Consider the following 72,089-nt stretch of genomic DNA (forward strand, 5'->3'; position numbering starts at 1 on the left):
AGTGAATGGAAGGATGAGCATCCTTCTCAGGTTTGCTCATCCGGTAGAGTTGATCTAGGTACAGAGCTTCACGGCGGGGATTTGGAATGATTTTTCCTGAGACTCACCTCTCGGCCTTGCCTTTTTTCTTCCCGGATCTTCTCCGATCAGCCTCTCTCTCAATATACAAATATCAAAATAGCCTCGTATCAAGTATATCTCTCAGTGAATTCTCTTAAGGTATTTATAGATGAATGCTCTGACTCTCTGTCGTGTGGTCCCCACTTTATTGTTATGGAAATTCTGGAAATGGTGGAATAAATATTCCTTCTGTTATGCAATCAATTTGTCAAAAATGCACAACGGTTAATTGTACACGTGTCAAAATCCTCTGCGATTGCGTTGCTCATTTGCATATTTCGATCGTGTGCCCGCATGCGGTATTGTTTTTTATTACCGTATGCAGTTGAAGTTGCGTTGATCGCAAAGCTCTTGATCGATTGTCGCATGCGCCGTCATTGCATTGATCGTCTATTCATTCCTGAATGATTGGCGCAATGTAATGTAGATGCGTTATTCTTTTTCTCTTGAGCCATGAACGCATACGGTGACTTGATTTCCTACAAAACAGACTTGAAATATTCTTTTCTACCATCTCAATGGTGTCAGTGGGTGTATTGACGACAATTTATAATTCTTGTATTTCTTAGCCAATTTCCATATAATTGACGCAACTTTCCTTTCTTTTGGCCACAATATCTAAATAAAGCAGTACAAATAACTTGTATTTCTACAAGTTATCAGAAGCTGAAACCTAGGGTTGTAAAGTGCATGTTCTTAGGCTTTACACCGGGAGTAAAGGGCTTTAGGTTGTGGCATCCAGTTGAAAAGAGGTGTGTGAATAGTAGATATGTGGTTTTTAGAGACTGAGATGTTCATGATGTCAAAACAACCATCTTCTACAGTGACAAAGACAAGTAGTACAAGATTTGAGGTGGAGCCTCAAAATGATCATGGAGCTTCTACTTCCTCTCAAAATCTAGAGTTGGAAGGTGATGAGGCTGCTAAAACCAGTGAGTATGTGTCAAGTGAACAAGTTGAGATACATGGAGACTTACACAACTATTCATTGGCAAGAGACAGACCTAGAAGAACTAATGTACCACCAGCTAAATACTAAGAGTCTGATTTTGCTAGTGTAGTATTGAGTACTGCCATTTCTTTGAGTAATAATGAACCTACCAACTTTGAAGAAGCAACAAACAACCCAAATGCTAGGTAATGGATTGAGGCAATGAATGATGAAATGAAGTACCTCAACCAAAATGACACTTAGAGACTAGTACCTTTGCCTAAAGGATACAAACCTATCTCATGCAAATGGATTTACAAATTTAAAGAAGAGATTCCAGGTGTGCAAAAGTCTAGGTTCAAGGCTAGGCTTGTTGCTAAGAGGTTCACTCAACAAGAAGGTATTGACTACAATGAGGTATTCTCTCTAATAGTGAAGCATACTTCCATAAGGCTGCTCCTTTCCTTAGTTATGCAAAAGGATTTGGAGCTATACCAGTTGGATGTAAAGACAGCCTTTCTACATGGGCTGTTGAATGAGACAATTTACATGGGGTAATCTTAAGGCTATGTGAAAAATGGAGAAGAAAACCTAGTGTGCTTGTTGAATAAATCCATATATAGCCTCAAACAGTCACAGAGATGTTAGTATGAGAGGTTTGATAAGTGATCTCTAAGATGGGGCTCAAAAGAAGCTCATATGATTGGTGTATCTACATAAACTCTAGTAGCTTTAAGAAACCGGTCTATCTACTTCTTTATGTAGATGACATGCTGCTGGCCGGGAGATCCGAGAAGAATTGAGGCAAGTGAAAATGCTTCTTAGGAGAGAATTTGATATGAAAGATCTAAGGGAGCCAAGGAGGATCCTAGGCATTGAGATTGAAAGAGATAGAAAACAGAGCAGATTGCTAGTTAGTCAATCTGAATATTGTTCAAAGATATTGCAGAGGTTCAAGATGGAGAGTGTTAAGCCAATAGGCACTCCTCTTGTACCTCACTTCAAGCTTTCAGCTGCCAATAATCCAAAGAGTACAGATGAAGAGCATTTGAACCATATGAAGGTTGTTCCTTATTCTCAAGCAGTGGGATCACTGATTTACCTCATGACTTCTACAAGACCAGACCTATCCTATGCAACAAGTATGATCAATAGGGACATGGAACGGTAGAAGACATTAGGAGGTAGTCAAGTAGATACTAAGGTATCTATATTCATCTAAGGATGCAAGAGTCTTATATAGATAGAATAATCCATCCAATGATGAAGTTTATGGTTATGTAGATACAGATTATGTAGGAGAGTTAGATATAAGACGTTCCCCATCAGGTTATGTTTTCCTATGGGGAACAATTTGATCAGTTGGAAAACTACTTTGCAACCTGTTGTGGCCCTTTCCATAATATAGGTTGATTTCATCGCATTGTTTGAAGTTGTGAAGGAAGGTTTGTGGCTGAAAGATTTACTAAACGATTTCAGCATAACAAAAATAAAAGTTAGAATCTATTGTGATAACCAAAGCACAATATACCTATCTAAGAATTAGCAGTTTCACAGCAGAACCAAGCACATTGATATTAAATATCATTTCATCAGATAAGAGATTGAGAAAGGGGAAGTCGAGGTAGTAGTGAAGATTTATACCTCTGATAATGCAGCTAATATGCTAACCAAAATTGTTCCATTAAACAAGCTTCGCAGATGCTTGGACCTTCTCGGGTTCGAGTTACCTGAAAAAGGTTAGCTCAAGTCAGCTCAGTGAAGCAAAGAGGGAAGTTACTCTAGATGCTTACAAAGGTGGAGATTGTTACAAAAGGGCTCGAAATCAAGAAGAACGTCACTTCAGGCAGTTGAACCATTGTCGACCTCTTTCTATTATGTATTGTAACCACTAGAGCTTCTTCGTTGACTATATCACTTGCATATATAAAGGAAAACAAATGTGAGATTAAAGTAAGAGTGAATAAGTAAATGAGAGAGCAAGCATTCGATCGTTCTGTAATACTTTGAAGAGTAATAAAAGAAAACCTTTTGATTTGCACAGTGGACGTAAGCCTTTGGCCGAACCACTTAAACTCATGTGTCATTTCTTCTTATCTCTACAATCGTTTAGAATTTACTAAAGTATCGTTTACACGATCTTGTAGTTCCAATGCTTCGTGTACTCGATCATTTAGCTCCGCGTCTAATCGTTTAGCTCCTTAGCTGTCGCCTACATGAGCATCTAGCTCCAGTCAATTTTCATCTACACGATCGTCTATCGCTTCATCCAATCGTTTACATAATTGAACTATCGTTTAGTTCATGGAGCATCATCTATATGATAGTGTTGCCATTTAGTAAACGACAAAAGGATTTTCAAACCTGCACATACTACCTCCCCTGACTCTTGAATTGTTATTGACCGTTATATCTAAGTATTTTGTGATTGTTAACGTGAAGATCTTATCATTTGGGACAACAATGTCTTTATCCAAATAGAATTGACCCTTCAAAAGACTGCATGAACAAATTCACGAGCAGGATACCACCAAAAGAAACTTCTCTGCTATTCTCTTGGACAAGGAAGTGTTTGTGGGAACTCTTGAAAGAACAGGAAATGGAAGAGAGATTTTTCTTTTTCTTTTAGAGGTTGAGAGAATTTTTAAAGAATTTAATGTGAGTCTTTTTTCTGTAATGAACAAACCCTCTCATTGAGATCTCATCTTAATTTAACGTGAAGGGAGTTGGTAACTCCCCACCCACTCATCCCTCCCGTATTACATGGGGGTTATTTTTAATAAGAATAAATAATAAATATATAAGATATTTATAATTAAATATTAATTAAAAATAACATATTTAATTAATTTAATTAATTAAATCCAATTTAATCAATTTATTAAATATAACATATTTAATTTAATGTGTATATATGAGTCATATTCTAATATACATATTCTCTCTCAACCTATAGTTTTAATATAAATCTAATTTATATTAATTTAATATTCGAATCTTATTCAAATATTAATACTGCTATATAGTTTAATTCTAAATCTAATTCAAATTTAACTTTATATTATAATATATATTAATTGTATCATATACCATTAACATCATCTTATTTTGTATCATATACAATTAATTCTCTTTAAAATAATTTGAACATTTCAATTTTCTTCCAATTTCAAATCCTTGTTGAATCCATTTATGAGCTAGCAGAGGGACTCAATGGACTTACAGTTATAAGCTTTAATGATTCATGATTAATTAGTTAAACTCTTTAATTAAGTTAATCACCATTCATTAACTATGGAGCACTCCATTAAAGACCCATAGCTGCATTCCTATGAACTGCAGTATATTTATGTCTCCAATAAATTAACTATATTTTGTAAATCAACCTTTCACAAATTGTTCGTAATTACAGCTGGGTCAAGTTAGTATTTTATCCATATAGTTATCTTTTGTACCTTAAGTACCATTGATCCTCGAATGAAAAATTTTGTTTATGGTCCAAACATACACAAAGTCCCTCTCGAGACAGTGAGAGGGTGAAGCCTCATTGTTCAAGTCCCAGAGTCAACACTTAAGGGAACAATCTGTCTACTTTTCCTAATGTCGGGAATGAGTGAATGTCATCTTGTGAAACTATATTCCCATCTCCTCACATAGTATCGTCCCCAAAATGGTAGGCATATTGAGTTGGCAGCTAAGGCCACTCTCACCCATACAAATCAAAGAACGACTCCTATGAACAGGAGTTCATAACTCATTCAGGATTAATTTCGAGTTATATGGTTATCGTTTGAAATATAAAACTCTTCAATTAATGGTGTTATAAAGAAAGATTATATTTCATGTTCCAGTCTTATACAGCTGATTGTATAGGATACCTCCACTTGCATGTCGTCACATGAACAATTTAGATTAAATCATTTGTAACACTTACAACTGTTGTAATATTTACAAAGTGGATCATATGTATAGCTTTATCAAGATGAGGTATCCAACTTTATCCATATACTACAGATCTTTCATGTTATTCCTTTGAACGCAATCTAGTCGTATGTCAACTACATATGGTTCAAGTTACACTAAATAACCTCGGATCTTAGTTTATTAGATTTTTTAATTAGGAAAATAATATAGAATACTTTATTCATTAAATAAATATTTTATTTATTAATTAATAATTTGTTTGCAAAATACACAGACTACAAGATTTAGTACATAAATCCTAACAAATAGATATAGGCAAACTCTTGATTTCCTCAACCAGGGACCAAACCTCCCATAAAGGATCAGTCAAACAGTTGAGGATAACTAATGTTACTAATGTTTCAAAATATTTAATAGATCGTTAAAATTTTGTATCTAATAGGTTTCAAATTTTCTTTATTTTTGTATCTAGTATATTTTTTTTTTGAAGATTTTCAAAAATAGAAAAATAAGAGAAACTATTTACACAAAATAGAAAAATTTTATTTTTCTTTAATAGATGTTGATAGAGGCTGATAGAAGTTTATCAGTATTTTTTTTTTTAATTTCTATAAATAGTTTGACATTTTTCTATCTGTGAAAAGTTCTCTATATTTTTTAAATATTCAATTTTCTTAAAAAAAAAGTTATTAATTGATAAGTGATCTATCAGATAATAAATTAAATTTTAGGTCTAATGAAACCTAAAATTTCAATTTTATATTATTAGATGCATGAATTTTAAAAAATATGTCTAATATGTCAAAGGATTTATTAGATATAAAACTTTAAAATGTAAGAATTTATTAGTGACAATTGAAAGTTTAGTTATCTATTAAACATTTTTTTTTTTAGTTCAAGAGGTTAATGGATATAAAGTTGAAAGCTTAAGAATATTGAAAACTTTTTTTAAACAATATGTAGGGTTGAGGGAATCAGATCTCTGACAACAAGGTTAACAATACAAACATGTCAAACTATGCTCATTTTGATAACTAAACTTGTAATCGAACATTTTGTTATATTCACCTATTTCAACTTGCCTAAATGTCATTTAAATGTTAGATTAAATTAGAAGTTTAATCTTTAAGCTTTAAAATTTGTCTATTTCGTCAATAAATTTTTTAAAATGTCTAATTTGTCATTAAACTTTCAACTTTGTGTTTAATAAGCTCCTAACAAACTTGAAATTTTTAAATTTTAATTAATCTATTACATATAAATTTTAATATTATATTTAAGAAACCCTAAACTTTTAATTTGTATCTAATAGATCTATGAATTTTAAAAATGTCAAACTGCAAATGACTAAATTTATAATTTTGAAAATTAAGAAGTTAAATAGACACAAACTTCAAAGTCTAAGGACTGAATTCATAATTTAATCTAAGGGTCTGTTTGTATCATAAATATTGTTTTATAGGTATTGATATTAAATACTTCGGATTTAAATGTCTAAATTTTAAGTGTCTGAGTTAATTATTAATGTCTGAAATATAAAATACTTTGGATTGAAATATATATTAAATACTTCGGATTGAAGATAAGTAAGATAATTAATGTCTGAAAGTTAAATATCTTTGGTTTATCAATTTTGTAAAAAGAAATCAAAAATAAATAATTACATAACTAAATGTAGGAGAAAAAGTAATGTTGTCATAAACTAAATTTAGCATTATTTAACATAGTATTATATTAATCAATTATTTAACCACTTAAAATATATATAAAAGAATGTTTTTATGTTAAACATTATTTTAATTATTTAATTTAATTACTAAAAATATAAATTAATTAGAATATTAATAATTAATAAAATAATTATTTTAAATGAAAAAACTATTGAAATTTTTAATATTTTGTTATATTTATAAATAAGATGGGTCATTTTGCTATATTTAGAAACAAACCTAATTAATAATAAAAATTTATATTAAATGTTGTAAATATATTGGTTGAAATTTATTGTCTTAATAATATATTTATTTAATAATTAACATAAATTAATAGTATGATTAATTAGTTTTAATTTATTAATTAATCAGACTATATTTTTACTTTTCATCTTCCAAATATAAAAGTCTCCCCGTATGAAGGGTATTAAAAAACTAATGTCAGATTGATTTTAAAAATCTTTGAACTATAATATTCTTAATTTTAAAGAACGAAATCGAATAAACAAATATTGTAAGGAGCCTTTGTTTTTTGGGAATGTAGATAATTAGAATTTTAGATACCCGAAATTATAGATATTAGGAATTATAGATGTCTGACATCTTTAGATTACCATGTTTGTTTTGTATGAATATTTTTGCAGATACCTGGAAATATTTCGATAATCGTGTTTGTTTTGTAGAATTTCAACTCAGGAATGTCTTAAATTTACATAATTTTCCAAGAATGCCCATAAGATTATTTATTGATTTATAATTAATTTGATCTAATTTGAACTTATACAACATATTTGTTTTTATCAATTTGAAATTCTTTTAAAGTTGATACAATTTATATTATTTTTATATGTTATTTTTTTCAACAAAATAATATATCATAATTTAAGATTTTTTTTTTTATAAAATAATTATTCATTTAAATTTAAATTTAAATATATTGCTAAAAAATAATAACAATTTCAATATAACTAAAAATATATGATAAATGTTGACAACATTTATTTTAATTATATAATGAAAATGGAGATATATATATATAATAAAATTTAAAAAAAAAAAAAAAAAAAAAAAAAAAAGGACAATAATAGAAAACGAGGATACCTTCAATTCGAGAATCTGTAAAACTCATCTTTCATAAAGGCATCCAAAACTGTCAAGATTTCTTCCATCCAGACATTCTAGGATATCCGATGTCAGGACATCTATCCACTTCTTAGAAATCTAGGATACCATGAAACAAACCATCTTACATGTCTATTTAAAAACCCGTTGCAAAATCTATGAAACGAATGGATCCCGGAGGTTATTTAGCATATAAAGAGCAACTCCCTTATCTTCAATCTTTTCAACTCACTTATCTTCCACCATTAATCATTATAATCATTTTTTTTCAAACATGTCCAAGTGGTATGTCCATCTATAAAATAGGATAATTAAACAATAGTTGAATGAGACATGAGTTTGATGTTGACAAATTTTAACAATTTTTTTAAATAATCTATATCAAATTGAAATGTTTTAACATAATAAAAGGTAAAGGTAAGAATTCGAGAGATCAAAAATTGGATAGATAATAATAATTTAAGGGGGTGTTTAGGCCCCCAACTTTAAATGGGCATATCTGGGAGCTCCAGTTACACCAACTACTATGCCTACAATACTGTTTAAAATTCATCTTTGATATAATGTATACTATTTTCTACTCATCATCTCTTTTCCTATTTGTCACAATGTTTATTATTCTCTAATCAAATTAAAACAGTCTGTACCTAAACACAAACTATAAATTATTTGGCTTATTAGCCTTTGGCTTTTCCTTTTTCTTCTCTAACATGCACGTGACTCAACCTCAATTTGTTGGTTTAGATGAATTGGTGATTTGCAAAACAAAGAAAAAGGCATACTAGTATGGTGCTTGTCATACCTTCTCCATGCTTAAGGAATTTAGTTGCTTCGAATGAGTATTGTAGGAGAGAAATTTGGTCAATCAAATTTTGCCATATCATCACAAACAAAGTCAATGTTATTAAACTTAAAAGGTCAATTAAGAATTATTGTGTCTCTAAATTAAAATTTGAGACAGATAAATTGCAAGCTATAGGATGTCATGTGTCTTCTTTTTAGCCATATAATTACAACAGTAAATTTGATCAAATTTGATGACGATTAAGCCTAAACATGGTAGAAAATTGGACCAAACCCAGACTTGGCCCAAGCCCAAGGCAATTGTTGGGCCCAAAAGACAATCAAGCTCAAGCCTACCTAAAGCCTATGAAAACTCTATAAATAAATGTTTTATCTTCTTCTTCTTCTTCTTTTTTTTTTTTTTTTTGTGATATTAAAAGAACTAACGATCAACTCTAAAGTCCTGAGGCTGAAAAACCTAAAAGATAAACTTCACTTAAGCTCTTAAATTCTTAAAGATTTTGAAGTTGAAGCTTAAAGAATACTTGGAAAAAAAACTTCCATCAACATTCGAGAGAAAGCATCAAATGATCATTTGCACTCATTATACTGAAATCAAAACAAATTTAATATTTATACTATGAATTAAATTTCTTCAAAGATCTCATCAAACAAGTATAATAATGTGTTTATATGAGAATTGGCCTAGAGTTTTCACTAATCTATCAGCTCAGCTCTTGGGCCCAATGGCCCACAACTAGTCAACCGATAGAGCTTGTTGGTCCATTGATTAGTCTGCCTCATAGAGCACATATTCTCTTGGGACGATTAGACAAATGTCTAAATTAAAAGTAGGTTTTTGAATGATGTCTAATCCTATTTTTCATTTAAAAAATCTAAATGTTTAACTTCTTTAATTTATTTAATTTTGGAATGGACAAATGTACCCTTCCTAAAAATCAATATCTGAAAACAAAATCTAATCCTAAAAAATCAAATCAAATAAAACATAAATCAAACCCAGAATTCTAAACTAACTAAATCACTAAAAATCATTTTAAAACAAAATAAATATCTCACAAAATAACATTAAATATTTAAAAAAAAAACCTAAATCAGTAAAATTCATTTTAAAACAAAATAAATATCTCATAAAATAATATTAAAAATAAAAAATGAATAACAAATTATGCATTAAGCATGAGTCACCACTATAGAAATTTATTATATACCTAATTTGTTGTATATACCTTGTACTGAGGCATGCAGCCTGAAAATTTTGCATTATACACCAAATGTTATTACTCCAATTAGATCATCAAACTTATTTGCAATGTCCTCCAATTAGTTATACACCAAAACTAGAATTCCTCCTCCATGGGCATACAGCGATGATCCCAACTTCACCATCCCATCATCGATCTACAATCAATATCATGCTTAATCATAATCGACCAAATTTGATACTCTTGCGAAAATTGACAACCCAAAATTGGAGTTCTTCCATATCTGCTATGAGGATTAGTGGATGGATGTTAGTCCGATTGAAACTCTGCCACCCCTTAATCTCATACCGCACATCGCCAATGAATCCTTGAGAGTCCAATTCGTTGAGATTCTGCGGCGCATTAAATCGAATAGGTAAAGTGCAACCATTGTGTTCTTGGGGAAGTCGAAGTCGTCGATTGTACAATCCTCATAGCAGGCTTGAATGGCGGGGACGACAAGTATAGTCGGACAGCATGTAAGGGGGATTTGGGAGGTCATCTTTAATCTAGTAGTTCTGATTATGGAGTTTATTTTGTTTATGGGTTACAAAAATATACACATAATATCTATGATTCAAAGAGATAGATATATATAAGAAAAAATAAATATAATATTTGTATTTTAAATATATTAAAAAAGATAAAATTATTGTGAACTTAAGAAGCACCACAAGAACATGGCTACCAATAAAATATAATATAAAAATAAATATAATATGATATTATAATAAAATAAATAAATATTAAAAATAATATGTAAATTAATTAATTAATTAAATTAACAAAATATGAAATAACAAATTTTTCTAAAATCTCTGCTTTCTCCAATTTTGATGGATTTTACTCAATATGTGTCTTCTAAAACCCACCAAATGCCACTATTTATGGGCAATTTGGTAAGTAGGAGGTGGATATGTTGAGACGGACAACACCTTGGCAAATAGGCATGACATATGGTCAATGGACACTAAACATGAGCATCTAATGGGTATTTATTATCATAATATTTATAATACTCTCCCTTAGATGTCTATTATATATATATATATGAAATATGTCTCGTTAAAATCTTACTAAGAAAACCCCAATGGGAAAAAAATGAGTACACATTTCATATCATTTATACCCTAAAAAGTATATTTACTTCCCTTCATAAAAACATCATTTGAAATCTTTGAATTGCTGCATTCCAATGTTGTGCACCAGTTTTTCAAAGATTGCAGTAGGTAATGCCTTTGTAAATAAGTCTGCCCAATTATCTTTCAAACAAATTTGTTGTATAGTGATGCCGCCATTTTCTTCAAGATCATGAGTGTAGAAAAGCTTCGGTGAAATATGTTTTGTTCTATCTCTTTTAATATATCCTCTTTTGATTTGGAATATGCATGTTGTGTTGTCTTCGTATAATATCGTTGAAAGATTTTTACTAGAAGACAAACCACATGTTCCACGAATGCATTGATCTTAGTCATATATATTCTCGACTAACCTCATAAATTGTAAGAATTTTAGCATTATTTGAGGAAGTGACTGTTATGGTTTATTTCACCGATCGTCATGATATAGTAGTTCCTCCACATGTGAATAGATAATTCATATCAATCGTTCCTTGGAGATAACGGAGTATATGCTTAACTCAATTCCAATGTCTTTTTATTGGAAAAGAACTATATCTAGCTAATAAATTTATTGAAAATGTAATGTCTAGTCTTGTATTATTAGCAAGATACATAAATGCAGCAATTGTACTAAGATATAGTAATTCAGGACCAAGTAGTTCTTCATTATCATCTTGAGATCAAAATATATCTTTCCTCACATCTAATGAACGAACTTCCATTGGAGTGTTCAATGGATGTATTTTGTCCATATAAAATCTTTTCAAAACTTTTTCTATATAAGTTGATTGATGAACAAATATCCCATTTGCTAAATGCTCAATTTGCAAATCAAGGTAAAATTTTTGTTTTTTCAAGATCTTTCATCTCAAAATCTTTCTTAAAATATTCTATTGCCTTTGAGAGCTCCTCAAGGGTCCCAATTATATTTAAGCCATAACACATACCGTTATAATAGCAAATCTTGATTGTGATTTCTTTATAAAAACACATAGACATATTGGATTATTTTGATATCCTTCTTTCAACAAATATCCTCAGGCGATTGTACCACATTCGTCTTTATTGTTTCAATCTATATAACGATTTCTGTAACTTTATTGAATACAATTGCCGAGAATTTGATTTATATGTTTTAGGTACCTTAAATCTTTCTGGGATTCTCATATAAATATAGATCCATATAAATATGCTGTGACTACATCCATAAGATGCATGTCCAGATTTTCATACACAGTCAGACCAATTAAATATCTTAATGTAATTATATCCACCACCGGAGAATACGTCTCCTCATAATCAATACCAAGTCATTCTGAGAAACCTTATGCACTTCGTCTTGATTTATATCTTGTGACCACATTATTTTTATTTCTTTTTCTCACAAATACCCATTTGCATCCCACGGGTTTGACACTTTTTAGTGTTCGAACTATTGGTCAAAAAATCGGACGTCTTGAAAGTGAGTTTATTTCTACCTCGATTGCTTATTTCCATTGAAGTCAATTTTTTTTATGTTGACATTCTTCAACATATTTTGGTTCAAAATCCTTACTTTTAGGTATAATATCAAGAGTAATATTATACACAAAAAATAACTACATTAGTTTGATTCAATCTGTTTTCTATCATGACATAGTTTATTGAAATCTTATTTCATCTTCATGTCAAGGATTTTTTTCATGGGTATTTATATCCTCAATCAAATCTTCTTGACTATTTATTATTTTTATTTTTCAAGGATTTTTATCTTTGGAACTAACTGGTCTACCACGTTTCTAGCATGTTCCAAACTCATTAGTGACAACTTGCTTTGTTGGGATATCAATTTTCAATAGAACATTTGCAACGGGTATATGTGACTTAGTTACTTTCTTTTGCATCTATAAATGCATATGATAACTAATTTGCTATATTTTGCAAATGAATTATCTTATTAACTTTAAATTCACATTGATATGTACTGGAATCTAAATGAGACAATAATGATGCATTCAATGTAATTTCTTTTTTCAACTTTTTAATTTCTCCCCTTAATGTTGGAAAATTCGTCTCATTAAAATGACAATCAGCAAATCATACAGTGAATACATCATCCAAGAGGGGTTCAAGATATTTAATAATTGATGAGAAATCATATCCAATATATATCCCTAACCTCATTTGAGGATCCATCTTAGTACATTGTGATAGAGCAATTGAAACATATACTGCACATCAAAAAATTCTCAAATAGGAAATATTTGGCTCATCGCTATAAGCTAATTGGAATGGCGAATACTTATGATAAACTACTGACCTAATACGTATAAGTGACGCTGCATGCAAAATCGCATGTCCACATATAGATGTAGGAAGCTTAGTTCTCATAAGTAATGATCAGCAATTAACTGCAAACATTTTATAAATGATTCTGCTAAACCATTTTGTGTATGAACATGAGCTATAGGATGTTCAACACTTATCCCAATTGACATACAATAATTATCAAAAGCTTAGGATGCAAATTCAACAATATTATCAAGACGAATGGTCTTAATTATATTATTAGGAAATTGTGCTCTTAACTTAATTATTTTAGCAAGTAATCTTGTAGATGTAAGATTTCAACTTGATAATAAGCACACGTGTGACCATCTGCTAAATGCGTTTATTAATATCATAAAATATCTAAATAGTCCACTGGTGGATTAATAAGTCCACATATATCACTATGCAAGTGATTCAATCCCCACACTTAGCATGTGATAGTCTAATTATCAATTTTCCTTTAGGGCAAGCATCACATGATAATTCATTAGATTGAAGAATCTTCTAGCTCTTCAATGGATATCCATTTGAATTCTCAATAATTCTTCTTATCATTATAGACCCTGGATAACCTAATCTATCATGCCAAATTGTAAATATATTTAGATTCATAAACTTTAGGTTCATTGTTGAATATGTTTCAATTATTTGTATATGAGTATAATATAATCCAGAAGATAAAACAGGCAACTCTTCCATATGAGACAATAGATATGATATAAAGATACTCCATATTATTTTTTCTATCAGTCTCAATATGATAGCCATTGTAACGTATATTTTTAAAACTAAGTAGATTTCACTTTGATTGACTAGAGAACAAATATTGTCAATTGTAAATTTTGTTCTTCTAGGAAAATAATATTTACTTTTCCAAATCCCTCAATTAGGTTTGCAGAACCTGATATTGTATTGACTTTTGTTTCCAGCATTGTCAGTTTGGAAAAATATTTTCTACTTATAAGTATTATATGTATAGTTGCACTGTCTACCAGACATAGATCTTTTTTACTCATTTTTTAGTCATCCAACATATGAAAATAATTCAAGTTTCTTCATTAAATGAAAATAATTACAATAATTAAAATAACATTTGGAATATATAAAGGTTAACAGCTACTAAGAGAAGAAAAAAAACATGGAGATGAGTAAGAAAAACAATATTGAATCTAGATATTTTCAAAGTCAAAGGAAACATTTGATGTTCCATCAATCCTATGGATTTTCTCTTCAGGAGCTTAAAAAAGTTTGTCACATCCAAATTTATCATATAGGATGGGTCAAATATATCATTATTCTGGTATGCAAAATTTGCTTCCACATTTTTTTTCCTTCAAGGAGGCTTGATAGAGATCAACTAAGTGTTTTGACGTACGATAGATACGTGACCAATGCCCAGTCATTCCACATCGGAAGCATTTATTTTCAACATTTTTTAAACTCTTATCTTGTGGAACTTTTCCTTTGTGATCATTATTTTGTGTGGTTCTTTTGAAATTTAAATGATTAGAACGATCATCACAAAGATAATAATTATCTCTTCCTCTGCCATGGTCACAACCTCGACCATGATCACGATTTCGACAACAATTATTAAAATTCATAGTGTTCACTTCAGGGAATGTTGTTGTTGTAGTTGGCTGAAATTCATATTTTTTAATCAATAACTCGTTATTTCATTCAGCCACGAGAAGACATCAGATGAGTGCATAATACTTTTAAAATATTTCTCTCGATATTACTACTGTAGGAGCATATCCAGAATGTAGAAAAATGTCTTATCTTACATATTGATTTAAAATTTTGGAGCTTCAAGTGCATCTATTTACAACGAGCTTTAGGAAGAAAAATTATTTACTAATGATCATATTTTTATGGCATCCAGGTGTACTTTGGCATCAAGCACTAATGACAAATAATTATTACCATTAATATCAAATGCTACAAATTCTAATTTTAAAATATTTTTCATAGTAGCACTATTACAGAGTATTATATTTATATTATAATTTTAATATATTCAAATATGTAGAACAACATTTAATTTATTAATTATAACAAAGAGAGAAAAACCGACATACCTTTAGGACCTACTTTTAGCGAAGAAAATGAAAGAAACTCATGCTGATAACGTGTTGTGAACTTGAGGAGCACAACAGGAATACGGATACCAATATGATATAATATAATATAATAGTAAAATAAATTAAGCATAATATATAAATAAATAAATGAAATAACATAACAGAATATGAAATAAGAAATTTCTCTAAAATCTCCATTTTCTCCTATTTTTATGAATTTTACCCAATATATGTCTTCTAAAACCCACAACATGCCACTATTTATAGGCAGTTTGACAAGTAGAAGGTAGATTACATAGACACTAATAATGCGTAACGTTGAGACACATTGACAACACTTTGGAAAATGAGGTCATCTATTGCAATTTCTCTATCCTCTTCTAGCTTGGACCTCTTTTTACTCATTTTTGGCCTATTTCGTTGAGTACTATTTTATCCATAAGACCATCCATTTCTAGACAATATAATGTATTTGTGATTCTTTACAATACAAGTTTATATGCATATGAAATTCAATTTTAATAGTGTTTGTATATTTTAATATACGTTAACATAGAAAAAGAAAAAAAGAAGCTTAGTTATTGAATTTCACTCTGTATTTATTAGGTTCCAAAACATTAAAAAAATATCTAATAGGGTGCCGATTAGACAATTTAATTTTATATCTAATATATCAAATAATTTTATTTTTTTTAATAAGAGCCTATTAGATATAAAATCGAAAGTTCATGACCTATTGAATTAAACATTTTTAAAATTTATAAACCAGTTAGACATGTCGACATTTTAATAGACATGTCAACATTTTAAAGTTCAAACAGTATAATTTTAACCTTAAAAAACTAGTAACTGACTATTATGATTAAGATGAAACAGCAAAGCCATGGAACTCCTTTGTCTCATATACTTTTGCCTTTTGCAAAAAGGGCTACAGCAAAATCCCTTGGGACCTGAATTTAAGTGCAAAAATTAGATACACCTGGGAGAAATATATGGGATTTGCTCCCACAAAAGGGATATTCACCATTTTCAAAGTACCTTTTCTTTTTAACAGTAATCCTTACAAATGGGTTAATTATCATTAAAAAAAAAAAATACTAGAAAAGCTGAGCAAGTCAATGAGTTTTGCCAAGTAAAAAGCAGCAAAAAGGGCTCACCCAAAAGACAACTTTTCATCTTCAAACCCATCCCTTAAAAGAAGTTAGATTTTTCTTTTGGCAGAAAATAAAAATAAGAATGGTACATTTCAATAATAACCCATTAAAGTGCCCAAAGTTCAAACCATGTATGATGTGATATAAAAAGCAAAAGGGGTGGGTGACATATACTTATTGCAAATGATGAAATAGCTTGGCTTCCATTTGAGGTAGAAAGTGTTGGGATTTCTCAATTTCATTGGATTACTGTCATCCTCCAATGAAACATGAAAGATTCTCATCAAGTCGCTGGTCATCTCATCTAAAAACTTTATTTTATTTATTTTTTCTGATAAACGTAGTTTTGCGTGCAAACCCCCCTACCAACAACTCTGAATTCGAGGGCAATCACACCAACCTAGAGAATAAATCTTGTTCTTCCTGAGAAAAACTAAAAAATGGAGGAAAAACAAACATTTCCATCACGCTACCGTGTTGTGCTAAGAAAACACGACAACCAAGTTTAATGGATAAAATAAAAATTAAAAAGGTATTTGAGCCCAAAAAAAAAAAAATAAAAAATTGCAAAGTCTTTGAGACCCGCAATGTAAAAGGTTAATTACACATAAAATTAATATTTTTTAGTCGTGAACCTCACGAATTCCTTTGACCAAACAAGGAGTGGAATCAACTCCAATTCCTTGGCCAAACACCCCAAAAGTATTTACGGTACAACGTAAATAAGCTAACAAAAATTTATGAATTAGTCAAAAAGGCATCGTTCATCACCAGAAGTTTACTGCAAAGAATTCTAAATCACCAGAGAGGTTTTTGTTTATATGATCGAATTGGAAATTGCAAACTGTAACAACTACAGCAAACTGGTCCATCTAAGGGGAAAATATGAGAATTAGAATTAGACAGAGACTTAACATGCAAACACCATGAAAGGTGGATGGATGGGTAAAAACTTAGGGAAGGGGGGAAAATAAAAATGCAAGAAGGGCATAAAAACTTCTAAAGAGTTTGTTATCACCTTTACAGTATGGTGCATACTACAACCAGAATTAGCTAACGAGTGAAGGGAAGATTACTGGCATTGCAACTGTTGATATTGTACATTTATCTACGACAAACTTTGCAGTCCCGTTCCGTCTTGAATGTTAGCTCTCAATCGGGAATCTGATCGTAATCTCCATTTTCGGGAGAATGATGGCCTGTTCTTCCTACCAAAAAAACAAAAAAGTTCCCAATCTCATAATATCACAAGTTCAGAAAAGTAAAAGATGAAAGGAGAGTTGTGTGCCTTTTTTACAGTAAAATCATACCTGTCAAATCATAAGCAGTGTTTGTGGCATCCAGACCCGTCCTCCAATCCGTTGATCGCGGTGATGTCAGATTCACTCCCCGAGGCTGAAGTAAAAAATGACTCTCCCCAAGACCTTGGTGTTCATCATTTCCCCTGATTTGATTACCTCCCGAGTCAATGTTGGAGCCATAACGTAGATTTGACATCGATGTCCCACCAATAGGTGAGGGCAACTTGCCAGCAGATGCATCGCCTTTACCACCACCAACTTCCTTCTTCGGGTCGATTACAAAGGTTCCAACAATAACCTGATGTGGACCAATTGGTACGAGAATAAACTAAGCAAAAGAATAATATATCTTAAGAAAAAACTCTTTAAGCCTACTAACTTAACAAAGCTACATTCTTAAAAAAAAACTTAATAAAGTTATATGAATGCAATAAAACGTTCAGGCATTGAACAATGCACAACTGGATTTATTCAGGAAAAGACAGAGATCCAATCTGTCCGTTAACATACCTGCACAGGTCCAGCAGCCTTCAACGGCCCACCAACTCCCCCTCCTATGATATGGCCTTCAGCACTTGATAGACATACACTAAGACCACCGGTCTTTCCTCCGAGGTCAGTCCGTACATAAGAACCGCATAATGAAACAATCTCAAAACGACCCTAATTATCATTACCTTGCAAATAGTTATTATAATGCATAATTCATGAGAAGCAAATTTGTGGAGGAAAAAAGAAACAGACATGAACATCAAAATGAGTAGCCAGTTATCCCTTGTCCATTTTCTCCAACGGCCCACAAAATATATCAAGATTTCAACAAATTTATCCAGGATTGCTACAAAGCATCATTCTCATTTTCTTTTCTTCCGCATACTGAGGAGAAGAGATGGAATATCAGATGGGGAAAACGAAAATACCTCATATGCAATATTGCCTCCGGATGCCGCTGGCTGACGGAGAGATGCATTGGAGATCGAACCAGATGCAGAAAGGATACAAATTTCCCGCTTACATTGTTGCATAAACATCATAATTTTCTGGCCCACATCCTATTCAATATGATCGTAGTGTGTGTTATGAGGGTAAAGAGGCCAAGGGATACCACCATAGCTCATCAAGCATATAATATAGAGTATACATGAGCCATTATTAAATGAAAATTGACAAGTAAACCTGAAAGAAACAGAAATCAACAATGTGATTTTTGTGTACACGATGGGACAGTCGGCTATGGAAGATGATGGAGAAAGTTAAATTCTTTTGTATCTACTAATTAAATAAACAAGGTTTTCTATAACTACGAGACTGACTAAATGACAATAATTCCAAACAGGCGTCCTTGCCATTTATGTTAACGTTTTTACTTCTCAAAACAAGATATACTTCTAGTTGTTTTGTAAGTAACAATAGTTTCATCGATAGAATAAAATGTACAAGAGTAAAAATCAGAGCCAAAAGAGACTACTAATACTCTTCGATTGAGCACCAACCAAAGACCTCTCATTCCAAAAAAAAAAAAAAAAAAAAAGCACCAACCAAAGATCTACTGGATTAATTCTCTCTTTGCAACGTTTTTTGGATTGGTCTGAAGATATAGGACATCTAATGATATGGAGAAATGGGATACCGTAAAATTTAAACTTTTAGTTGAAGACTTCTCTCAAAGGCCATTTGCAATATTTCTACTTCTCTGACTTTGACAAACTGGGGAGTTATTTCTTTCCATAATAATCTCCTTAGATTCAGGTGGGTTTCTTATCCTCCTCCAGAAATTTAGATTGCTTAATGCTTGGCAGTAGAACTTTAGGAGATGATAAGATCATTGGCAGCCAGAATGTTAAACAATGACTTAACAAGAAAGAAAAATGCCTCCAATCTATTAAGTAAAACCAGGCCCTCGAATCACTCAAGTAGAGAACTTGGTCCAGATGGCCATACACTCCTCTCTCTCTTCCATTAAGGTTTCCCATGAAATTAAGCCGCCAGACCACCACAGTTCCACTTCCCTAAAACCTAAATCAGCAATCCTGAACCCTCATCTCCTTGTTATATTGGACAGAAAAACTCTTGGAAAAGGAACAAAAAAGACAAAAAGGGAAATGATTTTTTAAAGGGGTTTCTCAACCTGAAGGCAGTTATCCATATATAGAAGCAAACAACTATTTAACAACTATGATCAAGTTTCAAGTTATATCAGAAGAAAAGAAAATAGGAAGAAAAATAAATAAATAAAAAAAGAGAAGAAGACTTGAGTCATCGATTTATCAGTTAGATTACATGGGCATAACATGAAAAAAGAAAGCTAAATTAATACAAATCCACATAGAAGTAAAAAAATGAGCTGTAATGGGCAACACAAAAAAATAGCTATTGATAATATGGAGATCACATCAACACACAATAAGTTTTACACAACAGTACCATCGTAGATAACCACAAAACAAACATTAAGTCCTTCCATTGAGGGAAAGACTGTGAAGGAATCAACAATGTAAAGATCATCTTTTATAATTTGATTTTTATCCTTTATTTCAATGGACTTTCAAGTTTCCCTGTTTGCGTGCTCCATAGTATTACGTCAGGAAACGAAAATGATCAAAGTGGAGTTGCAGATTAGCTTGGCACTCTCTTAATCAGATATGTGAAGCATTTAATTTTGCCAAAAAAACCATGTGATATGCATAACTTATGCATATTCAAGAACAAAAGTCCAAAACTTCCTTTGTGTATGCCCGCCCAACTCTGAGAGGAGAGGGGTACTAAGAAACCATCCTCATTCTTAAGACGTCCTCAATTTTTTCCATCTCCATCCACTATTTATAAGGATTATCAACAGTTAAAGATTCTAATTGTGTATTTTCTTGTTTAAAGTTCATTTCCAATGCATTACAACACCTTTTAATTGAGACTTGGTAGAAAAGAGAGAATTTTTTTAATAATGTACCTAAATAATTATTTTTAAATTCCCCAATATTATAAATTACCATGTCTATCAAGAATCCAAGTAGGTATTCTTGTTTTATGTAATTCCCTGACAAGTTAAAAGGACAACCAGCACCAAGAGTATATATTAGTTTTCTTCTTTTTTTGCACTCCAAAACTACCCAACCATTTTATGTTCTATAGAATCAAAATTAGGACCAACTCGACTGCATTGCTAAGATGAGAAAACTCATGACCAAGTGGTTCGCTCAAAGATTTTCAATACCAAAGTCTCAAAAATGAATCTCGTAGATTTAAATCCAAGTGCATTGCTCTTGGATAATAAGTATAATATTAATAATAGTAAATAGCTCTCTTTAATCACAATTCCAATACCCCCAACAGTTTAGGAAGCTGGGTCCTCTTTGGCTTACTTTTAATAGAGCTTACTTTTGGTTTCTTTGGGGCAAAAGAAATGGAAGACTCTTCAGGGGAATCTATTACTTCATTTGATCATTTTTGGGATTTGGGAATTGCTCATTTTTCAAGCTTTGTTAGATTCATAGGAAATAAATATTTCTTTGGGGGTAAACTAATATTTTTAGAGTTTTTTATAGGTGTGCTGATGATGGCCTGCTTGTTCTCTTTTTTATTTTACTTTTCCATGACCACCTTCATCTCTTTCAAGAGAGCTTTGTTAGTTTCATTTAACACCAAAGAGGAAAAAAATGGAAAATGTCTTAATGACTTTTAAAAAAATAAAGTATATGTAAAGAAATAGTCACTGTAGTTAAATAGTCTTGTTTTTGGAAGTAGAATATCAAGAATTGAATCGTAAATGCCCCCAAAACAAGACAAAAGTAAAAAAAAAAAGGAAAAGAAAAATGAGAGAGAATGAGACAGAGAGAGACAGAAAACCATCTGCAGAATCTCTACAAGTGGACATTATGCCCCATCAGAATCTCTTAAGGTGCACACTTTACTTAAATTAAAAGCAGCAAACAAAAACATTGAAGCCTTCAAATAATATCAAAATCATGATACACAAAAACAATGTCTATTATATACATACCTATATTAAAAGGCAAGAGAAGGAAATCAAACTGAGAAACCACCAACTGTAAACACACGTTCAGAAAAAACACTACCCAGATACAAAATAAAACCCAATGAAAATAGTATTCAAGATCATACAAATTTCCTTGAGATCCTTAATGGTCTTCCGTCTTCGTGTCCTATGCAGTACTAATACCATCATACTAGATATATCAATGCCAGGACAGCATAGGTTATGCCTCATATTCTTACATAAATCTAAGGAAGTAGTAACTTAGTCTGTATTTATTTATAGCTATCATCTCAAATGCATTAATTATATATTTCCAATGCATTAATTGTATATGACCCACAATTTCTATCTATATCATTGTATGTATATGCGCAAATGCCTGCACATGACATGCACTTCCAACTTTGATATATAAACATAAATATAAATATAAATGGAATCAAATCTTTGAAAGCTATGGAGAAGCATTACCTCACCAGCTGCCACATTAATAACATGTGGCGCAAAACCTTGGCCTGCATTACCTACATCTCCAGTGAGAAGAACAAACTCCAAGTAAGTATGTAAGCACATAGACATGGTCATGAGTGAAATAAAAGCAAAAAGTAAATAACTTTAATTTTAGAAAAATATATATATATTCCTGATCAAACCACATACAAGCAATTGCCAAGACTGGAAACATGTTATTTCAGAACATGAAAACATTAACAGCATACATACAATTATACAAAATTGAACAATCATGGTAAAGCTTCTCTTTGCATCTATGGTTCAAAAACAAAGAAAAAGAATCCAACTATTCCCCTACCCTTCTAAGTTTCAGGAGTATTTGTGTTTTTTCTTCTTTCCTTTTCTTCTTTTTCTTTAGATGGTGGACAGAGTAAAAAAAAAGTTTTAAGTGGTAAACCCACACTCACAACAACCTCACAAACACCCCCAAAAGTAAATTCCCCATCCTCCTACAATATCAATTTTCAACTTTCAATAAAACTTTCCAGTTTGAAACAATTTCCCAAAATGGATAGCTACTAAAACCTTTGTCTAAAGAAATCCAACGTGAACAATTAACCAAATGAAATTTGTTTTTTTATTTTCAAGGTAAACGAAAATCTTTTCTTATAAAAATCATGTTGCAAGTGCAACACAACTAGTGATCAACAATGTTGATTATCTACGAAAACAACAAACAAAACCAAGTTATATATCAGCCATGAACTCTTATCATCATTCTAGAATAATGATTCTCTACCCAAATGACTGCATTACTATAAAAAACCACTATCAGATGCAACCTAAATTCAATACAATTTTTCTTTAATTAAACAATGTGTGTGGGGGTGAGAATTCAAACTTTTCAACCAATTGAGCTATGCTTTGTTGCCAAATTCAGATACATTTTTTCACAAGTTCCAAGTAGTTTCCAAAAACTATCATAAGCCAAACGTTTTCGTTAACCAAATTATAATAACGATTGAGAAAACTTGCTAAAAGACTACAAGGGAAATAGACAGGGCTTTTGAGAGTAGGGTTTAAAACAAAAACAAAGAAACGAATTCCAAGAACGGAAACGAGAGAGAAACCAAAACCATGATTAAAGAAACAGTAAGATTGAAAATTCAATTCCACAATCCAGAAATTCGAAAACAACAACGAATTACAAAACCCCAGAAAAATCCACAAAATTCCGAATAAGGGCAAAACAATTAACAACAAAATTCCTCAAATAAAACACAAAAAAAAAAACAAAACCCACCAAGTGTAGCCAACTGAGATTTCTTAGAAGGCGCGGAGAAGGAAGAAGAAGCGGAAACGGCATTAAGAGAAGAAGAAGAAGCGAGTTCCTTCTTGGCCTTGGAGGACGAAGAGTGAGACGACGCCGTGGCAGCTTTCTTAGCCGCTAAAGCTTCCTCCGGCGTACCGTACTTCCTCGGCCGGCCTCTCTTCCGGCGTGCGGGCTCAAGAGGAGACGAGGACACGGCGGCGGAAGGGACAGAGTGAGGGTATACGACATGGGGACCGGCGTCGGAGGCGGCGGCGGAGGAGAGGTGGTGGGTGGGTGGTAAAAGGCCATTGGTCGGCGATGTGGTGGTTGGACTTTGATGGTGGTGTTGATGGTGGTGGAAGTAGGAGCTGAGCTGGTTTTCATTGGGTTCCATTTTTGAGATGAGAGAGAGAAAGAGAGAGAAAGAGAGAGCGTGTGTTTTGGAAAATAAAATTATTAAATGTTTTTTTTTTCTTTTTTCTTTTTTTGAAAAGGATTTGCCTTTTTTTCCCTTTTTTTCTTTTCTTTTTTTTTTTTAGTCTACTAATTATCCATAACATCTCCTCTCATAAATAAATAATTCTTTATTCATTTATTCATTTATTAAGATATAGTATGAGATTTGACTCCCATTTTTTTCTTTGACTTAATAATTCTATCTTTTTTAGGGCTTCTTTCTCTCTCATTTTCTTTTTAAATACTAATTTAACCGACCTATATTACAAGAGCGAAAAGTTGAACCATTAATTTTTTTTTAGAATAAACATCGTATTTATTAAGAGAATATTTGGGCAAGGAGTTGATAATTATAGTATAAACTATTATGGTTGAGTTATAATAGTTTGTGTTTGAGGTATAGATTATTTTAATTTATGTTATAATAGTATGTATTTGAGGTGTAAACTATTTTAGTTTGAAAAATAAATAGTAAACACTATAACAAAAAATAAAAAATGATTAATGTAAAATAGTAAAATAGTGTTGACTGTAGTGTAACTAATTGAGAATTACAAAATAGTATTTATTGTAACAACGAGGTGGTTTATAATCGGATGATAGTTTTTGCCCTAAACGCCTTTCAAGTTTTTGCTAATTCCTATAACTTATGTTTAGTTTTCAAAGATTCTAGTGTTGTTGAATTTTGATTGATTTTCTAAATCATATATGTTTTTTTTTAACTTTAATTTGGTGACGTTTTCAAATTTGAATTCTTCTAAACGGTTGTGAGTTTAAATTATTGCCTTTTATATCGTAATAATGTAGTATTCTAGAAAATAAATAAAAACAAAATCTCATGAATATTCTCGTCATGCTAATTACGATGTAGTTGAAATTTTTCTTAAAGAGTCATTGACTCCATCTGTTCAGATTTTGCTATTTACATTAGTTTATTGGTACAAATTAGACAAATTTGTTTGGCATTTAATGACGGCATTAATAATATTTTAAAAAAATTTAATCAAATCATACAGATTAAATTGAAACTTTTAAAATTTTATAAACTAAATTGATACCAACAACAACTACAAAACTATGGCAACTTAAATTGTAATTTTGGCCTTTTATGTTACAAATTCTTCTCTCTCTTTTTTTTTTTCTTTTCCTTTTTCTCTTTTCTCTTTTTCTTTTTTTAAGATGACGGTACATTCAACTTTTAGAGTAATTTAATTTCCTCTTTGATGTTAAACACTTTGTTTATATTTATCTCATTTCTCACTTTGTTTAATATTACTTTTAGAATAATAATTCTTTTAATTCATTCTTTATATCAACTATACTTTGCTAATTTTATTGTCTTTTTAAATTATTTTATTCACCCTATAGAATAAACGTAAACCTTAATCTAAAATTATAGTGTTTGAGTTTACATCGCAATTAATTCATACCATAAGAAAGAAAATGTTTGCAAATTAAGATAAAACTAAAAACAAAAAAAAATGAAGGAATTAGGTGCGTTCGCCATTATAAAAAAATTAATCATATCTCAATTTTGATTTAAAAATCAATTTATTAATTTCAATGAGTATTATTAATGTAAGAAATTTGAACATTTTGTACTTAAAAAATAAAATAAAATTGAACAGTCAACATAGAAGTAAGTTCATATAATAGAGAAATATATAATTTTGTCCTTAATGGATGCATTATTTATTATTATTATTTTTTAGAATGGATTTGAATTGATTTAAGAAAAAAATATTTTTCAAAAACTTCAATTTTATTTAAAGACTTTAGATAAAAAGAGATTAAAATATACTTGAAAAACTACTTTTAGTAGTTGTCGAACACTTCAATTTCTTTCAAAATGACTATTTTTTTAAATTAAATACTTGAAAATACATTCCAAACACATTCTTAATCTCATCTTTAATTTTGTAGATTAAAATTTTCAGCTAAGCTTTAATTATGAGTAAATGTTCAAAGAAATATGATTTGGTTTTTTTTTTTTTTAATAAAAATGGTATTCTTGAATAAGATAGTCAAAATATGACAAATAAGTGTGTTTCATTTCGTCAAACCTTGAGTTAAACATAAGTCTTGAAGTCACATATATTTTGTCGTGAATAGTGTACTAATTCAACTTCTTTCTACTTATAATAGACGTATAATGATAATTATTCAATCCAATTATTAGTAATGTGCTAGAGTGGTACTTTTAGTGGATATAAGTACAATTTGTCAAACAAGTACCTTCATTATAACTAGCGTACAAATTGATAAACCATAACACTTAGGTTACCGCTACTTGTCACTAATTTAAAGATCTATTCAATGCTTTATAAAACCTCTAAAACTCGTCCATCCTCCATGCTCAATGTCATATTAATACAAGTAATTACATTCAGGGACAGATTTAATATAGGCCCAGAGTCCTCCTCAATTTTATGCTTTTTATACATATACATATATATATCTAATCTAGTATCAAAATCACCAGCTAGCCAATGGTAAATTTTCCTTCTAACCCTCTCTAGACCTAGATTTATGTCTCACTCCATTACATTTGTTTTTACTAAATTATATAAAGTTCTCGTCAACAAAATTTCTAGATCCACTACTGATTATATTTACTTTTCTAGTTCAAGTACACTAGTAAAGATGAAGTTTTGCTGCTTATAAAAAATAATAATAATGAAGAATGAAAAATAAAAGGTGAAGTTTTTTGTTCATCAAATCCTCTTTGTGGAAAATGGGTATTAAAACAAGATGGTTTTTAAACAAACACTCTCATATGAAGAAAAAGATATTTGAATTTGAATTTCCATTGCTTTAACTTAAAGTTGCCTCAATAATTTGTCTTTGAAGTTTTGGGTTTGGTTGAACTTATATTAAGTAGGTAGGTCCAACTCAAGAACAACTGAATTCACTTGCCAACTTTTAAATTTCTAACTTCAAACCTATAATGGGCACTAAAACTTTTGGGGAGCATAAGAATGTGACTAGCCCCCAAAGTCTATTTTGGAGGGTTGTGTTAAAAAGTTTCTACTTTTCAAGAGCCAACCAGGTTGAGTAGGCTGAAACTATTGCCTAGAGAGAGAACTCTAAACCCAAAATTTTAGAGCCTGCTGCACATCTAGCAATAATTTAATAACATATGAAATAATCCATGCTCGAGTTTCCTATGAATTTAGCTCAAAATAGTCATAAGAATCTCCCTATCAAGCAAAGTAAGTGAAAAAGTACAAGATGAAGGGAGGGAAGCCCACGGTTACCGTTTTTCTTTTCAAGTTCAACAAGTGGAGAAATAAAGGTTCGAACCTCTTATCTCAATAGTTAGAACTAGGATCCGCCAGATGGATGACTCAAAAATTAGGTAAAAAAATGTGAAATGACCCGATTTTTAGAAAAAAAAATGTTGAATGACCATTTGCTGACGTTAAATTCGAGTGAAATTGCCAAAATATACTCGTGCGCATGTGGAAAAGTAGTCTCACTTTCACTTGTCTCGCTCTCTCTTCTTTTTCACTCACAAATCACTATATCTCTCGCTCTAGTTCATCTTGTTCTCTCTTATTTTTTTCACTCACAAATCACTATGTCTCTCGCTCTAGCTCGTCTTGCTTTCTCTTCATTTCATCACTCACAAATCACTCCTCTCTCTCATCTCTTGCTCACCAGAGTTGGTCACATCGGAGTTGCTCGCATGGACTCGTTTTATCGGAGAAGAAGAAGAAAACGTATAGAGGAGAAGAAGCCAGAGAAGAAGACGACGATGTGCAGAGGAAGATTTCTCGCACTAGAGAAAAAGAGGACAAAGAAAAAAGAAGTGCAATAATATAACTTCACGTGGTCATGACATAGCAAAAGAGCATTTGACATTTTTTTCAAAAACGAGTTATTTGCCATTTTGGACCTTTAAAATGGGTCTTTTGAACAATTAATCCATTAGAACTATGTTAGGTGGACAGTTGCTTCTATGTCTCCTTTAAGCACTTTTAAGGTACTCATTACTTGGTCAAAAGAGTTCGTGGGTCCCACTACTAAAAAAAAAGTCAATTTTTATACCTTATCAACTCCTGTAGATCTCAGGTGTTCTTATATCAAACTCATCTCAGAAACTAAGGTGTCAACGAAAAAAAAGAACGTTTAGAAAATGAATTATTCGAATAAAATATCCCTTTCACCAGTTCTTTGACACCAAAATTTGGTATTGAAGACAAATTATTTCGAGACCTAAAGTTTCTTTCAAATATCAAGTAGTAACAACGACTATTATATCCTTCAAAGCTAAGTCTTCAACATTTGTCTTAATCTGAAACAGTACAACCAAAGCTGTAGTCTAAGCATAGCAAAATACCAGTTAATTTCCTAAACTGTGTTCCATACTTCCACAATTAGTAATACTGCGGCTTGTTCTTTATTGCATCTCACACCTTTTTCCTGCCAACCAAACTGGACTTGGAAAGTAAAAGCTTTGATTAGCCTACCAGAATGAACCGTATTGAAGAATTAGTGAAATCTAAAAGCTCTAACAACAATCAGAAAGTAAGATAGACAAGCTCTCCATCTTGCTTGCGATTGAGAGGTTCTCTGCTCGTGGAGTTAAAGCGACTTTCAAAAATCTTGGGAAGACTAATCTCATTGCTTTCCCTTGCTTGGAAAGATCCTTGATTGGGTAATATTTCCCTTTGCTTGGTTTTCTTATCTTTTATCTTCTTTCTTCTATGGATGTCCACTTTTTTGTAGCTTGTCTTATCTTTGTATAAAATAAAGATTTGAAGTTGAAATCTGTCTATGGAAAGATTGACACTCTAGACTTCATCTGAAGGTCTTCCGCTACATTATCGAGGATTTAACAGTGTGTCTTTTGCAAGTGTCCTTATGAGGATTTGGATTATGTGTTGGGGAGATAAGTTAGAATTAAAGTTTCAAAATGTGACAGTCTTCAAGACCTCTGGTGTACTTTCAGCTTGTAAAAGATCCTACCGTTCAAATGAAGAGTTTTGGTTTCATCCTTCTCTTTCACGTGTAATTGTTATGGCTATTCTATAGAATATCTGGTAAGGAAAAAGAAACTTTGAGATGGGATGAGAGTTCTAGGGTAGGTGTGACTATTAAGAAGTTTTCCTTAATTTTTCTAACTAATAGAAAACCAGCTTTCTTTAAGAATGTGAAAGAACAAGCAATGAAAGACTCATAAAAAGAAAGGCAATGCAATTAAAAAAGAAAAAAAAAAAACAGAACCCCAACATTCGGTAACCAAGAGCAATGAAATTTATTTATTTCTTTTATTCTTTTTATATCTGTGAGTATCCAAGCCCTCTTGCATACACGGTGACTAGTCTCACAAGACAAACCATCCCTTCCCAAAACACTCTCCCAGTCCTTCCAGCCAGATAAAGCACACAAAAGAAAAAAACTGCCAAAGAACACAACTCCTCCTCCAGAATGGACTTAAAAGTCCTAAAAATGCCTCCAAATTTTAGTGAAAAATTATTCAAATCCTCAGTCTCGATCCCATAAAGAACACACGGAGTTAATTTCCAACTCCTTTGAGACGCTCCCTTGTGTTTTGGGCTTCTTTCTTTTTGTATAGCAGTTTCGTTTTAAAATCAATCTTATATTAATGGGGATAAGTAAAATAACCAAAACCCACTCTCTCATCACTGCCAAGATAAATCAAGTGAAGGTTCGCCGTTGTGTCTAAACCGAGGTTTAAATAGGGAATACAACTTATAAATATAATGCAGCTTCTGCAAAAGATGGCAGTTTCAGAGATTATAGTTCTGCTATTTTCCATGCTAAGCTTTCAACTTTCAGTTTCATTTTCGAATGCACATTAAAAACATCACGACATAACTGGCATAACTAAAGTGAGAGTTTTCAACTCAAACAATGTCAAAGAATCAAAGGTAAAAAGATATACACCTCATACAATCCAACTTTTTAGCAAATATCTTCCTCTTTCAACATGCAAATCGTAAGGTCTTCACATACCTTTAAGGAATAAGGTATCACATTTTTTGGCTACTATACAGAAAATCCATCAACCTCCCATATGCAACTCCATTAGTCCTTCATACATAGCTTATTGTTTTCATCCTCATCATCGGTGGTGTCCTTAGTAGATGTTACAGTGATGTTATACGAGCTTTTAAGTTCTTCCAACTGAAACACAATATATAGACCAACGAATTTCAAGAGTTCAAAAGTTGACCAAGCAAATCAGTTAATCTCAGGATATGCATTCAATTTCAACAAGTAGAAAGATCAAATAATAGGTCACGATGTCAATGTCCGGACTTGGAATTTGAAATTCCATTTGCAAGTAGTAATTTCATGGCTTGATAAAGAATGAAGATAATGTGATAGGACTTCCAAACGAGAACTGTTGATATGTATTGATCTACATACTTATTAATGTACAGAAAACTAACAGGACTACCCAAACTCTACAGGTACAAGCTCACCACTATTGCTTTAGCTTCCCTTCTAGATTCCTGATTCCTGCATCCTCCTTCTAGCATAAGTAAAGCAGACTGGTGGTTTATCTTTATCAACCCTATCAGATTGGCTCTATCTGTGGAGACAATATTAAAGTCATTTATTTTCATTCTGTATATTCAACCGTCCTTTTTTCTTTTCTATCTTCTCTTTGTTTTTCGTTCTTTTTCATTTTCTTGTTTCTCTAATTTCAGTTTCTCTGCTTGCCCTACAACATTTTAACTGCACAACTTGATCAATTGATCATACTAGTTAATGTGGTAGATAATATAAAACAAATATATAAGACAGCTTTTGGAAAGTGCGAACTCGTGTCTCGCCATTTTTTAGTTTATTCTTTTATAAATCTTTTGAAAGAAATTAAGAAATATCTTCCCAAAACCTAATTAAATTATCTCTTACTAAAGATCTAATTTATTATATATTTTATTTTTGCTTTGTGATTGAACCTGAGAAGACTACTACATTTTTGTGTGCCTTAATAATATCATATTAAGTCACCACTCAACCTAAAAGTATAAACTCATAGATTATAATATATTTATTCATTACATGTATTCTTAACAACAATAAAGTATAAACTCATAGATTAGAGTATATCTATTCATTACATGTATTCTTTTCTCAACAAGGAATAGCATCGAGTCAGATAACTTCAACCACTACCTCTTTACAGGTTTCCTTGTGTTTGGCTAGAAGCTCATCATACTTGACTTGCAAATCGGCCATCTCAGATCGTAACTTCTCATATTCATCTACAGATGGACCCCCAAGTCTTTGTTGAACAAATCTGTCAAATAAAGAGAAAAAAGAAAGCTTATCAGAAGTTACTTCCTATGGGAATGTGCTATTACAAACTCCCTGGAAAATTTTGTATAGTTTCATTGTCTTCAATAAAATTATCCGTTCATGATTTTTCTTTATTTAAGAAAAAAAAAGAAGAAACTACATTTTTTGGACATGTTTACAAGCAAAAGTAAACGATAACATTCATGGAAAAATTCTTGTTGAGAATATTTATCTCTAACGTAACAAACACCTTGTAGTTTATTGTTTGACTTTCTATAATACAGTACATACTTTTGTGGAATGCTTGACAGGATTCAGAAGTAGAAAGGTCTGCTTTACTCACAATTTTCGAAGAATTCTGGAAAACAAAACTAATTCTACTTCGTGCTCAAACAGACCAGAACTCTGACAAGGAATCATGACATTATTTTCTATCAGTAAGTGATAAATGGGTTTGAAATTGAAACAAAAGGAAGTTAATGGATTTGAACATTATTTAAAACAAAATAAGATTTAAACCCAGTTGAAATCAACTTTGTTTTGACAGCTTGTAACTGAGTTTGATATATAATAATTAAGAAAATAAGACATTATGCTCTAGGAAATACTAGTTACGATCGAAAAACAGCTTGTTACCTTAGGGGTATTCTAGTAATTTTATGTACCATAGGGCTTCCTACTATCTATTTATTTAGCCTATTCTCTTGTACTTTGTATATCAAATCAATAATAAAAAATCAGTCTCTATCATGGTTTTTTCTTCCTGATCTATGGTTTTCCACATAAATCTTGTGTTTTTTTCTTCTCTATTTTTCAACATGGTATCAGAGCCTGGCGACGAAACCTTGGCCATCATCGATGAGAATAGACCAGAGTCTCCATCAGCAACCTCCCTTGGAACTAGTGGGCCGTAAATGCCAACATCACCACAGCCATACAAGAAGTCGTGGAATAGTACCTCCAAGCTGCATTGCTGAAAATCATCCAATCGGTGTCGGATCTTAACCCTAGCCGACCTAGCTCCAGTCGAACAGATCCAGCCAGTCGCAACAATCCAGGCAACGCAGTAGCCAGCGTCGAACCCAGCGCGATAGCCGACCCATTTGGCGGCGCCTCTATTGGTTGAGTCATCCCGTGAGAGTTCAGTCGTTCCTTATGCGCCGATCTCCTTCCCGATTGCGCTGACCAGATCTATAACCCAGTAGCCGATCGCTTCTGTCTCAATTGCACCGGTGGTCAGATCTACACAGCAAACTCCTCGAGCGATGGTGAGCTTGTCAACCCAGTAGCTGACCGATTCAACTTCCAATCCGGCAGCCGATGATAACTTGTAGAAATACAAGTTATTTATGCTGCCTTATTCAGATATTGCGGCCAAAAGAGAAGGAATATGCATCGATTGTATGAAAATTAGCTCAGAAATACAATAAATATAAATTAACGCAATTACACCCACTAACATCATTAAGATGGTAGAAGAGGATATTTCTACTCTATTTTGCAGGAAACCAAGTCACCGCTTGCGATCAAGGCTTAACGAGAAACTGAACAACGCATCTCTGTCATATTGCGCCCGTCAATCAAAAATGAAGAGACGATTAACGCAATGATGGCGCAATGCGACAGTCGATCCCGAGTTGAATTTCAACCGCATGTGGTAATAAAAACAACACCGCATGCGAGTAACCGATCGAAAGATGCAGCTGAGCAACGCAAATACGGAGGATTGCGACACGTGTACAACTAACCATTGTGCAGATTTGACGGTCTGATTGCATAACAGAAGGAATATTTATTCCTCCATCTTCGGAATTTCCATAACAAGAAGTGGGGTCCACAAGCCAAAAGTAAAAGCTTTTTACCTATAAATACCCCCATAGAATTCAGAGAAGATATACTTGATATGGGTATACTTGATACGAGGACTAATTGATGCTAGATTATTGAAAGAGAGGCTGAGCTAAGTATTGATCGGAAGAAATCCGGGAAGAGAAGAGACAAGACCGAGAGGTGAGTTTCAGTGCGATTCTGCCAGATCCTCGCCATGAAGCTTTGTGCTTAGATCCCTGCTACCGGTTGAGCAAGCCTGAGAGGGAAGCTCATCCTTCCGCACGTTCCATCCATGCCGGCAAGCAAATCTCCATCCAGATCGGCGCCAAGACGTTGACGTTTATTTGTATTTGTTTCTAACTCTATTTCATCAGTTGTATTTCATTCTCTTAATCTTTTCATTCACAAATCATGTATCAAACGCTAAATAATTTTATTGAATGTCTCGATCACTTTCATTTCCACTTTTCTATCTATTTTCGTTCCTCCATTAATTGTTTTCTTCATGAAGTTTTATTAATAGCTTGGTAATTAATATGGATTAAACGAGTCACTTAATCTGTGCTAAAGAGATAAATGCGTTTAGCTAAGGCATGCTAGACGGCATCTTCACCTGTGAGAGTAGAAGTAAAGATGTCATTCTGATCTATCAAGAGAATGTTAGAAGAATGCGTTGACTAAAGCGAGCAGTACTTCCAGAGATGGAAGCAACCTTGCGTTCATTACGTTTGTCCCTGTTTCACCACAGAGATGTGGGAACATGGCCGATCACTGAGAGGTGTATGCCAAGGAAAAAGCGGAACCGTACTTATATCTTTAACGCAATTAAGGAACTTGCGATGTTTGTATTAATTATCTTCTCTGTTTCTGCTTCATACATAAGACTTGTCACCGCATTACACGATCTTTGTATAATCTTCACAGCCAGCCTTGACCTCAGTATCTTGTATTATGAAACCTGTATCTTGTATCATCTTAGCTTAGATTTATTTTATCACAATTTATGTTATTACCACATTTTTACCACTTTACTTTACTTTATCGCATGTTTAATTACTTGTACACAAAACTCTTTTACAAATTGAAAAACCCCTGGTCGCATATATCACAAACATAACACAATAACCTCAAACAGTCCTTGTGTTCGACCTCGGATCACACCAAGAAACTTGCGGTGAAATTATACTTGGTTTCAACGCAAGGAAACTTGTGACAACGCACAACATACTACAAGAACATTCATTAATAACGCATATCTAGAAGTAGTATCACATAACATCGCATAAAATCTATGTCAACAAGTTTATGGCATGGACTTGCATCATACTAAAAAACTACGTGTTACAAGTTTATGGCGCCGTTGTCGGGGACTGGTTAACGGGTTATTATTTGAGTGTGTTTGTGGTGTTTTGCAGGACAGATCTCGTTGTACTGGCTGTTCAACACAGAGAGCAGCTTGACGGTTTATGAGTACTGGTGCTGAAACAGAATTCGAAGCTGACCCTGAGATCGAGCATACCTTTCGCGCACGGGCACGTCAGAATCGGATAAGGCGAAAGAAAGCAGCGAGTATGGCAGATAATAATGACAATGCGGTTCCCGTAGTAAATCAATAGGCTGTTAGGCCAGTGTAGGATCCTGTTTTCCTGGCTGCTGATCGCAACATCCTCATGAGGAATTATGCGGCACCCAACCTGTATGATTTTTTGCCTGGGATTTTGAGGCCTATTGTTGAGGAGAATACAAGGTTCGAAATAAAGCCGGTTATGCTACAAATGATCCAAAATGCAGGACAATTTAGAGGTCTACAAGGTAAAGACCCGCATGCCCACTTGACTAGCTTTGTTGAAATGTGCGGCAACTTCTCACTACCTGACGTTACCCTGGAGAGTATTAGACTGTATTTGTTCCCTTACACTTTGAGGGATGAAGCCAAGAGGTGGGCTCACTCACTGGAGCCAAACGAGATCACATCATGGGATTAACTGGTGGAGCGATTCATGAAGTTCTTCTCACTGGCCGTCAATGCAAGGCGACGAAAGGACGTGCTGAACTTCGAGCAAATGGAGAATGAGATCCTAAGCACCGCCTGGGTGCAATTTAGAAGATTAGTGAAAAATTGCCCACATATCGGGATACTCGATTGCGTTTTGATGGAGACCTTTTATAACGGCCTGAATAGATCGACGCAGGCTGCTGCTGACGCCTCCGCGGTAGGAGGTTTTATGGACAAAACGTATACTGAGGCTAAATTCATCCTTGAACACATATCGCGAAACATGGATGACTGGATTGATGATGGCTTGGAGGCCGAGGCACCGAACGAAGAAAGAATGAAACTGTCATTGTTCTTTTAGAGACAATGACCACGTTGGCCGCGGTGACCTCCATCATTCAATCGATGACAATCAATCAAGGAGCCATCCCCCAACAATCAGCGCAACCCGCTGCACTGACTCAAGTGGTCGCAATAAGTTGTGTTAATTGTGGAGGGGCTCATGTAGCAGAAATGTGCCCATCGAATCTCTAGCAAGTATGCGCCATCCAAAACAACCCCTTCAGCAACACCTACAATCCTGGCTGGAAGAGCTATCTTAACTTTGGTTGGGAAGGCAATCCTAAGCAAGGGGGGTTAGTCAACCATCAGAGTGGTAGTTAAGGAAATCCTCCTTTTCACCATAACTCGAACCAGGGGTAACCAAGGCAATCGCATAACCAACAACCCTCATCTTTAAACACCTCTAGAAGCTCAACTGCTTTATTTCGCCTTGCTTGATTCTGGCGTGTCCGTGCACGAAAGGTACGCTGGATCTTTGGGTCAGCTATGAATTCTGGTTCGATACCAGTACTCATAAACTATCAAACTGCTCTCCACATTGAACAGTCAATACAAAGAGATCTGTCTTGTAAAATACCACAAACATTCTCAAACAATAACCGTTAACCAATCCCCAGCAATGGCGTCATAAACTTGATGACATAAAATGCGATGATGCCATAAACTTGTAACGCATAAAATTCAATGCTTCTATTCTAAGCATGTGGACAATTATGAATATGAACAAATGAAATTTATCTTCTTATGTCATATAACGCATGGATGATTGCGATGATATGCGATACTACTTCTAGAAATATGCATTATTAACGATATGCTTATAGTATGCTATGCGTTGTCACAAGTTTCCTTACATTGAAACCAAGTATAATTTCACCGCAAGTTTCTCGGAGTGATCCAAGGTCGAACACAGGGATTGTTTTAGGTTAATTGTGTTTCGTTCATGATATATGCGACCGGGGTTTTTCAATTTACTAAAAGTGTGGTTTGTACATGCGATAAAGTAAATTGTGCAGTAAAGTAAAGATAAGCGATAAAAATGTGATAATAAAGTAAATTGCGATAAAAGTAAAGTGCGCACTATAAACCTAAGCTATGATGATACAAGATACAGGTTACATGATACAAGATACCGAGGTTAAAACTGACTGTGAAGATTATACAAAGGTCGTGTTATGTGGTGACAAGGCTTATGTGTGAAGCAGAAAGAGAAAGGATAATTAATATAAACATCGCAAGTTCCTTAATTGCGTCGAAGATATAAGTACAGTTTCACTTTCCCTTGGCGTATACCTTTCGGTGATCGGCCGCGTTTCCCACATCTTTATGGTGAAACAAAGACGAACGTAGTGAATGTAAGGTTGCTTCCATCTCTGGAAGTACTTCTTGCTTTAGTTAACGCATTCTTCTAACCTTCTCTCGACAGATCAGAATGGCATCTTCACTTCTACTCTCGCAGGTGAAGATCCCGTCTAGCATGCTTTAGCTAGACATCTTTATCTCTTTAGCACAGATTAAGTTACTTGTTTAATTCATATTAATCACCAGGGATTAAGAAAACATCGTGGAGAAAGTGATTAATGGAGGAACGAAAATAGACAGAAATGTGGAAACGAAAGTGATCATGACATTTAATTATAAAATCAAGCGTCTGGTACATGGTTGTGAATGATTTAGACTAGGAAGATGAAATACAATTGATGAATAAGAGTTAGAAACAGATACAGAAGAGTGCCAATGTCTTGACACCGATCTGGATGGAGAGATTACTGGCCGGGTTAGATGGCGTGAATGGAAGGATGAGCTTCCCTCTTAGGCTTGCTCAACTGGTAGAGTTGATCTAGGTACAGAGCTTCATGGTGGAGATTTGGAATGATTCGCCCTGAGACTCACCTTTCGACCTTGTCTCTTCTCTTCTCGGATCTTCTCCGATTAGCACTCAGATCAGCCTCTCTCTCAATAGCCTCGTATTAATTATCTCGTCTCGAGTATATCTTTTCAGTGAATTCTTTGAGGGTATTTATAGATGAAAGCTTTGACTCTCTGATTTGTGGTCTCCACTTTATTGTTATGGAAATTCTGAGAATGGTGGAATAAATATTCCTTCTGTTATGTAATCAATCCGTCGAAGATGCACAATGTTTAGTTGTACACGTGTCAAAATCCTCCGTGATTGCATTATTCATTTGCATCTTTTGATCGTGTGCCTGCATGCGGTGTTATTTTTTTATTACCGCATGCGGTTAAAGTTCAACTCTGGATCGATTGTCGCATGCGCCATCATTGCATTGATTGTCTATTCATTCCTGAATCATGGGTGCAATGCGATGTAAATGCGTTAATCTTTCTCTCTTGAGCCATGAATGCATATGGTGACTGGATTTCCTACAAAACAGATTTGAAATATTCTTTTCTACCATCGTAATGGTGTTAGTGGGTGTATTGTCGACAATTTATAATTATTGTATTTCTTAGCCAATTTCCATACAATTGACGCAACTTTCCTTTCTTTTAACCGCAATATCTAAATACAGCAGTATAAATAACTTGTATTTCTACAAGTTATCAATCTATGAGAAATTCTGCAGGATTTATTACTACAGAAAAGTTGAATGACTAGAACTATTTTTCCTAGTCTCAATCCATCAGAATGGCCTTAGAAGGATGTCACAAATTTGGGTACTTGACTGGAGAGATACCTAAGCCTGTACCAGGAGACCCTCAGGAATGGATCTGGAAGGGGGAAGACTCACTGTTGAGATCTGTTCTGATTAATTGTATGGAACTCCAAATTGGCAGACCGTTACTCTATGCTGCAACTGCCAAAGATATTTTGGATGTTGTTCAACAACTTTATTGAAAGAGGCAGAATGCATCCCGACTTTATACGTTACGGAAACAGACCCATGAATGCAAGCAGGGATCTATGGATGTAACGTCCTATTGCAATAAAATGTCGCTTTTGTGGCAAGAGATGGATCTTTGTAGGGAAATGATCTGGAAGTATGCGCATGACGGAGCTCAGTATGCAAAAATTGAGGAAGTTGACTGTGTCTATGACTTCCTTGTTAGGCTAAATTCAAAGTTTGATGCCATTCGGAGTCGGATTCTAGGTCAACACCCTATACCTTCTCTCATGAAAGTTTTCTCAGAAATACGTTTGGAGGAAGACAGATCAAGTGCAATGAATAACCCAATAGTTACCTCTACTGATGCTGCTGCTTTTGCCATTAAGTCCTCCAGCTCTGACGGCGATAAGAAGTCCACCCCTATCTGTGAGCATTATAAAAAGTTGTGGCATACAAAAAACTAGTGTTGGAAGCTACAAGGATGGCCCCCGAATAGTAAACGTCGCCAGTCACATGACAAATCAACCCCTGGGCGTGCCTTTGTGAGTAACTCGGTGAATGAGAACCCTCAACATCAATCCTCAGTAGACAATACGACCAACCTAAGTACAGTTGGAGTCAGTGCCATCGCCCAGTCAGGTACTATCTAGTCTTTTGGCCTTATTAGTATTAACGGTAAAAAACCATGGATTTTTTACTCAGGAGCGACAGATCATTTTACTGGCACTTCTGATCAATTTCTTTCATATTGTCCAAGTGTTGGTAACGAACGGATTAGAATTGCATATGGGTCATTTGCACTAGTTGCAGGAAAAGAACATTTATCTCCGTTTGAGGGTTTGGTATTGCTGGATGTATTGCATGTTCCTAAGATATCATATAATTTGTTATCTATCAGTAAAATTACAAGAGATCTGAGTTGTCAGGAAATTTTTTCACCCGACTTTGTTTTATTTCAGGATCTGAGCTCGGGGATGACAATTGGCACTACCTGGAACGATAGGGGGCTCTACTTCCTAACTGATGATGCTTCCTCTAGGAATGATTATAGGACTAGTCTTGTTTCTTTAAATTTTTCTACTACTGAGAATGATTTTTTGTTATGGCATTATCGCTTAGGACATCCAAATTTTCAATACATGAAATACTTGTTTCCGCATTTATTTCGCAATATTAATATGTCTTCTTTAAATTGTGATGTTTATATTCGTGCCAAACAAAGTCGTGTCTCCTTTCACTCCCAACCCTACAAACCATCCAAACCCTTTACCTTAGTTTATAGTGATGTTTGGGGTCCCTCACCATCCACAACCTCCACAGGGAAACGCTGGTTTTTCACCTTTATAGACAATCATACTCAGCTTACTTGGGTCTTTCTTTTCACTGATAAATCTGAGGTGTTGTCTATATCTAGCAATTCTATAATACTGTGGAAACCCAATTTAATGCCAGGATTGGTATTTTGAGAAGTGACAATGAGCGAAAATTCTTTAATGCCTCCTTTAAGAACTTCCTTACCTTCAAAGGGATTATCCACCAAAGTTCGTGTGCGTACACCCCCCCAGCAAAATGGGGTAGTCGGGAGAAAAAATTGTCATTTGATAGAAGTTGCCCATTCCTTAATTCTATCCACATCACTCCCATCTTACTTATGGAGGGATGTCATCCTTACTGCTGCTCACTTAATCAACCGAATGCCTTCCCGAGTCCTCAACTTTCAAAATCCGTTAGATTGTGAGTCTTACCCAACTACTTGTTTAGTCTCAGATGTTCCACTTTGAGTATTTGGCTGTGTTGCCTTTGTTCATTCTCACGGTCCAAACTGCACACAATTCACCTCCCGTGCTAAAAAATGTGTCTTTGACGGGTATCCGCTCCATCAGCATAGGTATAAATGTTATCACCCATCATCTCGCAATTATTTTGTTTCCATGGATATCACCTTCCTTGAGGATCAACCCTTCTTTCTCGTTAGCCATCTTCAGGGGGAGACCTCAAGTGAAGAGGCTAACTGGTCCACGTATGCAATTGCATTTGAGTCACCTTCAATTCCCGAACATGTCAACCCTGTACCCCCTACAAATCAAGTCCCATGGATAACATACTATAGAAAGAATATCAGGAAGAAAACAGTGCCACCTGTCGCATCTCCGGCTCCAGTCCATGAGTAAGACCTGGCATCAGGTACGTGTATTCCTGAAATTAATGAGATTGATACTTGTGCTGAGACTAATGGTTGCAGTGAGGAAAAAAGAGACAAAGGTGCTGACAGCACCACTATAGCAGATGGAACGACGACGGTGTATAGTGATCCGAAAACAGTTCCAAAAAATGTGAATGATACTAGAGATGATGATTTAAAGGAGACTTCTGAAGGTGAAACCTAGGCAGAGGAGACTATTGATCACAGTGGGAAGAGCATGATGTTTCCCTCGATCTTTCGATAGCCCTAAGGAAAGGTATTCGATCATGTACAAGGTACCCTATGCATAGTTACATGACGTACAGTAACCTGTCATCTGAGTTCAGGGCCTTTACCACCAGTTTAGATACAGGGATGGTACCGAGTAGCATATAGGATGCAATGAAAACTCCTAAGTGGAAGGCTGCTGTTATGGAGGAGATGAAGGCACTTGAGAAAAACGGAACATGGGATCAGGTGATCCTACCCAAAGGGCACAAAACAGTTGGGTGCATATGGGTCTTCACTATAAAGTATAAGTCTGATGGAACGATCGACCGATATAAGGCCAGGTTAGTTGCCAAAGGATTTACTCAAACCTTTGGTGTGGATTACTTTGAGACATTCTCTCCCGTAGCTAAGCTCAATACTATCCGAGTATTACTGTCAGTTGCAGTGAACAGAGATTGGCCCCTACATCAACTGGATGTAAAGAACGCCTTTCTCAATGGAAAACTTGAGGAGGAAGTCTACATGAGTCCTCCCCCTGGATTTGAAGATTAGCTCAAACACCGAGTCTCCCGACTGAGGAAGTCACTATATGGGTTGAAACAGTCTCCGAGGGCCTGGTTTGATAGATTTACCACCTTTGTCAAATGACAAGGATATACCCAAGGGCACTCAGATCATACACTGTTTATAAAGAAGTCAACTTCAGGGAAGGTTGCAGTTCTCATTGTGTACGTTAACGATATTGTGCTCTCTGGTGATGATGATGATGAAGAAATTATGAAACTCAAAGCAAAAATGGCGAAAGAATTTGAGATTAAAGACCTTGGGAAGTTAAGATACTTCCTCGGAATGGAAGTAGCTCGGTCAAAGGATGGGATTTCAGTGTCCCAACAGAAATACACTATTAATCTCCTAAAGGAAGCAAGAATGACTGGATGCAAACCTGTTGACACCCTAGTTGAATATAATTCAAAGCTTAGTAATATAGGTAATAGTGTCCCTGTCAACAAAGAAAGGTATCAGTGGTTAGTTGGGAAATTGATCTACTTATCTCACACGAGACCTAATATATCATATGCAGTTAGTGTTATCAGCCAGTCCATGCAGCTCCTTATGAGGAACACATGACAACAGTTGAACACATCCTAGGATATCTGAAGGGAAAACCAGGTAAGAGGTTAATGTTCAAGAAGTCTGATAAACATTGCATTGAAGCCTACACTGATTCTGATTGGGTAGAGTCTGTTGTTGATAGAAAGTCAACATCTGGGTATTGCACATTCGTCTGGGGTAATCTAGTGATTTGGAGGAGCAAGAAACAAGGAGTTGTGGCCAGAAGTAGCGTTGAGGCTGAATATCGAGCCATGAGTTTAGGGATATGTGAAGAAATCTAGTTGATGAAAGTGTTGTCAGGTCTTCATCAAGATAATGCGCTCCCAATGAAAATGTTCTGTGACAATAAGGCAGCAATAAGTATTGCGAATAATCCAGTCCAGTATGATAAAACAAAACACATTAAGATTGATCGGCACTTCATCAAGGAAAGACTTGACAACGGAAGTATATGCATTCCTTATGTTCCCTCAAATCAGCAAATTGCAGATGTGCTCACAAAAGAGTTACTCAGATAAAGCTTTGATTATTATGTTAGCAAGTTGAGCCTCATTGATATTTACACCCCAGCTTAAGGGGGACTGTCGAAAAACAGCTTATTACCCTAGGGGTATTCTAGTAATATTATGTACCCTAGGGCTTCCCACTATCTATTTATTTGGCATATTCTCTTGTTCTTTGTGTATCAAATCAAGAATAAAAAATCAGTCTCTATCGTGGTTTCTTCTCCCTGATCTAGGGTTTTCTACGTAAATCTTGTGTTTTTTCTTCTCTATTTTTCAACAGTTACTAGCAAACTTAAATAGCTAGAACAATGGTTAGCCTCAACTGTTAATGTTTCTCCAACTATCACAGCAGCAAACAAGACATAATAACATGATCCAAAACCAAAAACTGAAAGAAAAAAACTTACTCGAGAGTAAAGGTAGGCTTGTCATTTTGCTCATACAAAGCAACCAGAACCTCAACCCAGCAAAAGAAATGCAATAGAGAAATGTGTCAAAATTCAAAGGTATGATAAAGAGAGAGAATTCCCAAAAAAAGAAAACAGAGGGTGATGGATCAGAGAAGTGGCCATACTAATAACCAACCTTTGGTGAGAGCATCAACAATGCCATTAGACTCCAAATACTTCCTAAAAGCTTCCTTCTTCGCTTCTTTTTCTTAAATCGCAGAAAAAGGGTTGTAATTATCACAAAGATAAAACGATTCAACAAATGGGGGCATGAAATTCGATAGAAAGAAGCAAAACGATGAAGAACGGGAAATTTGTACGGATGACCCATTTTTTGGGTCCAAATGTCTCATTTTTAAAAAATAATGTCAATTGACCCTCTACTGACATCATTGTCATAGCAAATTATGTAAATTTCCTTCACAAGTGCCTCACGAGGTAAGTCTCATTCTCGCTCTCGTCTAATTAAACACTCTTGCTCTCGCTTGAAATTCCTTGGTTTGATGTGATTGCTCGTCAGTGTACGAATGATTTGACAATTTTCACGATTGAAGCCTCAAATCAATAATACCTAAACACAATACAATGGTGATTTTTTAAACTCTAAACTCCATTTCAACGGTGATTAATTCTTTGGTTTTCGACAGTGTTTTTGTTGAACGAAGATTTTTCAAACAGGGATTTCCAAGACGAGGCTTTTTCAGAACGGAACAGGTTTTTCAGAAAGGTGTTTCATTATTTTGAGTCTGTTTAATTATTTTTGCTATGTTATTTCTAGAAATATAGCATTACAAAATTTTGTATTGGGAGAGAGAGTGAGAGATAGAACGAGAGTGAGAGAGAGCAAGAGTAAGAGAGAGCTAGATTAAGAGAGAGCGAGAGCGAGATTAAGAGAGAGAGTGAGATTAAGAGAGAGCGAGATTAAAAGAGAGCGAGAGTACACTTCAATTGCTTGTACAACTTAATGAAAAATGTTCTCTTGTTTTGTAGGATGATATAAAATGTCTACTTATTCGATATGGAGGTGATTGGGATGAGAATGAAACTTCGTATATTAGGGGATAGTTGACAAGAATCATTGTGTCTGTTACATTGAAGTATGAAGAACATAAATCTCACATTTATAGGGTTACAAATGTTAGTTCTTCAGAGTTTGATCTTATACTTAAAGTTAAATATAAACTTAAATATGAAGCCCCTCCACAATACATAAGCGTTGATGACGATGTTCGCTTCCTTCTTTTCCAAGAAGAGCTTAGTAGACTTCACTTATCTGTAATGCTAAAATCGAATCAAGACAAAAATATTAGAATGGGGTTTGAAAATATGAGTTATGATGATATGACTGTGGACAGACAATACGAGGAATCATATCAATTTCGTCAGGAAGAGTATGATATTCCATTGTCTACCAACACTGTACCATCAACATTATCACTAGACAACGACTGCACTAATCCAGCAAGATTGAATTCAGAATTGGGTGGTACTTCAATTGTTGGTAATGAGAGATCATCTAGACTTGATTATATGGATTGTGGTCATCCAAAGAAAAGTTGTGGTCCTTCAGTGGATGTTAATAAGCAACCAACAGGATTAAATGAAATAGATCGTGATCATGGAAATGTGCGTCATTGTACAGCAGCTTCAGTGGTTCCACCATCTGTGTCTTCAAGTCATAGGGCAGAGTTGATTATGCCTGGTACCTCTTCATCTAGGACAAAAGATGTTGAAGTTGGTCAACTATTTTTGAGTAAAAAGGACTTGAAAATGCAATTATCTATTTTGTCCATCAACAAAAATTTTGAATTTAGGGTCAGGAAGTCAACCAAATCTTTGTTCACTGTCAAATGTATTAGGGAGACTTGTAAGTGGAGCCTTCGTGCAGTGAAAATGAAAGGGTCTGATATATTCAAGATCACAAAGTACTGCAATTTGCACACATGTTCCATTGGAATTCTGAAACACGACTATAGACAAGAAACTGCTACGGTTGTTAGTCAGTTGATTAAAGATAAGTTCACAGGAATAGGACATATTTATAAATCTTATCATATCGTTAAGGATATGAGGAGAGATTATAGCGTGAACATAAGTTATGATAAAGTGTGGCGTGCAAGGGAAGCTGCATATGATCTCACTAGAGGTACTTCAGAATACTCATACTCTATACTACATGCTTATGGAGAAACGTTAAAAATAGAGAATCTGGGTACAGTGTTTGAGATCGAACTTAAAGATGAGGTGCATTTCAAGTATATGTTTATGGCATTAGGGTCTTGTATTAGAGGTTTCGCAAGTTGTCAGCCTGTGATAATTGTTGATGGGTCGCACTTGAAAGGAAAATACAAAGGCACCATGTTGGTTGCGGTTTCTATGGACGGGAGCAATCAATTATACCCACTAGCATATGCAATAGTGGACAATGAATCCGATCGATTATGGAAATGGTTTATATCGAACTTGAAATGCAGTATCAGAGAACCCGATAATCTGGTGTTTATGTCTGATCAGATGGTATCTATCAGGAATGCTATTCATGCATTTTTTTCCCATGGCATTTCATGGATTGTGCACGTGGCACATAGAACAAAATCTTATTGCAAACTTTAAGGATAGCATGATTGTTGGGATATTTAGAGATGCAACAAAGGCCTTTTGCATGACAGAGTTCCAGACATAATGGGACAAACTCCGTAGTTTTCGAGGTGTTGTCACGAAATATTTGAAAGATATCGGTCTTCAAAGGTGGGTACAGGTTTATCAAATAGAACAAAGACATGACAACATGACGTCCAACAGTGCAGAGTGTTTCAATTCGTTAACTAAAGAGTATCGACTATTGTGCATGCTTGAACATGTTAGAGGAATGCTCCAATCATGGTTCTACGAACGGAGGAATTACTGGGAATCTCAAACGACATTGCACTCTGACTACTGTGAAACCCGATTGGCAAGCGAGGCCGATAAGGACAGACGATATCGGGTTGAGTCTATTGATTGTTATTGGGGCCACGTGCGAGATAATAGATTGTACGGTATTGTGAATCTTCACACAAAGGAATGCACGTGTAAGGAATTTGATTCACTTGGTATCTCGTGTTCACATGCAATTGTTGCTGCCAAGGAACGAAATATACCCATTCAGAGTCTTTGCAGTCGATTTTATAAAGTGAACTCTCTAATGACAGCATATGCAGAGCCTATAAATCCACTTGGGCACATATCTGAATGGAAGAAACCTCCTGGATATGTAGAAAAAACTATCCTTCCTCCAAAATTTGTGGCACAAGCCGGGCGATAGAGACTAAGAAGAATACCATCGAGGAGAATTTCACAGACAAATGAAATGTGGTCGTTGTGGGAATTATGGGCATAACAACTAAAATTGTAGCGAACCACTCACAACCGTGTGATGTACCGAAAATGCCAGAAATCGTGACACAAACACCTCTCATCTAGTTTAGTTTATAACTAACTTTATCTTGTAAGGGTCTGTTGGTATGTCTTATAAATACCATTGATTAGGCCCAAAGAAGAGTTTTTCATATTTGTAACATACTTTCTAGTTTTTCATACTTGTAACATACTTCATCTTGTAACATACTTTCGGTAAACAAAAAACAATAACAAGTTGGAGTATTTCTATAATAACAATCTTCATCTTGTAATGTACTTTCTATTTTTTTAAAGTCTTGCTCTCTCAATCTCGCTCTCTCTCAAAATCTCGCTCTCTTAATCTCGCGCTCTCTCAAAATCACTCCTGCATGAAATAAAAATTCAATCAGTAAACTTCTTCAGAAATTTTTTTAAAAAAAACATTCTATTTAAGTCTCGCTGGTATTGCTCTCGCTGGTATCGCTCTCTCTGGTGTTGCTTTCTCTAGTATCGCTCTCGCTAGTATCATTCTCTCTGGTGTCGTTCTCTCTGGTGTCGCTTCTCTGGTGTCGCTCTCTCTTATGTCGCTCACATTCTCTCTTTTTACTCGTCTTCAACCACATAACACATTGAAAACAAAAAAAACAAGCAAACAAAATCATAGGTTCATAGTATTTCTAAATCCCAGAACGACCCACCCTTTCTGGTGTCGCTCTCTCTAGTATCGCTCTCGCCGATTTCACTCTCACTTATCTCGCTCACAAACTCTTTTTACTCGTCTTCAACCACTAAACACATTGAAAACCAAAAAAATAAACAAAAAAAAAAATCATAGGTTCACAGTATTTCTAAACCCAAAACGACCCACAAAGCCCCATTGCCGATCAATTTAAGACATTTTCAGGCACAGATTGAAAGATTTACCGATCAGATTCGATTTTTCGGCGGCAGTGGAATCGTTTGTAAGCCCAAATGATGGATTCTAAAGAGTTTTTAGTTTATGAGCGATAGAAATCGTTACGCTTGGAAAATTTGAATGAAGATTTTTTAGTTTTGGTTGGTTTTTAGTAAAAGGGTAAGAAGACGAAGAGGTAAGGGCAATTTATGTAATTTGGTATGGCGATGACGTCAGCAGAGGGTCAATTGACATTATTTTTAAAAAAATGGTCATTTGACATTTTGCACGCAAAAAATGGGTCATGGATACAAATTTTCCATGAAGAACTTAAAACAAGTTGAGAACAAAGAAAGGGAAAAAAAGATCTGACCTCTTTGCATCCCATGGGAAAGAAGAAATGGGGTTCCTCCTTCACAGTTGCTTGCTGGTTGGGTGTTGGATTTGACGGTTCTTGGATGGAATCCGTCCCCGTTGCCGAAAGAATATTGGTTTAGGGGCCTGCAGATGTCTGGGTTTTGATCCGCACAGCGACTGCCATTGATTTCCTTGGCCCATGATGGTGAGTTTCAGCTTCACCATAGCCCAAAACATTAGATTATATATGCTAGGAAATGCCTAAAATGAAGGTTTCCTTATTCATACTACCTCCTAACAAAAAAAAAACGAAAAACGAAAAACCAAACCAATCCAAACTGATTCAATGGTTTGGTTTGGATGTTTAGTTGAGTGTAAAAACAACTTTCAGAGGAACAAGAAATATGAGATGCTACCAACTGTAAACCAAATTCAATCTAACTAACAGTATAGTTTTTTTCAAGAATTGTTCATGTTGGTTTATAAATTATAAGTCTTAGCATTCAAACTTTAAGGTTGATTCACATATTTCTTAAGGTCCTTATTTGTGTTCTTTTATTTTGTTTTGCTAAAAATGAGATAGAGGCTTCACTTTGAAGGTCATCGCAAAGTGATTTTAGGACAATCTTTAATTTGAATTGTACAAGGAATTATTTTGATAAAAATATATTTTTTCACATCTATAACTTATATCTATAATATATAAAAAATGGACCAAATGGGTAAATCTTTACCTTCCTATTTTACCCCTCAATTTTAACAAAAGGACTTTTACTCCCTAATATATTGTGGTTGGTTATTATTTACAACTATTCAGCTTATTCCTTAGATTTTAACAAAAGGACTATTATACCTAGTATATTGTAGTAAGTTATTATTTACAACTATTCAATGTATTTCTTAGATTTAGTGGTTACTAGCAAAACACACCTATTCAATATATTTGTAATTCATTGTAATGTAACTACTTTGTCTCTTAATCAAGGAAATTATTCAAATTTCAGGATGCATCCACAATATTAGCGACGAAAAACTCATGTAAAGAATGTGTATCAAGTTTAAGCTTTCACAATGTGATCAACATTCATGTAAGTGATTATTAAACTCATACATTCAAGTAAAAAATTGCACCATATTTCTCAATTTCAGAAGCAGTGTTTACTACTTTCATTTTTTTAAAAAAAAAAAATTGATAGTAATATTAGCGACGAAAACATGATGTAAATAATGCTTATCAAATTTAAGTTTTCAGTATGTGATCAACATTCATGTAAGTGATTATCAAACACATACATTAAAGTCTAGAAGTACATCATATTTCTCAATTTCAAAAGCAATGTTTACTACTTTCATCTTTTCTTTTCTTTTCTTTTTTTTTTCAATTTTGATAGTAATATTTGCCATTTTATTTGCATTGAAAAATCAACCAAGATCGGTGAATTTTTCATGTTAGAAAAGTCTTCAAAAAGAGCATACTCGTGAACAAAAGTAAGTTATTCCTATTCCATTTACATCAAGATGAGGTTTTTTTTTTTTTTTTTTTAAATTTTCATAGGAATACTTGTCATTTTATTTTGGCAACAATGTTTGATTTTATTTGTCATTTTAGTTTGGCAGCATTTTTTTCAAAAAAAAATGAGTGACTTTTTCATGTGAAAGAACATCTCCAAAAGAGCATGCCCATGAACAAAGATAGGTTATTCTTATTCCATTTACGTCAAGATTATCAGTTGCTGCCCTAAATCTCGTAAGGTTATATAGTTTGTACACCTTGTATGAACAAACATTTCTATGATTAATAATATTTGATATTTTATTCACTTTGTCTATGAAATATATGATATTTTAGTCATTAACCACAAAACCAATAAACTAACATTCATGGTTATCGTTGTAACTTAAACATATATGTGGATCATGTTTAAGTGATAACCTAAATGGTCTGTAGTATATGGATAAGGTTGTGTACCTTATCCTGATGACACTATGAGTATGGCCTGCTTTCTAGGTGTTACAAATGTTGTAAACTACAAATGATCTGATCCTAATCATTCATGTATTAGACATGCGAGCAGGAATATTTTATACAAAGGAATTTGTATAAGACCAGACCACGAAATGTTTAGTCTCATTATATAACATCGTTCATAATAAAGACTTTCATTTCACTGGGATGACCATAGGTGACATGACCTTAATCCTAAGTGAGTTGTGAACTCTTACCTATGAGAGCAGTCATTTGATTTGTATGGGTGAGAGTGGTCAGATCACTGACTCAATAAGTCTACCATTTTGGGGATTCGTCTGATTGGAGAGCTGGGAACTCAGCTACATAAGATGGAATTCATTCATTCCTCGAAGCAGGGGTAAGTAGATAAATTGCTCTCGTAAGGGTTGATTCCGGGTCTTGAACAATGTGGCGCCATACCCTCTCTTGGCTTGAGAGAGGTTTAGTCACACTGAGACTATGATCTATTGTTCATTAGAGGGATCAGTGGTACTTAAGGAGTTTGATGTAACTATAGAGGCAAAACGGTAAATTGGCCTAACTGTACTTACGAGCAATTTGTGAAGGGTCATCGTACTATTTATTGGTTATATCCAATGGGCATAGAAATATATTTGTAGTACGAAGAGTACAGTTGTCAGTCTTTAGTGGAGTGTCCGACAGTTAACGAATGGTGGATAAAGTAATTAAAGAGTTTAATTATTTATTCACGTACCGTTGGAGCTTCAAGCTACAGGTCCATAAAGTCCCCTTGGTAGCTCAAAAGATTTAGTTGAGAATTAGTTTTTTGGTTAATTTGAAATGTTCAAATTAATAAGAGGAAATTTAATTATATATGATATAATTGACATAATGTATTTGATACAATATAATTTAATTGGAGGAATAAATATTTGAATATTATTCAAATATATTTTTTATGAACAAGATTCATAGTTGTTGTCATAAAATAGAGAAAAAGAATCATGGTTTATATATTGTATATGATACAATATTAAAACTATAGGTTATAAATATAATATGATAAAGAATCATGGTTTATATATTTTATATTATTAATTATTTGATAATTAATTCCTTTTTCTCTCTAACCACCTTAGTGGAAAGTTAATCAGTTTTATGGCAAAACGGAATAAAATAAAATTTGATTTTATTATTCCAAAGACAAGCATTCATGATTTGAAAGTCTTTTACACGATTTCCTTGAAAGATTATGATCAACCTAGAAAGTCTATGCAATAGACAATTCACCTAAACGATCAAGAGACTTCTATGTGATAGAGATTGTCTTCCTCAATCGCTTCCTCCTCCAACTATTAAACTCCCTCCTAACCAAAATAGCTAGAGCCCACCACTCCTGGGTTCTCATACCGAGAATACCAAGGTAACTAAGTGGTAGTGTCCTTCCATTTGGTTCGTGTTCTGGTTGCTGTTTGATCGAGGAGAGTTCGTAGTGTTCGAAGTGTTCGTGGATGTCCGAAGAATTTTCTTGAAGAAGAGTTCTTCAAAGGTATAATCTCTAAACCCTTGTTTCTTATTTAAAAGCATGTTGTAATTTATGTTTGATGCATAATATATTGTTGACGGTAAATGTTTGTTTCAATCGAAATGAGATTTGGACGATCCACTTCCGCTCAAAGGTTATCTGTAAATCGAATTCCTTCAAAGATGTGATAGGTTTTTTTTCCCTAATTATACTTCATTTCTCTTTCAGTTTTTTTTTTTTTTTTTTTTTTTTTGCATTCTTATCTGGCGTGAAAACGGGAAAGGAATATGAGGAAATTAAACACATGCAAACGAAGAAGTAAAATCTGCTGAAGTATATTTTTTTTTCTCTTAACATGGGTGGTACTTCTCTCTCCCTTATCTCATCCATCATACAATCTTGGTTTGTTATACCCAACTGTTATTATTCTAATTTTGTTTTCTTAATTGCAATGTATTTAGATTAAAAAATTCAGTCCAATACATTTAATTTAATTTAATAGATTACATGATCTTTACCGGATTTGCTTTACCCTATTTTTTTAATTTTTAGATTGCATTATCAAATTGCAATTATATTTAAGTAGGAAACTCACTTCCACAAAAATTATTTGAAGTACCTACAAGTTTTAAATTTTTTAATGTTTGTTGAGTTATTTGGGTAGGCAATATGAAATAAATTGGCAGGCAATGATTTCTAATAAAAAAAAAAAAAAAAGATCTAATTTAGTTTCTACGTACATATTAAATACTAGTAAAGAATCACGTGGAATGTAACTGTTTATAAATTTTGTAGTAAATGTTAAAATTTTATTTTTTTAATTGTGAATCATGCTCATTTATCTTAGCATTTTTTTTTATTAATCATGAGTTTGACTAAAAAACCATTATTATAGTTATTTAGTTTGAAAGATATTAATTATTTTAAAATCATTTACATGTGTTATTTAATGCTATTAATGAAATCCTAATTTTAAAATTATATCATAGTTTGTTCATGAACCAAAAAGAAATGTAATTTTTAAAACCAAATGCGTCAATCACTCAAACATATTAGGATATAGTTATGCAATATATAAGGATGATTATTGGGCATACTAGTAAAAAGATGATTACTGGGCTAGTTATTATTATTAGTATTTTGGTTTCAAGGATTTTGTTGTTTTTTTAAAAAAAAAAAAAAAAATCTATAGGTTTTATATGTAAAAAACATACCAAAAAAAATTAAGTTTTTGAAAATATTTCCCCCCAAAATCTTCATAATTCTAATTTCACAATTATATCTCCCTAATTTTCTTGACTCCTATATATGTATCTCCCCTTTAACAAACTAGTTAAAAAGAACCATTTTTAGAACACAAATTTTTAGGGTGATATTTGAATACTGAATGGAATATTTTTTAGATATTTTAAATAGTAAATATTTAGGTGAACTTTGAATACTAAATGATTTGTATTATCTATCTCGAGGTCAGAGGATTCTCATAGTACACAAATTGCAAAAAAAAAAAAAAAAGTCACAAATGATTAAAAAACAAATATGAAATGTGTTCCATAGTTGAAAATCTTTGTAGCATAAATTGTATGATGAAATATAATTGTGAATGAATATGAATATACATTTTATTAAGTATAAGTTGTAAATATTTAACATATATTAAATCTGAAAGGAAAAAGAGATCAAAATGGAAAAAAAATGAAAAGTTAGATGAGTTTAGTGAAAATACATAAAAATGATGTAGTTAAACTAAAAATTATATGTTAATTCGTGTAAACAAAAGTGACGTAATAAGATATCTTATCTCATTAATAATTGTTGTTTGATTTTTTCTAATAATTGACTCACGGAGAAAAAGAGAAAGGAAAATAAGTAAGCACATTTTATAAGAAAAACATTTTTAAAAACGAATAAATAAATAAGTATTTAATTAAAAAAAGTATTAAACAAATTAAATATTCATCATAAGAATACAATAAAATGAGAGTAAATATGTAGATTATGAAAAGGGAGGAAAAAGAATAGTTCGTTGGAATTTTCAAATTAAACTGTTTTTTAGGAAAGATTTCACTAAAATTTAACTCCTCTCTCCATATCTTCCTAACCTCTAAAAAAAATTCTTTTATATGAGCATCTTCCAACAAAATAAAATAAACATAAACACGATTGACCTTTGAAGTATTATGAGACACCAATCACACATCGATTCAATACTCTCTTTCTTTGAGTATTTGCAAATAAGTTACTTCTCTTTGTCATTCTAGTGGGGATATAAGAAATGATCATTGGAAGGAATATGTGACTCAGGAGATGAAACACTACATCTAATCAATTTTTCTTCTTCGTATTCAAACTAAAATGTAAACTTAATTATGCTATTTCTTTTTCCTGTCTAACGAAAAAAAATCTTAAGACAAATCTTTCACTTCAAAAAAACTTCTCAAAGCACACTATGAATTTAGTCATAAGATAGATCATAATATCTCTAAAATTAGTTTATGAATTTGTAAGACCTCATTTTTAGTCTCCATAATTTCTTGAAAGAATTCAATTTTTTTGAAAAAAAAAAAAAGGATTTTGTGGCATCTCGACATTTAGGAAAGGAACATCACACACCCAAGTTGTGTCTCATCATCATCAAACCCAAATAGTTGTGACTCTTTCATATTGAAACCTAAAGAGATACAATGTTAGTTGAAGGGTCACCTAATTAGTTTTGAGGACAAGAAGAGAATATAAAAATGCACAGAGGTGCAAAAAGGGAAGGAGAAAATTCTCCCATATAGCCCCTTTTAATAATTTTAATACAACTAATCAAGAATCACGTGCAATGCACGTTATAGTTTAATTAAATTTTGTAAGAAATAGTGGGTTTGTAGTATGTAGTAAACAAAAATTATATATAGTTTTCTTTTAATTTCCATAACCTTCTATAAGTTAGATAATTAAATAATTTATTATAATGTTTCATACGATCACATCTTAGTTGCTTCATATGCACCAATTGTATCTATTCAACCTATAACTTAAAAATTTAAATATATAAACATATTTCAGTTAAACAAATTTTTTTCTCTTTATTTAAAAAAAATGAGGTTGTTCACTACACAGAAATTGGATTACTTAACGTTTTTCCAATGTATATTAAAGGGTATACTTGACATTTATAAAAGCGTCGAGTATTTGAGTGTCAAGTATAGTGTGACAACTCGACTGAGAAAAAATGTCAAGACAAATGCTTCTAGATACAATTTTCGTGTCAAGAAAGATAATACACTTAACATTGGTGGTATGTCAAGTTTATTGATTCTTAACATTGATTACGTATCATATATGATAACTCTTTGACGTTTTTTATGTGTCAAGTATATGTTTTTTTTTTCAAATTAAATGCCCCAATCGTCTGCCTTGTATTCCAACAATACAATTACATCAACTAAATAAATATTATACATTTAAGATGTATCAACTCAATATATTCACTAAAAATCCATATGCTCAACTATGACTTTTCATATGAACACTCCTCACAAATCACAACAATATTTCTCTTTCACATATACATGCACAAAATAAAATCCCAACTATTGCCTTTGTATACAAAACTCAACTTTCAACAAACACAAAAGTGACAAATTGTTTAATAAGTAACCTCTCAACAAAGTACATTATTTAATCTATACATAACCTCCTTTACCAAGACCCTTCTCCTCGAGCCAACCTTTGTAAACCTTGCCAAAACCTCCTTCACCAAGCATTGCTTCAGCTCTAAAGTTTTTGGTTGTACCTTTGAGCTCTGCCAGGCTATACTCCCTCAAGTTTGAAGATGGAAAAATCTGTCCATGTGGAAAAACTTCATCTCCACTTGCTACAGAGAATTGATTGTTCTTGGAGATGTTGCTGATAGTTGATGATGTTGTCTAACTGGTTGTCTGAGATACCATTGACATAGCCACAGATTTTAATCATATAAATAAGGGAAATTTTTCCAAATCATAAACAATATAATCATTATCTACATGTAGCCCTTAGTCTCAGATCAAAATTCAATGGAAAAAACCAACCACACACACTTAAAAAGCTAGGAAACTCCAAACATGAAGCAAACAATTACCCATATGGGAATAATGGCAAAGAGTTTCGAAAGTAATTCCTCCCCAAAGATTGACAAACAATATGACTCAAAAATCATGGAAAAACCAACCAAACACACTTAGAAAGATAGGAAACTCCAGAAGAAAGGAAAAGAGTTTCAGAAAGTAATTCCTCCTCAAAGATTGACAAACAATACACAACAAAAATAACTTAGAATACAAATTAAAAGAAACCCCATCAAAGAACTCCAAACTCTAAAGGGAAAAAATTATTTGGGCAAAACTTGCAGATGGAAAGCAAAAATTTGAAATAGAACTAGATTCAAGTAAAATCTATTGAAATTACCTGAACTGAGATGTCCAGTGGTATTAGGGATATGATTATCAATAGGAGAACCCCAACAAATCCTCATTTATTTTCTCTATCTCTCTCTTCCTTTTGGGAGCTCAAAAAGGAAGAAGAAGATAGTTAAGGAGAGCCCATGTGGATCCGATGGAGGACTGAGGATGAAAATAGTGGATCCGGTGGAGGACTGACCAGATCTAGAACAGGGGCAGTGCGGCTGTACAACGAACGACGTTTGGAGCGAGGCTGGGCGACTCCAAACAGGGGCATCATGGTGGCTGGGGCACGAGCGGCGGCGTTTGGTCAGCGAAAACAGCGGGCGACGAATGCTCTTTCCAGCTTGGGCGAAGGAGACGAGCGGCAGCGTCTGGTCATGCAAACGGCTGGGCTCGACGGCGACGAACAGCTTCAGTTGGACGCTGGAGGGTGGTGGCTGAGGGAGGAGCTGGTCGGCTACCCGTGGAGGGGAGAGGGAGAGTCGGTTGGGGTTGGTGTGTGAAGAGAGGGTTTTTTTTTGGGGGTTGTTGCGAGAGATAAAACGAGGAAGGAGGGAAGTTTTTTTTTTACTAGGATACATTTAACCCTTTTACTTGTTTAAAATAATAAGTTAATTATTTTTTATATTTTGTTTGATAATTTTGGTAGGAGAAAAACCAAATTTGAGAGGGAAATGAAAATGGAGGAGAGAGGAAAACAAAAAATAAAGATTAAAAAAATGTTATTTTTATATTTTGCTTGACACGAAAATTATGTCAAGAGAGAGCTTCTTATACTTGACACGAAAAACATGTCAAGCAAGACCTTATATTACTTTACACGAAAAATGTGTCGAATAATAGTTCGCATGAAAATATCTAAAACATTTTGTCAATCTCCGTTTTTCTAACCCTTTTACTTGACATTTTCTTTTCTAAAAGGTTATTACTTGACGTTTTTTTCCAAAGAAACGTCAAGTAATTAAAAACTATAAGTGTCAAATAATGTAGATTTGTAGTAGGGGTTGCTGCTTATATTTCATCATATAGGAGTAGGATTAATATTGAAATTAAAATTGGGAAGACTAAATCAATTTTCTCAACTTATCTATCCATATCTTTATATTTCCTAATTTTTTACGACTTGCTACTATATCTCTCTTTTTCGTATTTTTCTCCATTATACCTCAATTGACTTTGCCTTTTTCTCCTCACATCTTATAGTTGTCTCTTTCATAATATCTTATAAAAAAATCAAAATATTATTTGCTTCAAATGAATTTTATGGGAGTGTATGTTAATATTTAAATATATTGCAATTAGATAAAGAGAAATTTTCACATATAGGAAAATTAAACTATTTACAAAAATAGCAAAAAAAAAAAAAAAAACACTGATAGACTTCTATCAACCTCTATCAATAGTAGACTTGTATCAGTTTGTATCACTGATAGTATCAATGATAGACTTCCAGTAGTTTCTATCACAAATAGATATTGATAGACTTCTATCACTCTTTATCAATGATAGACTTCTATCAGTTTCTACCATTGATAGACACTGATAAATGTTGGCTTTTTGGCCTTAATCTCAAATTAATTAATTTTAATTAATTAATGTTTGATAATAAACCGGGCGGCTAGAAGTCGTAGACATTGGAATAACAAATCCAACGCATTTCCAATCACTTAAATCGGAGCTCAAACGAAAAGTTATGGCCAAAACAAGCTTAACGAAAAAATACCCAAGTGTTGATATGGCGGCTTATTCATAAATGGACCCAATTGAAATGAGACATCTGGAGCCTTGGAAGAGTGAAACATGGTGTACTTTTGATTTTTGGGTTGATTTTAAAAAGAAAATGAATTTAATATTATACAAGTTGTGTATAACGGCTAGTTTTGGACACATGGTGGACATTTTCTTTTTGTTAAGGTTTCTAAAAAAATGATTTTAAAAGATATATATTATTATACTATTTTTTGTTTGTATATAACGACTAGTCGAGTTGAAATCTCTACCATTCAATTTTCTTTTATCAACATCCAATGGCCATATTTGAATTTATTTTTCACTTTTTCGCTCTTTTTAAACTCTTCATCTTCTCCAAAATTAAAATAACAATTACATATTTTTACAATCCTCAAAGCCACTATTGTTATTCTCTCCAAGCTCTTAAGTTTTTTCTTTTCATCCTATTCTTGAGAGATTTATTGTATTGTGGGGATTCATTTTTTATGAACTCAAAACTTGTAAATCCACTCTCAGTAGAGAGTTGTAAGTGTGCTCATTTATTTTTTTTCAAACTATTGTAAGGGTTGCTCTTGATCCCTGAAAAAGAATGATTGTAACGGTTTAATCCTCAACCGTGGAAAGGATTAGGTTTGTTCTTATGCTCGAAAAAAGAACGTTGTAGCGGTTCAACTCTAAGTCGTGGAAAGAGTCAAAGACTTCTGGTGAAGTACCCTAGAGGAGCTTGGAAAGTGGATGTAGGCCAGTTGTGTCAAATCACTATAAAATTTTCGGTAATTTTTCTATTCTTCTCTTATTTAATTTTGCAATTAGTTTGTTAATATATTCTATTTGAATGAAATTAATTTCTATAATTTATGCTTGAAATTACTTGTTCATATTTGACCGATAGTTTTTAAATTTCCATATCTTTTTTCAATCTTATCATTAATATTAAATAGGATATTAAAGTATTGATTTTAATTTCTTAGCTTCTTTGAATTGAATTATTTTTCATCAATTTATTGTTTAAATTATTTGATAGCCAAAAGTATATTGATTTACTTAATTAGGCCCACACTAGAGAAAAAGTTTTAATTAGTTTTTTTAAACCCTATTTGCCCCTCTCTAGGGTTGCCATACCGACCCTACAATTGGTATCAGAGGGACTACCTCTTCTACGTGAATTATTTTTCAAGTATTATTTTGATACCTAAAGCATCTTATTAATATTTTGAGAAGCTTAATTGCTGAAGCTATGACAACTTTAGATCATTATGTTGATAGATCTCCACTCTTTGATGGTAGTATAAATTATGATGTTTGGAGAAATAGAGTGAAAACTTTTATGCCTGATATGGATTTTAACATTGTATATGTTTGTGAGTATGATTTGTCAAAATTGCAACTGAATAATGAGTTGCTTACTTTTTATGTCAAAGCTATAAATATCATATATTGTGCATTGGATAGAAAAATATGTGATACAATTTTACATTTTAATTATGCATATGACATTTGAAATTTTTTTGATAATATTTGTAGTGTAGAAAACTCTCCCTATACTACTAATGATTTATGTGATGTGAAAGAGAATAAAAATTCTCAAAATCAAGGAAAAATTCATAAAGTAGAGAAAGAAAAACGTTATGGATCCTTGTTGCGCTCAATGACCCAATAGAAAAAAGATTCCGGAGATGATAAAAAATCCCCTTCTTATGATGAATTGTATGATACTTTTGAAGATATTCAATTTGGTTTAGAAAAAGTTAGTTCTAGATACATGAAATTATCAAAGAAGTTCAAGGCATTGTCTATTGAGAATAAATTCTTGATGGATGAAATTCTTATTTGAAGAATAGAGCTAATAACATTTTGTTGCATAGTTCTTGTTGTGATGAGAAAATTGACTTGAATAATAAAATTACTTTTTCTTGAAAAAGAGAATGATGAATTTAGATCTTCATCATGTAACTTGAAACTTGAAGTGAATGACTTAAGAAATGAAAATGAAAAACTTAGATCTTTCTCTTTGGAATAAAGTGATGAAATTGCTAGTTTAAAAAATAGAATTGTTGAGTTGGAAATTAGCCATACTTCTTTAGAAAAAGAAAATTTTCTTTGTTGAGAATGTCCTAAAACTCGCAGTTCGTAAATATTGTTAACATATTTTATTTATCAATAAAAGTATTATTTATTGAGTATTTTATTCAATAAATTGTTATTGATATTGCATTCTATTATAAAAATTCAATAAACGAATCCATGACTATAATATGAATACTTTAACTTTATGTAGTGACATAATAGAGGATCAAGTTTTTGTATATAGCCGAAATGGTCTATAAGTATATGGATGAGATTCGACATCTCATCTTGGTGACACTATTGGGTGCAACCTATTTTATATACCAATACAAATGATGTGATCCCAAAATCATTCATGTGGAGACATGTGAGTGGGTGCATCCTACGCAATGAGTTTGCATAAAACCGAACCTCGAAATAGTCACTTTTCTTTATAACAACCATTTACGGTTAAAACTGACTATTTCAAAATTCAATGACCTATGGTAACTCGATCTTAATCCTGTGCTAACTACGAACTCTTGTTTATTTGGGATTATCCTTTAATTTGTATAGATTAGAGTAGTTCAATAGCATTGCTCAATAAGCCTCCCATTTTGGGGATAAGATTGGATACATAACTAGGGACATAGTCTTGCAAAATGGAATTTGCTCCTAGCTGATTTAGGGTTAGCAGATAGGTTGTTCCCTTAAGTACTGATTTCTAGTTTTGAACAATAGAGCCTCGCCCTCTTATGGTCGAGATGGACATGGTTTATTAGTTGGACTATTAACCAATTGTTCAATAGAAGATCAGTGAGAGCCTAAGGAGTAAGATGTATTTACAGGGGTAAAACGGTAATTTGGACCTAGCTGTTAATACGAATGACCTGTGAAAGATCGACTTACTAGTTATAGTTATGTGGACAAAAATATATCTACAGTTAGGAGAGTTCAATTATCGAGCTATAGTGGTATGTCTCGATAGTTAACGACTATTGATTAATTCGATTTAAAGAGTTTAGCCAATTAATCTTAAATCGTTGCAGCTCATGATCTGTAGGTCCATCAGGTCCCTCTACTAGCTCATAAAATTATACCTTGGATTAGTGAATTGAGCGGATTTGAAATGTTCAAAATTGAAATTAGGGTTTTGAATTTGAAGTGTTTAAATTCAATTTAGGGTTTTGGTTAATTATATTTGATATAATTAAAATTTTAAATTTATTGAATTTAAACGTATTTGGAGAATTTAAATATTTATATATTGATTTAAATGTTGATTACATGAATAGGATTCATGTTTAAAGTAGGTGTTTTATTAATTTAATTTTTTATATTATATTAATATTTAATTAATTAAATTAAATTAATAAATCATTTTTGGATTTGATGTTCAATTTTTAAATTCAATTCTTCTGGTTTTATTTAAGTTTAATTTTAAATGTAAAATTAAATAGATAAAATCCAATAATTAAAATGATTTTTTAATTTTGAATGGAGATGTTCAATTTTTGTGGTCTTGAGCGGAATTATTCATAAATGAAGTGTCATCAAGCTGACTAACAAAGTGCTTGCATGAATTAGTTCTCTAAAAACTTCATTTTTCAGAATTTGAAGTTCTTCATGCATTAGAATTTCAGAATTCTGCACTCTCTCTCAAAAACCCTCCTCACTCCCTTCACCTAATTGAGCTAATCCAGAGATTTCATCCCTCAATCTAAGTTAGAGGATAGTAGAGAAGATCTTTATAGTGGTCTACTAGTGTTTTGGAGATCCAATTCGTGGAGAGGAGTTGTGACTCAAAGGTATCTTTTGAAACCCTCTTTTTCTTGAAAACGATTTTCATGCATGCTTTTAAACTCAGATTAAGTGTAGTTAGAGTGCTTATTGATTATGACTTCTTCCCCTGCTTACATGTATACTCTTTCAGTAAATACTAAAGATTTGCATGTAAAATCAAAATTTATTCCTACTTGTCATTTTTATGGAGTTGAAGGGCATATTAAACCAAATTATTTTAAATTAAAAATGCTCCTAGAAAGAATTTCTTAAATAGAAATAAGGTGCAAAATCAATGCGTTAAAAGATTTTTTTTTTTTTTTTTTTTTAATGTTGTATGTTATTCTTGTGGCAAAATTGGTCACAAAAGTGATACTTGTTATTTGCCAATATTGAAATTTCTAAATTCTCTGAAATTTTCTTAGTACTTTATAAATAGGTGTAGTCCTAATTATACAATGATAAAAATCAAATATGGCAAAGATAATCAACAGTAAAAAGAATGAAAATAAGGAAATAACAATATAGTGAAAGAATGAATACTAATTACAAAATAATATTTCAAAGAATCAAGGGAAAGGATAAGACCTTCTATATTCAACACTCCCCCTCAAACTAGATTGTATATGTTGATCAAGTCTAGCTTCACTTTTAAGATTTCAAAAGTGTTCTTGAACAGAGCTTTTGTAAGAATGTCAGCAATCTCCATCTTGGTAGGTATGTAATTGATGGAGACACTTTTGTTTTCTATTTTCTCTTTAATAAAGTATCGATCAATATCCACATGTTTTATGAGATCATGATGGATAAGGTCTTTGGCAATATTTATAATAGCTTGATTGTCACAATGTATTTCATTGGTTTTTCCGATGTGATTTTAAGTTCTGATAGGATGCTTTTGAGCCAAATTCCTTCACATATTCCTTGAGCTAGTGCCCTTAGTTCAGCTTCAGCACTACTTCTAATAGGACTTATTGTTTCATGCTCTGCCAATTGATTAGGTTTCCACCCAAAAAAAGTACAATATCCAGTTGTTGATCTTCTGCCTATTTTTTAGCTTGCCCAATCAACATCTATGAATACTTCAATGTTTCTTTTCTTAGCTTTCTTGAAGTAAAGTCCTTCCCTTAAAGTTCCTTTCGAGTACCTGAGTATTCTATAAACAGCTAGCATATTTTTGTCAGTTGGGTTATTCATCAACTAACTTACAAAGCTTATTGCAAAATAGATATTGAGTCTAGTGTGAGTTAGGTAAATTAGTTTTCCAACTAGTCTTTAATACTGATCTTTGTTAGCCATTATGTTTCTTTGCTTACGTGATGATTTGTATCGATGGGAGTATTAGCGGGCTTACATCCAAGCATACCAGTTTCCTTTAAAAGATCAAGGACGTATTTTCATTAAGAAATACTCAAATCTTTCTATGAGTGAGCCACTTCCATCACTAGAAAGTATTTAAGGTTGCCTAAGTCTTTTACTTCGAATTCCTTAGCTATGAGTAATTTTATTTTTCTTATTTCTTTTTCATGGCCTCCTATAAGGATAATGTCATCTACATAAACGATGATAATTGCTATTTTACCTTTGTGAGAATGTTTGACGAAGAGGGTATGGTCATATTCACATTGCACGTACCCGTTGTTCTTTACTACTTTTGAAAACCTTTCAAACCAAGCTCTAGGGGATTGCATTAAGCCATAAAGGGATTTCTTCAGTTTGCATACTTTATTCATGGTTTTAGTTGATTTTATATAAGTCGATAATATACACTTCTTCTTCTAGTCTCCATTAAGGAAAGGTGTTCTTTATATCTAATTGGTGAAGTATCCAATCACACTGCTACAAAAGAAGGACGTGGATAGTATTAAATTTTGCTACAAGAGCAAATGTTTCTTGGTAGGCAGTGTCATAAGACTAGATGAACCCTTTAGCAACAAGTCTAGTTTTGAGTCTATCTATTTCTCCATTAGCTTTGTATTTGATGGTGAAGATCCATTTGTATCCTATCATATTCTTCCCTGGGGGTAGGTTTGTTATTTCTCGTGTCTTGGTTCTTTTGCAAGGCATTTATTTCCTCTAATACAACTTGCTTCCAATTGGGGTCTTTAAGAGCTTTATAGACGTTGTTAGGAATGCATATGTTGGATAGGGTAATTTTGAATGTTGGGATTGGTGTACTAATTCTCTTGGAGTCTCGTTGTTTTGTAAAGATACACATTGTTCAATAAATAAAATAAATGTTATTTAATTATGGCATTTACTCATATTCAATAAACAAAGCTTCTTGGTTATCTTATGTGAACTTAAGCATGTATATGTGATATACAAGTGAATCATGCCTTAAGTAATAACCTAAATCGGTTTGTAGTATAAAGATTAAGGTGAGATACCTGATCCTGATGACACTATGGATATGGTCTGCTTTGTAGAGGTTTGCAAGTGTTGTAAACTACTACAGATGGTAGATCCTGACCATTCATATGGAGATGTGGAGCGGGGGTGTCCTATACAAAGAGTTTATATAAGACCTGGACCACGAGATGACTAGACTCTGTATATAACGTCGTTGATACTAGAGACTTGCATCTCACCTAAACGACCATAGGTGACACGACCTCAATTCTTAGTGTTTTGGGAACTCCTGCCTTTGAGGGTGGTTCTTTGATTAGTATGGGTGAGAGTGACCAGATTGCCAACTCAACATGCCTACCTTTTTGGGGACTTGTCTGATCTGGGAGTTGGGAACTCAATCCACAATATGGAATTCACTCCTTTCCCGAAGCAAGGATAAGTAGAGAGATTGCTCCTTTAAGAGCTGATTCCGGGGCTTGAACATAGTGGCCACAACTTCTCTTTGGAAGAGAAGACTCGGTCATAGTAGGACTATGACTTATGTTCATTAGAGGGATCAATGGTACTTAAGGAGACAGATGTAACTACAGGGGCATAACGATTATTGGCCCAACTGTACTTACGAGCGATCTGTGAAGGGTTGTCGTACTACTGATTGGTTAAGATGGACACATAATATATCTATGGTAAGGAGAGTTCAGCTGTTGGACTTTAATGGAGTTCCTGGCAGTTAACGGATAGTGGATCTCATGACTAAAGAGTTTAGTCAGTTATTCACGTACCGTTGGAGCTTCGAGCTACAAGTCCATTAGGTCTCCTTGGTAGCTTGGATTTAGTTGAGGATCAGTTCTTGGTGTTGATTTGAAATGTTCAAATTGACAAGAGGTATTTTGATTATATATGATATAATCGGTATGATGTATAAGATGCATCTAGTGGAGGATTGATGTAAATGAAATTTACATTAAGTACCATGGAATAGAAAAAGAACTATGGTTTATATATTTCATGAGATGAAATATTAAAACTATAGGTTATAAATATAGTATGATAAGTTGGTTATCATTTATGTCCATAATAATATTAATTATTGGATAATTAATTCCTTTTCTTTTAAATAACCAAAGTAGTGGGTGGTTATTGGATCATGGTAACTGTGAGTTTAAAAGGAAAATCGGTTTTCCTATTTTGAAAAGAATTTTTCAAAACGATTGAAAAGGTTTTTGAGTTTTCTCTCTCAGCCAAAAAGAACTCACGAAGTCGTCAAGTAAATTCAGATTTACTAAATGACGGCTGGGCGAGCTAAACAATCATGCAGTATTTACTAAACGATCGCATAGTTTTGCTAGACGATCGTTGGCCTAAGGTAAACGATTGTGTAGTGTCTATAGGCGACAAACCGAGCTAAACGATAGACTAAACGATCGCATAGCTTAGACGATTGCATAGCTTTATCTAAACGATTGGGCATCAACCTATACGATAGGTCTCCGCCATCTCCCACTTGCCCAGTTATGTACGCGATCGGTGTTTTCCTCCTTCATCTGCCTCATACCAAGTCCGAACAGAGCCTACCCTCTGGATTCTCACACCGAGAATACCAAGGTTGCCTTGTTGATGGTGTTAGACTCAATTCGACACAGTTGAGGTTTTCTGAAGGTCGTTCGTGGTGCTATGGAGGCTGTTCGTATTGTTGAGAAGTTTGTGGCCGAGGCGATCGTTGAGGACGAGTGCGAAGAGTTCGTGTCGAGGAGATCATTGAGGACGAGCACGAAGTGTTCGTGCTGTGTTCCTTGCGACAATGCAGTCATGTAGATCGAGCGTTCGAGGCTGTTATTGTTTGAGCATTCGTGCGCAACGGAGCGTTGAGACGTTTCTGCTTATGTGCGTAGAGTTTTTCTCATTGTTCATTTGAGATTTTCATGCTATAATTTCTATATGTTTTGCATAACTGCTTGTTTGAAGTTGACTGTAAGTATATGTTCATTCATGATTGTAATTTGGAATAGTCTTTTTCCGTTGCTCATAGAAATCTCAGTTCTGATTTCCTTCAGTGAATGCTTTGAACTTGGGAGAGAAATGTTTATAAGAAAGATAGTTTTGAATAGGATGCATCATACAACTTCTTACTCCTTTCTATTTTGTAATCAGAAGATCGATGTCATCTGTAAGGGTTTCCATTGTGGAGTTGGGGACATGATTTTCCTACATTTCGGTCAGATTTTGACTAATACTGGTTTGTGTCCAAAAGTGTTTATTTTTCTTGGAGTATAGACTATGGGGTCTTTCTTACATTCGATAGATTATAAATATAGTATGATAAGTTGGTTATCATTTATATTTATAATATATTAATTATTGGATAATTAATTCTTTTTCTTTAATAACCAAATTAGTGGGTGGTTATTGGATTCATGGTAACCGTGATTTAAAAGGAAAGTGGTTTTCCTATTTTGAAGAAGTTTTACAAAAGGTTGATAAAATTTTTTTAAATTTCTCTCGGCGAAAAAAGGGATCTCACGGTAGTCGTCAAGTAAATATGGATTTACTAAACGACGACTGGGTGAGCTAAACGATCATGCAGTGGCGAGCTAAACAATCGTGTAGTATTTACTAAACGATTGCATAGTTTTGCTAGTCGATCATTTGCCCAAAGTAAACGATCGTGTATAGTCTGTAGGCGACAGACCGAGCTAAATGATCGTATAGCTTTTGTTAGACGATCGCTTAGCTTTATCTAAACGATTGGGCATCGACCTATACGATAGGTCTCCGCCATCTCCCACTTGCCCTGTCGTGTACGCGATCGGTGTTTCCTCCTTCGTTTGCCCCAATCCAAGTCCGAACAGAGCTCACCTTCTGGATTCTCACACCGAGAATACCAAAGTAGCCTTGTTGGTGGTGTCAGACTCAACTCGATACCGTTGAGGTTTTCTGGAGGTCGTTCGTGCTGTTGCTGAGGAGTTCGTGGCCAAGGCGATCGTTGAGGACGAGTGCGAAGAGTTTGTGCTACGTTGCGATCATGTAGATCGATCGTTCGAGGTTGCTGTTGTTCGAGCGGTCGTGCAATGGAGTGTGGAGACGCATATTCAAATATGCGTAGAGTTTGCTCTCTGTTCATTTGAGTTTTTCATGCTGTAATTTCTATTATTTGTATAACCACTTGTTTGAAGTCGACTGTAAATGTAATTTTCATTCATGATTGTTATTTGGAATAATCTTGCTCCGCTGCTCATGGAAATCTCGAATCCGATTTCCTTCAGTTATTGGGGTTCCTTTGTTTTCAACAAGTATGGAAGGTTCAATGATGTCTTTCTTTTGAAAATAAGGTTGTGTTTCAAAGAAGGTTACATTCATGGAGGTATAAAACTTTTTCTTGGTGAATGGCATTTATAGCCTTTTTGGCTTGGATCATAACCTAGAAATATACATTTGATTGCCTTTGGATCTAGTTTACTTTTATTGGGTCGATGATCTTGAACAAAAACTGTACAGCCAGATATTTTTAAGGGAACTTGAAAGAATAATCTATATGTGGAAATACTTCCTTAAGTTTTTGTAAGGGAGTTTTGAAGCCTAATGTTCGAGAGGGCATTCTACTAATAAGGTATGTAGCTGTCAGAACAGCATCTTCCCAAAAATGATGGGGGTGTTGGCGAAAAGCATTAAAGCTCTAGAAACTTCTAAGAGATGTTTATTTTTCTTCTTTGTAATTCCATTTTGAGGGAGAGTGTTAGGGCATGTACTTAGGTGGGCAATACCTTTTTTCTTTTAGAAAGTTTCCTAAGGAGTGTTAAAATAATCCTTAGCATTATAGTGTGAAGGATTTGGATTTTTGTGTTAAAGAGATTGAGAATCATAACATACATATTATGAAATATGACAGTAACCTCAGATTTTTATTTCATTAAAAAAACCCAAGCAAGTCTGGTATGATCATCAATAAAGGAAACAAACCATTTAGCTTCTTTATATTATGAACTCTACTAGGTCCCCAAACATCACTATGCATCATAGAAAAAGGATGAGAAGGTTTATAAGGGCTTACCGGATATGAAGTTTGAGCCAAATTTTCCATTTTACAAGACTCACATTGAAAAACCTTAGAACTTTTATTTTAAAATATCTAGAAAAATTTGTTTCAAATATAGAAAACTGGGATATCCTAAACGATTATGGCATAACATTATTGTACTATCATAATTGTCTTTAGAAACGAAAAAAGTAGATTTTATAAGATCTAACTCTTTGACATGAGACTTGGAAGCATTTGGTATGTAGAGACCTGAGGACTCCTTAGCATTACCAATCTTCTTCTACGAATTCAAATCCTAAAATATGCAATTATGTGAGTGGAAAGATGCAGTACACTTTTTCGTGAGTGTTAGTTTGCTTATGGAAAGAAGATTGCATCTAAATTTTGGAACATGTAACACGTTTTCTAACATAAAATCTTTAGAGATAAAAACATTGCCAGTTCCTATCATTTTAGAATAGGTTCCATCACTAATTTTTATAGTGGTTTGACCATTACATTGGGCATAATTAGTTAAAAATGAGATATCACCTATTATGTGATCTGATGCTCCAGAATCAATAATCCAAGCACTACAATTTTCTTTAGTTGCATTAAGTGCATAAAGTTAATTGATTGTGCAACTGTAGACACACTTGTTTTCGATGTTTTTTTTAGTAGATTTGGTTTAACCAAAGAGTTTTCAAAGAAGATCCAACTGTTCTTTAGTAAACACATTATGTTCAGGGGTAATGTTACCTTCGATTGTTGCACTTGTTTGGTAGGCCTTTCTACGTCTATCGCCCGCTCCTTTATTTAGCTTCCAATCTAGAGGTTTGCCATGAATATCTCAACACACTTCTTTAGTGTGTCCTAGTTTTCTACAATGCTCACACCATGGTCTTGGTTTCTGTTGCCAATTATCAATTCCTGTGTAGCTATGATTTCGATTATAACAGTTATCATGAGTATTTATACGTACCTCATTACCAGGATTTTGAGCAATTAAGGCTGATCCTTCAGGTTCAGAGCTTGTAGACACTCCTAACATTAGTTTCTTCCTACTTTCTTCTCTTCTCACTTATGCAAAAACTTCTCTGATATTAGGTAAGGTTTTAATAGCTAAGATTCTACCACGTACCTAATCTAAATCTTTATTAAGGATGAGAAGAAATTTGAACGCTCGTTTCTTCTCAAATATCTTTTTATATATGGCTTCATCTGTGTGCATTCCCACTTGTGGCTTTCAAATACATTAAGTTATTGCCAAAGATGAGATAGTTGAGTGAAGTAGTGAGTAACTTGGATATCCCCTTGTCGTATCTCGTGTATTTTTCCTTCAATTTTAAACGATTTCACTGTACTTTTTGTTGTGTTGTATGTCCTAAAACTCGCAGTTTGTAATATTAAACATATTTTATTATCAATAAAGATGTTATTGACATTTATTCGTTAAAACTATTATTGAATATGTAAATGGCACTTGTAAAGACTAAATTCAATAAACTAAGATCCATGGCTACTACATTAATACTTGAACTTTATGTGGAAACATAAAGATGGATCAAGTTCGAGTAAAAAACTAAAATGGTCTATAGTATATGAATAAGGCTAGGTGCCTTATTCTGGTAACACAATTGGACGCGGCCCACTCTACAGCTGTTACAATTTGTTGTAAAGGGCTACAAACGAAGTGATCCTGATTTTTATATGTAGTGACAGGAGGAGCGGGGGCGTCCTATGCAATGAGTTTGCATAAGATCGGACCAAGAAATAAGTCACTCTTACTTTATAACGTTGTTTACTATTTAAGACTGCTTGTTTCAAATCAATGACCCAGGTAACTCAACCTTAATCCTAAGCTAACTATGAACTTCTGTTTATTCGAGATTATCCTTAGATTTGCATAGGTGAAGGTTGGCTCAATAGTGCCGACTCAATAAGCCTCCCATTTCAGGGGTAAGACTGGGTAGATAGTTTGGGACATAGGGTACAAGACGGATGTTGAAATGCCTTGAATCTGTTTGTTGGCGTTTCGAACAACCAAGTACGGGGGTCTCGCTGTTCAAATTTCGTATTCAACATATTTATTTATTTGTAGTTATTTACGATTATGACCCTAAAGTTTATAGTAGTGCGCTATATAAACTCTCTAACCCTAGAGGCGCCGTTTTGATGTAATTTCTGAAAACATTCTCTCTAATAATATTGTTCTCCCTCTGCCCGTGGATGTAGCTAATACACTGTTAGTGAACCGCATATATATATATGTGTCGATCTTCTCTATCTCTACGTTCCTTTTTGTGTTCTTTAATTGTCGATTTCATAACAATAGAATTCACACCTACCCGATTTAGGGATAGTAGAAAGATTGTTCTCTTACGTACTGAATCCAGGTCTTGAATAAGGGGCCTCACCCTCTCATTGGACCGAGAGGGACTCGGTTTAGTGATTGGATCGCAAACCCATTTTTCATTAGAGGATTAGTGAAACTTAAGGAGCAAGATGCAATTTCGGGGGTAAAACAACATTTGACCTTACGAACAACCTATGAATGGTTGACTTACTGATTATGATTAAATCAAGTGGACAGAAATATATCTACAGTGAGGAGAGTGCAACTATCGAGCTATAGTGGTGTGTCTCAGTAGTTAACGAATATTGATTAATTCGATTTAAAGAGTTTAGCTAATTAATCTCAAATTGTTGGAGCTCATGATCTATAGGTCCATAAGGTCCCTCTACTAGCTCGTAAAACTTACACCTTGGATTAGTATATTGAGTGAATTTGAAGTGTTCAAATTTTAAACTAGGATTTGAATTTGAAATGTTCAAATTCAATTTAGGGTTTGGATAATTATATTTGATATAATAACTTTTAGTTTATTGAAATTGAACATAATTGGAGAGTTTAAAATATTTAAATGTTGATTTAAATATTAATTACATGAATAAGATTCATGTATGATATAGGTATTTCATTAATTTAATATTTGATATTAAATTATTATTTAATTAATTAAATTTGTTTAATTAGTTAAAATAAAATTAATTTTAATTTTCAAATTCAATTTTAGAAATTGAACTTTGTATTTAATTTTGAATTAAATCAATAAAAATTGAAAACTAATTCTGAGTTAGTGGAAAAATCCACATTTTTTAGTTGTTTGGTGGTTTGATCTCAATAATAACACCTATCCCACTTTCATATTGCATTTTGAAGTGTCAAAATGCTACTTGATTAAATGCTTGCATGTATTTGATACATAAAAGACCTGAAATTTCTTAGATGGAAAAGTGAGGTTGCTAGAATTTTTTAAATTATGCAGATATTCTGTCTCTCTATGAAAACCCTCTTTGTTCCATACTCAATTCCCTTCAACTCTGAGTTCCACCACTCAAATCCAAGTTAGAGAAGTGTAGAAAAGATCTCTTGGTGGTCTATTGTTTATTTGGAGGTCGAATTCGTGGAAAGGAGCAAGGATTGAAGAGGTTCATCAAAAGAATTGTATTCAGAAACCCTTTTCTTTGAAAAACAGTTTTTGCATGCTTTTGAAACTCGAATTAAATGTAATTAGAGTGCTTATTGATTATGATTGCTTTCGTTGTATGCTTGTACATTCAATCATTTTCTTGGTTGGAATAGGTTTCATGAGTTGCTTCCCAGATTTCGCTTGCAGTCGAGAAGAGTAGAAATCATTCACCAATCTCTGTCGTCATGGAGTTGATTACATGACATAACCATGTTATTTTCATCTTTCCATGTCTTGTATTTCGGATCTACTTGATCTAGGATGGGATTTTCGATTGATAGATAATCTTCCTTTCCTTTTCCATATATAAACATCATAACAGATTATGACCAAGAGAGATAATTCCTTCCATTTATTTTGTGATTAGTAATTGGATGTATGGTCTCTTCTATACTGTTAGAATTCATAGATGTCATATTAAAATGTTAAATTTTGTAGAGGATGATATTTAGCACTTACCCAAATATTCCTTGTAACAAAGGAAAACAGAAAGATAAGTTTTCAGACCCGAAGCTTGAGGAAAATTGATCCGAAATAAAAACAAACCATGACCCTGTTTGGATTAAACCTATTCAAATTAAGTAATAGCCATGGAAAGGGGGGGAAAAAGGCCCACGACCCGGTTCGGATTAAAGGCCCACAACCCAGATGAAGTGGCAGCCACAAAAAGGGAAAAAAAAAAAAAAAAAAGGGAAACGACACAGATTTCAGTAATGCCACAGATTCAGCCCACGACTCAAATATGCCCGACCCAATTACACATGACCCAATTGACCCACAATGAAAAACCCTTGTTCAGCCGTGAAGTTTCTCAGACACAATTCAGCCCATGATTTTTTGGCCGATTTGGTACAGAAGACTTCGATTGAAGCTTCTGACGCGATTCTTGGCCGATTTGTAACAAATGATCTTCGATTTTCTCTATGTTGGGGTTGATGTCCTAAATCTCGTAGGGTCCTGTGGTTTATAAACACATGTACGAACAAACATTTGTGATGTAATAATATGAGATATTTTATTCATTACTGTCTATGAAATATGAGATATTTTAGTTGCATTAACCACAAATCAATAAACTAAGATCTCTGGTTATTGTTATAACTTAAGCATGTATGTGGAGACATCAAGTGGATTGTGCTTTAATTGATAACCTAAATAGTCTGTAGTATATGGATAAAGGAGGGAAACTTTATCCAAAGTGTGGCCTGCTTTGTAGATATTACAAGTATTGTAAAGTGCTACAAATGGTCTAATC

General features: G+C 33.5%; 2 protein-coding genes across 3 annotated transcripts; both read right to left on the reverse strand.

Annotated features, from left to right (window-relative positions):
• Positions 1–17,317: 17,317 nt before the first annotated feature.
• LOC120079991 (AT hook motif DNA-binding family protein) lies at positions 17,318–24,212 on the reverse strand. 2 transcript variants are annotated; one of them, XM_039034501.2, is made up of 6 exons: positions 23,578–24,212; positions 22,293–22,345; positions 18,748–18,879; positions 18,338–18,490; positions 17,837–18,125; positions 17,318–17,734 (listed from the first exon to the last, which is right to left on the reverse strand). In XM_039034501.2, exons 1-6 carry the CDS (start codon positions 23,978–23,980, stop codon positions 17,679–17,681), a joined length of 1,086 nt encoding a protein of 361 aa, XP_038890429.1. In that variant the 5' UTR covers positions 23,981–24,212; the 3' UTR covers positions 17,318–17,678. The 2 variants fall into 2 exon arrangements, with proteins under 2 accessions (XP_038890429.1, XP_090170899.1); XM_090314773.1 differs by having other exon boundaries at positions 22,293–22,351; positions 23,578–24,039.
• Positions 24,213–30,050: 5,838 nt separating this feature from the next.
• Positions 30,051–43,149, reverse strand: LOC120079285 (c-Myc-binding protein). The gene is made up of 5 exons (XM_090314421.1): positions 43,116–43,149; positions 42,944–43,026; positions 42,777–42,826; positions 31,198–31,321; positions 30,051–30,195 (listed from the first exon to the last, which is right to left on the reverse strand). The coding sequence occupies exons 1-5, from the start codon at positions 43,147–43,149 to the stop codon at positions 30,097–30,099; spliced, it is 390 nt and encodes a 129-aa protein (XP_090170547.1). The 3' UTR covers positions 30,051–30,096.
• Between the last annotated feature and the right edge of the window lie 28,940 nt (positions 43,150–72,089).

Source organism: Benincasa hispida, chromosome 6 (genome assembly GCF_027475165.1).
Source record: "Benincasa hispida cultivar pf3 chromosome 6, pf3_genome.v1.1, whole genome shotgun sequence".
Taxonomy (NCBI): domain Eukaryota; kingdom Viridiplantae; phylum Streptophyta; class Magnoliopsida; order Cucurbitales; family Cucurbitaceae; genus Benincasa; species Benincasa hispida.

Bases quoted from the DNA above. Each gene is read 5' to 3' on its own strand.
- LOC120079991 (XM_090314773.1), bottom strand. From the start codon at position 23,980: ATGGAACCCAATGAAAACCAGCTCAGCTCCTACTTCCACCACCATCAA. The intron at 22,352-23,577 runs GTGGGTTTTGTT...TTCTCACTGGAG, and splicing joins ATCTCAGTTGGCTACACTTG to ATGTAGGTAATGCAGGCCAA. The intron at 18,126-18,337 runs GTATGTTAACGG...GGTCCACATCAG, and splicing joins AGGCTGCTGGACCTGTGCAG to GTTATTGTTGGAACCTTTGT.
- LOC120079285 (XM_090314421.1), bottom strand. From the start codon at position 43,149: ATGGGTCATCCGTACAAATTTCCCGTTCTTCATC. The intron at 42,827-42,943 runs GTATGGCCACTT...TGCTGGGTTGAG, and splicing joins TCACCAAAGGTTGGTTATTA to GTTCTGGTTGCTTTGTATGA. The intron at 31,322-42,776 runs GTAAGTTTTTTT...TTTATTTGACAG, and splicing joins AAGCCTACCTTTACTCTCGA to ATTTGTTCAACAAAGACTTG.